Source organism: Triturus cristatus, chromosome 8, assembly GCF_964204655.1.
Source record: "Triturus cristatus chromosome 8, aTriCri1.1, whole genome shotgun sequence".
Lineage (NCBI taxonomy): Eukaryota > Metazoa > Chordata > Amphibia > Caudata > Salamandridae > Triturus > Triturus cristatus.
In genome coordinates, this window is record NC_140591.1 from 708281538 (window position 1) to 708353626 (window position 72089).

Here is a 72089-nt window from a genome sequence, read left to right on the forward strand (position 1 = left end):
AAACGTCGAATGAAATTAAGTCTTAGCAGCATAAGCATGCAAGAAATTTAATTGTGGCATTACAGAAGATAAGAAAGAGGATTTCATGATCTGTGTACAGGTTTTAATCCTCCTCTCTATCCATGAACAAATCTAAAGTCACTTAAACCAGTCTTAACCTAAAGTTGGGAAAACTAGTTTAATCAGCGAAAGCAGGAAGATGTTAGTGTAGTGGCAACTTCAGTAGAAGCTCTCTAAATCTCAGCAATGCATAGCATAAAGCCACACAGACAGAATAAAAGCAGAGAGCTCTGTACCCCTTAAAGTTAAAAAAAGTCTGCCCTAAAGACTAACAGTGTGAACACAAATTAAACTCACAGAACATTCGAGAATTCCACCTCATTGACTCAAGTAGTTTTCTACCTTCTCACAGTAGAAATTGGCAACTTTACTAGATTTTCCCATCCTACGTTTTGAACATCAGGATGACCTTGGATGTCTCCCTGCTCTTGATACGATATGAATAGGAAGGAGTATGCTCTTAGTTTGTTAGCGTCTCTAATTTTTGCCAAAATGTCTCATCCCGAACCTCACTTTCTTTAATATACATATAAGAACAGAAAACAGGTAGTAGTGGAAAGAAAATCACACCTCATACTAACAATACACTATTTAGTGGGTATATAAGTCGACATTGAGTACATGTAATCAGTTGATTAGGGAGATGGTGCTAAAGAGGTAGTTCCACACCTTACTACCAGGGGTGTGAGTACCCATTGGACCTAGGGCCCAATATGCCAACATATCAGACAGAATACCACAGCAATCCAATCAAAGTGTTCCAAATGTAAATAAGATCCAAACAGTAAGGATTCATCCTGAAGACAGAAGTTTTCTTTATTGTGTCCCAAAGGTCAAGTTTCTCCAGATTTCAGTATATGGAAGACATGGCTGTCTTCCGTATACTGAAAACTGGAGTAACTTGACCGATGGGACATAGCTGTCTTAAATATACTGAAAACTGGAGAAACACGACCTGTGGGACAAAATAAAGAAAACATCTGTCTTCGAGACTAATCCTTACTGTTTGTAACTTATTTTCATTTGGAACACTTTGAGTTGAGTGCTGTGGTATTCTGTTTTGTATCTTTAATATACAATATGCATTTCTCTAACTATGTGATCATGTGAGCTCACCTGCAAAGAAAGAACATTGCAGCACAAGCAAAACATTGACGTTGAAGATTAAGCATTACGGACCAAATGCTTAAGGCATTTGGTTTAGCTAACTCAGTAGGACAGTCAGTGTACACTTTAAATACTTGATTATAGGTGCACCTACAATTATAAAATAAATGCAAAACATTAAAATGTAATACATAAGAATGAAATTTCTGTAAATGCAGTATAACGCAAAATGGGCAAGAGTGCATGTGAAAGAGAACTACAATTTGTAACATTATAATGAAAATATTAGAGCATTCACCTAAATGTATGACTACTTTCTACAGATAATACACTCCAGCAGTATTTTTGCTGCTTCATTTCCACTAATAGGGTAAGGGGACACAATAAATATATTGTGCTAATGCCTGTGAGTATCATGAACCCGTAACATATAGAGGTGGAGCTTAGATTGTGCATTTCCAGTCCCCCTCTGATGGCAAATTTAGCCATCAGAATCAAGATCTTATCAGATGGACCAGTTTAAACCTTGTAGTTTTCACCATTTTTTGTCTTGACTCCTGCAGACATTTCATGTCATCATAGTATCCACATTGACTCTCTTCTAACTCTCTTCTAACTCTGCATTTGATACCTTCCTTTTCCCTCCCTGCCTTGTTTTTATGCACTTATATCCCTTAAAGGTCACCACTAGGAATATCACACAAAGGATGATTATCACAAGAAATTTAAAGATAGCGCCCAAAAACTCCACTTTTTAGGTTTCCAATCCATTTGCCCACTGAAGAAAATGTACTTCCAATTACTTCCCAGGCACCTATTGCTTCCAACTCCATCAAATATTTGTTTAGATCAGTGATGTTCTTAATGTATTTTCTCAATTCCTTACTTTTATCAGGGATGTAGGTGCAGCATTGCTGGACCTTTAACATCTGACAGAATCCACCCTCTTTTAAAAGAAGGATGTCTAAAGCAAATTTGTTCTGCAAAACAATAAAACAAGCAATAAAGCTTCTGAGGTACTAGTGGACAACTTTACAACTACAGTAGACAACGTTATAATATTTGTTTCATTCAGTATCACCCCTACAGATGGGATCATTGCACCAAACATGTCTCCTACAGTTTCAGCAGTATTAGCTCCTGGCTTGGGTCTGGAATTCTGTTTCCACACAGGATCATCAAAATGTTCCACATGATAAATCTTTGGAAAGACTACCCATATATAGCATGCACCATACCATTTTTGAGGCAATTTGAAATAGGCATACTCTCCACAAATAAAATAAACTCCAGGAATCACAGGATTGTTTCCATCTGAAATTGTTCCCAATTTCCTATAACTTCAAGTGTGTGGTCCTAATCACTCTTTCCCATGAATAGAATGTCATATTAATTTTTGTCACTCTGCACACACCATTTCCCTTTTTATTGCCAATCTAAAGCTAATGCAGGTTTTTTTCATGATGCACAATGATCAAACTCTTCTTTAGTCCATTTAGGTACCCTAGTTATATTTGTTGCTTTAACTTTTACCTCCCTCCTCCTATCTTCCACCAGGTTTATACATTTCGTCTCAGCATTTGCTAATATGTAAGTTACATTATATCTATGAGCATAGGCAGCATCTAGTGTCATGGTAGGTGTAAAATACCTTTTAGCTGTATCAGGGATTTTGGAATAGGAATATCTATTCTAATGTTTAAACAAAGGATCTTCTGAAAGGACCAAATCATTAAAGTGACACCATACTTTAAAAGTATGCAGTGATAGGTGATACCTTCTGTAACTGATACAGGTAACTGCATGCAGACAGAACAATCCCTCACATTCATAGTGTCAACATATTCATAAAGCAATTTAGCATAAGTGTAATCTCCTCTAGCTATATCTGTCCTGTTCTCCCTAGCAATGCGCTGCGGGCCTAGGAGATTCGGGATAGTGGGAGTTCGGGGATTAGGGAGAGCACGATGACCACCCACACTCAGTACTGTAGTCGGAAGCCCTGCCCCCGAGCGGGCTGCCTCCCTTTATTGGCTCCCCGCAGGCCACGCCTGGCCTGCGGATGTAGGGGTGTGTGTTCGATGTCGTTACAACAACTAGACCGCAGTCATTACATCCCTACCAAACTCCGGGGTCTTTTTTTCCCCCCCCCCCAACATTTCTCTGAACAGGATATGACAGTCATTTTCCACGTTTATGTTGTGATACTTGCGGTTTCCCCTGACGTCGGGTGTTCGGTCTCAGCCGGCAGGCAAAATCTCTCAGTCTTTGGCTGGGCTGGGGGTTTGGCCTCAACCCGTATCTCCCCGATCGGGGCCCCTCGTTCGGCGTCATGGTCCGAGGGCTACCCGGGGCTGCCGCGGGTGGAGGAACTGTCTCAGTCCCCCCTGGTACGGCTGGCGTACGGTCTACGGTGGCCTGCTCTTCCTCTTCCAGCACGGTGTTCTCTAGAGGCAATCCGTCTTCAGTGCCCCTTCCTCCGTCCGCCGGTGACATAGCTCTGAACCAGGAGGCGTTTCTTGTCACTGTCTCGCCTCCTTTCCTGGCGGTGACCATGGTCCCTTTTACGGCCTCGACAGTCCAGAGGCCGGGTTCAAAACGGGTTTGAAATTTGCCCCCGGGCCGCCTGTTTTTAATGATCACCTGTGTCCCCAGCAAAGGTATCTTGGATGCGGCCCTCCGGCGGTGGTTGGCTCGTCTATTGCTTTGTTTGCGTCTCTCCTGGGTCCCCTCCTGGTCGACGGGCGCCGGCGTCTACTCCCGGCTACTGGGGAGGAGGTCCCTCCTGGCCCCTTGGAACATGAGGCTCCACGGGCTCCTTTGGGTGGTGCAATGGGGCGTGCTCCTATATTCCCTTAGGAATTCATGAAGTCGTTGTTCTGGGTCAGCCTGTTCCACCAGGGCTATGCGAAATGTCTTGTTTAGGGTGCGCATAAAACGTTCTACTTCTCAGTTGGCTTGAGGCCATTGGGGTGTGATACGCCTGTGCCGGATCCCCCTTTTACTGAGGTAGGTGGCAAATTCCGCTCCCTGAAACGGTGGCCCGTTGTCACTGCGGAGTTCTTTGGGATAGCCGAACATGGAGAATATCTTTTCGAGGGCTGGCCCCACCTGTCCAAACGCCGTGGACCTCACCTTCTCTGCCACGGGGTACTTGGAATACGCATCTACCACCACCAGAGTGTGTCCCTCACCGGGGAAACTCCCAAAATCCACACTAACACTTTCCCAGGGTACTAGGCTGGCGTCCTCCGTGATGATTGGTTGGGGTCGGTCCGGCTCGCCTGTGAGCTGGCAGGCCAGGCAGCTCCGGACATGCTCTTCGACCATCTGGTCCAGCCCCGGGAACCACATCTTCTCTCGGATTCTGGCTTTCATTTTGGTGGTCCCTTGATGCCCCCCGTGGGCAAGTTGGATCGCCCGCTGCCTCAGGGTCAACGGTATGATTAGCCGGGGCCCACGTAGCAGTATGCCATCTTCTGTAGCGCTAAGTTCATGCCGGATGCGCCACATCTGGGTGAGTGATTCTCTGTCTTCTTGCGCCCATGCATTTGCTTGGTGTAGGTATCCCGTCCAGGACCCCTCCTGAACTGCTTTCAAAGTTTGCCGGTATACTGAATCCAGTTCAGCCCCTTCCTTGATGTCGTCCAGCGTCATGTTCTGGGGGCATGCTGTGAGGGCAACCCACTGGGCAAATTCATCGCATGCTTCATCTGTCCCCGTCTGGTCCGGGGCAGGTGGGTGACGGGATAGAAAGTCCGCCGGGTTTTTTGCCCCGGGGCGATACACTACTTCCATCTCGTACGGTTGCAGTTGGACCGCCCATCTCTCTATCCGCGGGGGCGGATGGGGTGAGGTACCTTTGAATAGTGGCACTAGTGGCTGGTGGTCGGTGACCATAACGAATGGGTGCCCTCGTAGGTATAGATGGAAGTGGTTGCAAGCCCATTTTATGGCAAGTGCCTCACGTTCGATTTGGGCGTACCTCGCTTCGGTTGGAGTGAGGGCTTCGCTGGCAAAACTCAGTGCCGTCCACTGGCCCGGCCCTTGTTCCTGGGTGAGTACCGCACCCAGCCCTATGGGGCTCGCATCAACCAGTACTTCTGTCCGCTTCTTGGGATCAAAGTAGGCCAGCGTGGCTTTTTCCAGGAGTGCCGTCTTGATCCCCTGGAAAGCTTCCTCTTCCTTCGGCCCCCAGCTCCACGGGGTGTCAGTTCTCGTCAAAGCGCGAAGCGGCTCGCTCCACGTTGCCAAGCCCGGGATGAACCGTCCGCAGTAAGTTGCCATGCCAAGGAAACTCCTGACTTCCGTGGGTGATGTTGGGGCTGGGGCGTCCTTGATGGCTTTAGACTTCCGAGGATCCACCTGAATCCCTTCCTGACTAAACACGTAGCCGAAGAATTCGATCTTGGGTTGAAAGAATTGGCACTTGTCTTTGTGTAGCGTCGCACCATGAGCACTCAGTCTCCCCAGGGTGTCTCGCAGGTGTTTGTGATGTTCGGCCGCCGTCGCCGAGTGGATGAGGATGTCATCGCTGACGTTGATGACTCCCGGCAGCCCCGACAGCAGCTCCCGGATGGTATTTTGAAATACCTCGGCCGCCGAGGATATCCCGAAGTTGAGTCTTTTGTACCGCCGGAGTCCTATGTGAGTGCTAAACGTAGTTATGAACCTGCTGTCTTCAGCCAGGGGCAGCTGGTGGTAGCCGGTGTTCAGGTCAATTTTTGAAAACCACCTTGATCCGTTCACATCAGCAATGATATCGTCCATTGTTGGGGTCAGGTGACGTTCCCTCTTGATGGCACGATTGGGCAGTCTCATGTCTATGCATAGCCTAATGGCTCCCGGCTGTCGCGGTTTCTCTACGATCACCATGGGTGACACCCACGGGGTGGGCCCCGAGACCTTTTCAATGACTCCTAGGTTTTCCAGGTTCTCCAGTTCTTTTTCCACCACCGGCCTCAAATGGAACGGGATTCGGCGATGCCTCAACGCCGTCGGCTTGATCGTTTTGTCGATGTGCAGTCGTATCGGGTCACATTTGATGCATCCCAGGCCCTTGAAGAGTTCAGGAAATTGAGCCAGTAGCTCATCCACCTGATGTGTTCGGACTCGGTGTGCGAAGGCTATTAGCTTTAGATCCTCCGCCGTGTGGCTACTCAGCAGCGTTTCTGCCTCTCTGTCAATGATGTGTACTGTTGCTGTTACCTCGACTTCATCCGCCTTGATGGGTACAATCATCTTCCCTTTTAGTGGGAGAGGGGTATGGGCCCCATACGCAAAAATCCTTGTTCTGGATGGTATTAGCTGTGGCCTAGGCCGTAGTTGATTGAACTGTTGCAGTCCCATCACATTCACTGTGGCCCCGGTGTCGATTATGGCTTTGACCTCATTCCCTCCCAACTGGACAGTGCACGTCGGTTGGGGCCTCCTTCTGCGCTTCAGCTCCTGTGCGAAGGATATGATGTGCACCTCTTCGTCCTCCGAGTCGGAGTAGTCGTCCACCGTAGGCAGATATCTTTCTTGGGCAACCCTGGCTCCTTCCAAAGGCATCGGGTAGTCTAGAGATAGTTGCCGCACCGCTTTCGGCAACGACTTGGGTTTTCACTGCCCTTTGGCGGGGTTTCGCCGTCGACAGACAGACGCGATGTGGTTCGGGACCCCGCAATTCGTGCATGTCTTTCCCTGTGCGCGGCATTCTTTGGCTGCATGTGGTTCGTATCCGCAGTATCCACATTTTGCTCGTGAGCCTTCCTTCCGGGTGCCCCTGTGATTTTTATTCCTAGCTGTCATCTTTACTGCATCCACCTTTTCCGTCTTGATGTTGTCGCACTTTCCCGCTTGCTTGTTCAGGGCTTGGTCCATAGCTGTTGCCCTTACCGCGGACAGGTCGTGCGACCGGGCTAGTATTAGTATGTCCTCAAGCGAGATGCCTGGTTTTCTTAGGATTAAACCCCTTAATGTCTTATCCCTGCAGCCTTGGATGATCTGTCTTCGTATGGCTCTGGGTTGGTCTTCATTGGTGCACGTGCTTGCGAGTTCCCTCACTCGCGCGTAGAATCGGTCCATAGATTCACCTTCCCGCTGCCGTGCCTGCCCCAGCTTAAACACTTCAAAATCCAGATTCAACTGTGGGTCAAAGTAGCCATTAATGGCCCGGACAGCCGCATCATAGTCGTTCACCGTGCCCGTGTTAGGTAAGTGCTTGAAGAGTTTGAAAATTTCCTCCCCTGCATAGTGGAGTAAAAGCGACCTTTTGATTGCTCTATCCGTCTCCCTGGATGCCATGAAGTAATTCTCTAGGCGCTCCAGCCATAGCTTCCATCTCGGGGATGCGGTGGAGGGATCCTCCACCTCGCTGAACGGTGGCAGGACTCCGGATGCGGCGTGCTGGTATAGGACATGGGCAGGAGTCGCCGGTTCGTCATCAGCCATGGCTCGGCCCTTCTGGCGTGGGTCGACTTGGCCAGATCAGGGAGTGATGGCGACGACTCGCTTTGGCCCGTGCTTGGTGGTGATTATTTTCCCTTCCTCCGGGCCTTTTGCTGCCCCTTTTCAGCTGTGGGGCTGTCCTCGACGTCGCGCGTGTCTCCCTCCTTTCCTTCGCGCCTTCCTCGCCACGTGCGTCTGGGCCTCCTGTTCGCGCCGCCCACGTGTGTACCGGTAGGCCGTTTGTTACTGCGCATGCGCGCAGGGCTCCTGGTTGTGTGGGCCGCGCTCCGCGCGGCGATTCCGCTCCTTCCCCTCCGTCGCGGCGTGCTCGTGCCTCGCCCGCCCTCCTGGATCCTTCACCGCTCACCGGCGTTGGGCCACCTCGTCTTGGGGCCCGCTCACCTCTCGATTGCGTTATGGGGTTGTGGGGGTCCCCGGTGTCAGCCCGACTTTCTCTTAGCTTGTCATCGTCGGGTGGATGCGCGTGGGACCGTATCCCACCCTCGTCGCCAGTGTCCTGTTCTCCCTAGCAATGCGCTGCGGGCCTAGGAGATTCGGGATAGTGGGAGTTCGGGGATTAGGGAGAGCACAATGACCACCCACACTCAGTACTGTAGTCGGAAGCCCTGCCCCCGAGCGGGCTGCCTCCCTTTATTGGCTCCCCGCAGGCCACGCCTGGCCTGCGGATGTAGGGGTGTGTGTTCGATGTCATTACAACAACTAGACCGCAGTCATTACAATATCTACATAGAGTTCTTTGTTATCAAGCGAGTACTGACTATTATCAGCAGAGTGTGAGGGTTTGGGGTTAACTTAGGGCTTATCTTCCACTGAACTAGATGTAAGTGGACATAATTCTACAAGCAAATCAATTAGTACTTCAACTTTAACCTATTAATGTGCCTCCTATTATGTAACTGCATCTACTGGGGTTAGGGTTAATTTCCATTACTTCTCTAAAATCAGACAGTGGGGTGAAATATAGCAACATCAGAGTCTTCTCTGTAAGTTTCCAACTGTGCAAATTGTAAAGCAACATTCACATGAATGTGCCGAAATGTATTTACAAAATCTTCATTAGATTTCCTTTTACGCCCTTCTCGTATTTTTTTTATATGACACCCTTGCGCTCCTTCAGCAGAATCGGGCCTAGGTACTCTTCATGCTTTGCCTACAAACCTACATAAATGTCTATAATTAATGTACAGTTTAAATTTACTGATAATCACATCCACAATTAAAGTTCTCAGTCTTTTACATTGTAAAGCAAATTTAAAATGCAGTTTGAACAAAATGTTCAGTTTAAGGAGGTTCAGCTGGATCTGCACTGTTATCCAAAAATTCCCAGACCTCTCTCTGTGTCATTGGCAGCAAAGTATGCCCATTCAGGAGATGAGAACTTCCGACCGGGCACTCTAGCTCGTTTTGATCTCCTGAGTAAAAGTTCTTCATCTTTTACGTCACTCAAATCAGAATCCTCATTATCCTCCAAAATAGCTTGGAACCCACATTCATCTGGCGGATTCAGTCTCCCTCTATCTTGACTTCTCAGCCAACGTTCACTAGCTGCCACTAGTGGTTCTACAGCACTAGGCACTTCATTTGGGTCTAGATCTGCCTCAGTCGCAACCACAGCACAATCCTCTCCTGTTTCAACTCCAACTGTTGACTCATCAAGACCCCCTAACACTGAACAAGTGCTGTTTCTGAATTTTGCCGGTCCCCTAGAGCTTGACTAACCTGCTCCCAAGGTTTCTCAAACACCACTGGTGCTTCTGGGAGAGGTGCGGTTACATCATCAAGGGGATATTAGAACTCTGCAAGTGTGGGCAGCATTCACCCAAGTTGAGAAGACCAACGCATTTCACAGCAGTTGTGGTGACTAGGATCACCTGGTAAGGGCCTAGCCAGCGGGGCTCCAGACAACTCCTTCTCACATGTTTTTTCACCAAGACCCTGTCACCACGACTGAGGTCATGGCACTGCTCCTGGTGAGGCAGGACTCTGGCTGCTTCAACCTGGTAAGACACAGAAGGCACAACATCAGCCAATCCTTTGCAGTAATCAAGAATCATGTCATTGGTAATGTTCACAAGAGCATTTGCATGTACAGCTGGTAGTCTCGTTGCTCTGCCCATGTTTATTTCATGGGGGCAATCCTGTCCTCCGATTAGGAAGACTGTGGAGACTCATCAACACAAGAGTCAAAGAATCAGGCCACTTCAATGATGTGGAAACACATGTTTTTGCTATTCTGGATATCAGTGTTTCATTAATTTGCTTCACTAGACCTGAAGCGTCAGGTCGATAGCTACAATCTAGTCTCTGTTCCACTCATAAAGCTGCACATAACATTCTCAGTATTTCAATATTGAAGTATGTCCCTTGGTCTGACTCTACGGAAGTCAGGAACCTAAAATGAGGTATGAAGTCTCTAAAATGCAGTTTAGCTACTGTAAAAATGTTATTCTCCTGGTTTGGTAAGTTTCAAACCATCTTGAAATTTTACACACAATAACCAGGACATGCCTCAGCCCATTGCATACAGACATCCCAATAAAATCTGACTGCATCCTGTTGAATGGATCGCCTCATCTCACCTTCTGGCTCAGTGTTACTGTGGTACTCTTCCCTACATTAATCTGCTGACGAACAACATATCAGTGGAACAATACCTCAGCCATCAATCTGAATCTGGTGTTAAACTAATTTTATCGAAAAAATCAAACCATGGCATCCCTCCCTAAATAAACAGGATCGTGATAACGCTCAGCCATTGGTGGCAAAAGAATGTTTGGCAACACAGGTCCTCCAATTCCTGATACCCAATTGTCATCATCCCTTGCAACACAGCCTGCTCTGACCCAACTTACTTGTTCTGCCTTCGACACCTCTTCCTGTATCATCAGTTGTTAACAAAAGGTTGTAGTTGGTCTCATCTGTTTCCTCATTTGTATACTCCCCATTACAGGTGCAAACATTATGGGCACAATACTTTGCGACTTAATCAGCATGCCTGTTGCCCACTGTTACAAAGTCATCTCCACTGCAGTGTGCAAAGCATTTCACAAGCGCAACTTGGGGCAGGCATTTGAAATGCTTCAAGAGGTTTCCTTACTTGCTCACCATTTCTTAATGGGGACCCTGAAAAGGTCATGGATGTCTTTTGGGACCATAACTGTCCGAAGTCATGCACAACACCAAAGCCATGATGGTTAGCAGTGAAAATTGCCACCTTCAGCTGGTATAAAAACAGCAGTCTCTGGTAAAAGCAATCAATGCAGCCATTTGTGTGAGGAATATTCCTTGAAGCCAGGAAGCTTCAACTACTCTTAAAACTGCACAAACTGTATAGGCAACCCTCACATTTCTAGACTCTTTTAACGAACTGGTTGAAAATGGACAGACTCTCCTTATACCATTGTGGGACTCAGCACCATGCCAAAACATGGTTGCTGAACCGAAATACAAAGAGGAACTGACTGTCCTCATAAAACAGTATAGAGAAAAAGGCCTGGCAAAGGTCAATGACAGTGCACCGCTCAGCCTCACATGGAAGCTGAAATAAAACCACTGCTGTATTTAGTACCACAGGGCAACAGGAAACTACCATTGTGTTTATCTTTTGGAGACCCTGACCTATGCAGCACTTATCACTAGGCTTCTGTGAGCCTGTGATGGTCTGATTACATGGACTCCTCATAATCTCCTTTAAAATGTCTCATTGGATCATTGACTCAATCACTGGAGTAAACCCTGCAATAGGCTCAGGAGTCAGATTATATTGTGGGGTTCTCAAGTACTTAGGATTGGCCATTAATTTATTTGTATACGGACAGGCTCAACTCCTTTGATGAGTCCAATGTCCTTTCCTGCAAAAATTCCATACTTCCAGCTTCACCCTCACTTTAAGATTTAGGGGTCCCCCTTGACTTCTCATCACAGGAAATAGTTCAATTGTTGAGCTCTGATTGGCCAATTTAAAAGCAACGTCCTAACAATGAGTCTGGAACTCCATGCCCTTGGCATGCAATAAATGGTACAATTCAACTTGCAAAACATATCGTGTGCCAACAGATTCACAGGACTCAAATCACATATCACAAATTGGTGATTCTCCTCAAATGACCCAATCTTCACCAGTACTTCCTCTTGTTATGGGTCTTGTCATGTTCTTCTTGGTGACTCCTACAATTTGGATTCTCTTTCCAGAGAGGGGTAGGTTTGGAATTTCCACTGCTCTAACAATAAAGCGGGTAGCACCAGTGTCGATCAAAAATGACACGGTGACCATTTACCTCACTATCTACAAATGGACCACTCTAGTCTACCTCCAAGACTGAGTCAAGCATGCAACTTTCCTACACCCTCAGGCACTGTGAGGGGGACTGATTGGAGCCATAGGTCTCAATGTATCAAACTTGGGATACTGGTGGAATGGGTTATTATTGTGGAAGGCATTCTGATTCATATTTGGAACTTGGTTAGAATTAAATCTTGGGCCATTGACATTTTGCTGTGGCGTCGGGAGTTGTGGAACTTGCTTAAATGGAGCTTGAGGCACATTAAAATTCTTTACTCTCAATCTCTGCACATTCTGTGACTGCATGGGGTTATTAGTCTGGGATTGTACAACTTTTAAACCTGATTAGCAGGATTAAGATGATATTCCTGCTTCCCGTGCCCCAACCTATTGCAATAGTGACAAGGGTTGCTTTTTTTCAAAGTGGCAACATCAATTCCAATACACGGATCAATCAGAAAACCACAACCTCTACCTTGTGGTTGGAATCCACCTCCACATTGCATCACAGTTGCTCCCTGCTGATACACTTCTTGCATAGGAGCAAGATTCAATTCAAAAGGCGGATTCTGACTGCTTTTCTGAGCAGCTTTAATTTGTGCAAACATCAATTTCTCTTTCAATATCTTTTACTTCATTTCTATTCCACCTTTACAATACTTTGCAGACCTTAGGATCTCATCAACCAACTCATTCTGCCAACAAATCAAACACTGCTGAATCATCAGGCTAATTTCAGGTCTCAATCCCGTCATACTAGGCATGAATTGATTCTTTGTATTCTTGGGTCCTCCGATCAATCTTGACCTAATCAATGTCTTTGGGTGATACCTTTGATTTTAGAAATGTCATAACCTGCTGGCACTTTTTGACCACCAAGGGTGACGGACCTTTAATCAATGGATTTCTCACTGGCTCCTTCTCTGGCCATTCTGTGGCTATTTTACATTTTGTCCAGAATCAACAAAGCCAGTGTACAATAATTTGAAACAAGGGGCACTCTAGTTAATGCGATACATTAAACAAACGAGCAAAGAGCCACAGATTCCCTGTGAACCGTTATGTTCAGGGAAAGCAAGTTTGGCCACCATGGAACAATACCCAGTGGGTATGAAAAAGCCCTCACTCGCCAACCTGGTTGGTGACATGCTTCATCATTGGGCTTCCACTGGGACGACCGAATGTCATCCCAGTGTGCTGCGACGCCAGGTTACTGCGGAGCGGGGTTTGTTGTGTGGGGAAAGTGAATTTAAAATATCCAATCAAGTCAAAAAGAAACTTTAATAATTTTGCTTAATTGGAAAGGAGTAAAAAGGAGTGAGGGTCAAAAAAATAAAAGACCTGGTTCACTCCGTGGCGGTCAACATGTTTCTGCCTCATGGAGTGTTAATCCGGCATTCGTCAGGACCAGAGGGGGATGTGCGCAGCCCCGGTGGTGTGAACTCGCTAAGGTCCACCCAACCGTTGGCTGTTTGTGTGAAAATACAAAAAAACACTGAATAGTGTGAACTCCGCCAGATAAATTAATTAATTATGGGGAGAGGAACGAGTTTACTCTGATGATACAAAGAGACAAACAAACAGGAAGACAAAACATAAAGAGAGGTATCAATGTTTGTCACAAACAGCGTGCTCTACAAATCAGGAATTAGGAACTGATGTGCTCGAAGGACAGGTGAGTGCCTCTAGAACTACCTCAGGTGCCAAAAATGTGAGAAGCTGTGCACCTAGGTATAGTCAAATATCGGTGTAAAGATAACAGACGTTATCCTCTCAAAGGTGACTAGTAGTCAAATCTCGGAACGCATGTGAAATGTAACAGTGACACTCAAATGCGGAGAAATCGGGCTAGGGACTAATAAACCTGCACGCGATGCTCAGTGTGCAGAAAAAGGAATGGATCTTACAGAGAGGCCAGTCCGTTAGAAGCCTCATGGATCCCGGGAGGGGGGTGGGAGCAAAATGGCACACCCTGCATCAGGAAGAAATAAAAAGAAAACGGAGTTCGTGTGAATATCACGAACGGAGGAGAAAGCGAAGGCTCGCTTACCTTGTTGGGCGAGGAGCGGATAATATTACTTACGCCCTTGCTGCTCTACACCCGCGATATGCCTAAACAGCCTCTTGCTGCCGGGTCCAGATAGTAGTGAACCTGGGCCGGAGGTATGCATATGAAGGCCACTCGGCGTGTCCCTGGTCAGGCTCTCTAACAGAGCTTCTACCTGATTGGGTAGACAGCTCTAACTCGAACGCTGATTGGCCTAGAGGGAGCCAATCGGTGCGAAGATAATAAAAGACGAGGTTGTTCGTTGCGCTAGGCAACGCTTAACAACGAAGGGGGGAAAAAAAAAAAAAAGGGAGGTTTTAACAAAAACTTTAATGGCACGAGACCATGGGAGCGTAGACAAACCAACACAGAGCACACGAGAGTGTGCATCAGGGCCTGGAGAAAAGCATGGTACTGCGAGAAGGGACTATGAGGCAGATACGCGCACTGGAGACCTGGCTTGTATGTAAATAGGGCACGAATAGACCAAAGTCATAATAGCTGGAAAAGAAACAAACCGGACAACCAGCCTGGGTGTCTGGAGTTCCTAATATGCAGAATAGTTATCGTTATAACAGGGAAGATGAGATGAACCCATCGACTAATTAGAGTCAAAGAGAGTGGTATCAGGGGATTTATTTGTAAATGATGATATTATTCATATAGGATGAGAGTGTTCAAAGGATATTAACCCAAGGGACATTGTCATTCAACCCATGGTGGTTAGTCCCCAGACGGTAGACCCACCTCTGTTCCCTTTCAAAAAGCACTTTAGGGATGTTTCTACCACTTGAGATCTCTTCTATCACTGTCCACCTTAAATCGTTGGTTGTGTGGTTGACAGAAAGAAAGTGTTCACTCATTTTGGTAGTTGTGCGTTTGCACCTAATGTTGCTCCGGTGTTCGCATATCCGGAGTCTGACCTTCCTCGTCGTCATCCCCACGTATCGTAGACCGCAGGGGCATGTAATGAGGTAAACCACATTCGTAGTGTTACAATTCGTGTGGCCTCTTTGGGTCCAGATCTTGTTGGGTTCAAGGTTGAGGGTTTTGGTATGCGAGGTCAGATGGCATACACTGCAGTCAGAACAGGGAAAATGCCCAGTGATCTTGGGGAGGCCCCAAGCTTCCGTTATAGATCTCTGTGGGGTCTCTCGTGGCATCAGTGGTCGTGTGTGTACCAGATTGTTGCGGAGGCTTTGTGCGCGTTTGAATGAAAAGAGGGGTTTTTTCCAGTTGCGATTAGCGCTGTTGATTATACCCCAATGTTTATTGATAGTCTTTTTAAGTTGGTTAGAAAGGGTACAGTAGGTGGTGACACAGGTAAGGGGGATAGACGCAGTATCCTTTGGGTAGTCCGTTAAGAGTACATCCCTTGGTTGATTCCTCGCACGTTTGTAACTTCTGGAAAGGAGGGGGGCAGGGTACCCTCTCAAACTCAGTTTTGTTGTTAAATCCTGAGATTGGCTCTTGAAATCGCTCAAGGTGGTGCAATTTCGTCGTAGGCGGAGGTATTGTCCGTAGGGTAAATTTTCCCTCAGGGGACGTGGGTGAAAACTGGTAAACTCGAGGAGATTGTTCCTCGAGGTTGGCTTGTAATAGGTCCTAGTTTGAAAGGACCCTCGTACCTTAGTTATCACCACATCAAGAAATATAACCTCAGAGTCGTCATATGTATGCGTGAAATTCAGGTGCGGGTTCAAAGTATTGATCCATGTGAGGAAAGACTGGAGGGTGTTGTTACTACCTTGCCAGATCAGGAGCACATCATCTATGTATCGCTTCCATAAGGCTATGGAAGAGCGGTGGGGGTTTGAAGTCGGGAGGATGAACTTCTATTCGAAAGCATAGACGTACAGTCCAGCTACACTGGGAGCAAAGGTACTCCCCATGGAAGTACCTGTGGTTTGGAGATACAATTGTCCCTGGAACTCAAAGAAGTTTCTCTTCAAGGCCAAGGTGGCACATTGTATCACGAACTCTTTAGTGGTTCTGTATTCCCAGGGAGTGGAGTCAAGGGATTCTTCCAGGACCCTGATGGTTTCGTCCTGGGGAATGCTCGTATACAAGCTTTCTATATCCAATGTTGCCAGTATAGTGTGTTCTGAGCACGTGGTGTTACTGAGTAGTTGCAGAAGGTCCTTTGTATCCTTAAGGTAGGTGGTAGATTTTTGGACCAAAGGTTTTAGGAAGTGGTCACAGAACCGAGATAGGGGTTCCAAAAGAGAGTCAATCCCCGAGACAATGGGGCGTCCAGGTGGGGGGACTCTCTCTTTATGGATCTTGGGAAGTGTGTAGAAATAGGGGATCTTCCCCGGGCCTTCAGTGAGGAAACGTGCTTCAGCTCTGGTGATGACACCCTGTGTTTGTGCCTCTTCGACCACACTTAGGATCTCGCCTTTGAGCTCCTCGGATGGATCATTGAGGAGTGGTGTGTAGTTGTGGCGGTCGTTCAATAAGCGGAGGCACTCCTGGTCGTAGTCGGTAGTGTTCAGTAGTACGTCAGCGCCCCCCTTATCTGCGGGTTTTATGGTCAAGGTGGTGTCCGCACGGAGAGAAGTGATGGCTATGTACTCATCTGCCCTCAGATTCTTAAAAGTAGTGGGGATGACTGTGTGCTCAATTTCGGCAAAAACTGCTCGTTCGAAGGTCGTGATTTCCACAGGAATGGTATGTGGAGGGGGATTAAAGGTCGATGGTGGTCGGAGGGGGGTATCCCCTACGTCCAAGTCAGCCCCCTCGTTGGCTCGACTTTCAAAGAAAGCTTTTAATTTTAACTTCCTAAAGAATGCTGCCAGTTCGCAATGAAGGCGGAATTTATCGGGGCGGGCTGATGGAACAAAGCCCAATCCCTTTTCCAAAACCGATCTCTCGTGGTCTGTTAGTGTCTTATTCGACAGATTGACGATCAGGCTGTTGAAGTGCTCGGTCCCGAGGCCAACAGTTCCTGAGCTTGTTTGCTCCGAGTGTGGTTGCCCACTGGGTCGTCTTGTGCCCAGTGTACTCTTTGGTTGTTCCCTCTCCGCCGGCCTTTTCCCCTTTGGCCCCTCTCTAAAAAATGGGGCTGTGGAAACGGGTTAGGAGGGTACATTGGTGAGGCATAACCAGGGTTCCATCCCATCTGTGGGCCGAATGGGTAATGGAATTGTATGGGATGTGAGCCCATAGCACCTTGTTGTGGGGGAAAGGTTGCCCAAGGCGCTTGATTAGGGAAGGGACGTGACCTTCCTCTTTGTCTGCCCCTTCTGGATTGTCTGGAGCTGCCACTGCTTGAACCGCTGCTGTTAGAGGAGTCATCATCTGTCCCGTAGGAGTTAGTTTCAGTTCTACGTACGGACACAAAGGCCGGGTCAGCATAAGGGTATACTTTATTAAATTCAAATTTCTTATTGTCTTTCTGAAATTGATTTACCTTACTCTGTGTGAGATTCTCTTTATACTCATTGATGTCTTTGTTCAGTTCATCAAGTCGTTTTTTAAACCCAGTGAGTGTGGTTTTGAATTGTGTTTCAGTTTGGGTAATCTCAATCATAATCGCCTCAGACAGTCGGACGGCTGTTTTAATGATTAAGACTAACCAGTCTCGAGTGCAGTGCCATGCTATCATAGCCCAGTCTTTTCTGAAAGTGGCGTCCTCTAGAAAGATACGTGGAGCGTTGGTTACTAGTAAGCCCCTTGGGGCTGTATTGGTCCGTAGGTACTCCGTAAGGATAGTGCCATGCAGAATTGTGCGGATTCGATTTTTCTTCAACTCGGAGAGTTGTTCCCATTCGCTAGCATATGTCACTGTTTGTGATATGGATGGGTCCGCAAAAAGTGAGGGGCGTGCTAGGATAGCATCCACCTCAGAGTCTGAGAAAGTAAGACCAAGAGAGGCCATACCGTCTGAGTACAGGAGGGATGATGCACTCCCGGGAGGGTAAGGAAAAAACCCCCCGCCTCAGATAAGGGGGGAAGAAAGAAACAGCACGGTCTCTCACAGCTGTGCGCTGCTGAACTCTCAAAAATCAACAGGAGAGGAAGGGTTCAACACGGCTAGTCCCCTCAGTAGAATATCCAGAATCAACAAAGCCAAAGGATACTGCGTCTATCCCCCTTACCTGTGTCACCACCTACTGTACCCTTTCTAACCAACTTAAAAAGACTATCAATAAACATTGGGGTATAATCAACAGCGCTAATCGCAACTGGGAAAAACCCCTCTTTTCATTCAAACGCGCACAAAGCCTCTGCAACAATCTGGTACACACACGACCACTGATGCCACGAGAGACCCCACAGAGATCTATAACGGAAGCTTGGGGCCTCCCCAAGATCACTGGGCATTTTCCCTGTTCTGACTGCAGTGTATGCCATCTGACCTCGCATACCAAAACCCTCAACCTTGAACCCAACAAGATCTGGACCCAAAGAGGCCACACGAATTGTAACACTACGAATGTGGTTTACCTCATTACATGCCCCTGCGGTCTACGATACGTGGGGATGACGACGAGGAAGGTCAGACTCCGGATATGCGAACACCGGAGCAACATTAGGTGCAAACGCACAACTACCAAAATGAGTGAACACTTTCTTTCTGTCAACCACACAACCAACGATTTAAGGTGGACAGTGATAGAAGAGATCTCAAGTGGTAGAAACATCCCTAAAGTGCTTTTTGAAAGGGAACAGAGGTGGGTCTACCGTCTGGGGACTAACCACCATGGGTTGAATGACAATGTCCCTTGGGTTAATATCCTTTGAACACTCTCATCCTATATGAATAACATCATCATTTACAAATAAATCCCCTGATACCACTCTCTTTGACTCTAATTAGTCGATGGGTTCATCTCATCTTCCCTGTTATAACGATAACTATTCTGCATATTAGGAACTCCAGACACCCAGGCTGGTTGTCCGGTTTGTTTCTTTTCCAGCTATTATGACTTTGGTCTATTCGTGCCCTATTTACATACAAGCCAGGTCTCCAGTGCGCGTATCTGCCTCATAGTCCCTTCTCGCAGTACCATGCTTTTCTCCAGGCCCTGATGCACACTCTCGTGTGCTCTGTGTTGGTTTGTCTACGCTCCCATGGTCTCGTGCCATTAAAGTTTTTGTTAAAACCTCCCTTTTTTTTTTTTTCCCCCCTTCGTTGTTAAGCGTTGCCTAGCGCAACGAACAACCTCGTCTTTTATTATCTTCGCACCGATTGGCTCCCTCTAGGCCAATCAGCGTTCGAGTTAGAGCTGTCTACCCAATCAGGTAGAAGCTCTGTTAGAGAGCCTGACCAGGGACACGCCGAGTGGCCTTCATATGCATACCTCCGGCCCAGGTTCACTACTATCTGGACCCGGCAGCAAGAGGCTGTTTAGGCATATCGCGGGTGTAGAGCAGCAAGGGCGTAAGTAATATTATCCGCTCCTCGCCCAACAAGGTAAGCGAGCCTTCGCTTTCTCCTCCGTTCGTGATATTCACACGAACTCCGTTTTCTTTTTATTTCTTCCTGATGCAGGGTGTGCCATTTTGCTCCCACCCCCCTCCCGGGATCCATGAGGCTTCTAACGGACTGGCCTCTCTGTAAGATCCATTCCTTTTTCTGCACACTGAGCATCGCGTGCAGGTTTATTAGTCCCTAGCCCGATTTCTCCGCATTTGAGTGTCACTGTTACATTTCACATGCGTTCCGAGATTTGACTACTAGTCACCTTTGAGAGGATAACGTCTGTTATCTTTACACCGATATTTGACTATACCTAGGTGCACAGCTTCTCACATTTTTGGCACCTGAGGTAGTTCTAGAGGCACTCACCTGTCCTTCGAGCACATCAGTTCCTAATTCCTGATTTGTAGAGCACGCTGTTTGTGACAAACATTGATACCTCTCTTTATGTTTTGTCTTCCTGTTTGTTTGTCTCTTTGTATCATCAGAGTAAACTCGTTCCTCTCCCCATAATTAATTAATTTATCTGGCGGAGTTCACACTATTCAGTGTTTTTTTGTATTTTCACACAAACAGCCAACGGTTGGGTGGACCTTAGCGAGTTCACACCACCGGGGCTGCGCACATCCCCCTCTGGTCCTGACGAATGCCGGATTAACACTCCATGAGGCAGAAACATGTTGACCGCCACGGAGTGAACCAGGTCTTTTATTTTTTTGACCCTCACTCCTTTTTACTCCTTTCCAATTAAGCAAAATTATTAAAGTTTCTTTTTGACTTGATTGGATATTTTAAATTCACTTTCCCCACACAACAAACCCCGCTCCGCAGTAACCTGGCGTCGCAGCACACTGGGATGACATTCGGTCGTCCCAGTGGAAGCCCAATGATGAAGCATGTCACCAACCAGGTTGGCGAGTGAGGGCTTTTTCATACCCACTGGGTATTGTTCCATAGTGGCCAAACTTGCTTTCCCTGAACATAACGGTTCACAGGGAATCTGTGGCTCTTTGCTCGTTTGTTTAATGTATCGCATTAACTAGAGTGCCCCTTGTTTCAAATTATTGTACACTGGCTTTGTTGATTCTGGATATTCTACTGAGGGGACTAGCCGTGTTGAACCCTTCCTCTCCTGTTGATTTTTTAGAGTTCAGCAGCGCACAGCTGTGAGAGACCGTGCTGTTTCTTTCTTCCCCCCTTATCTGAGGCGGGGGGTTTTTTCCTTACCCTCCCGGGAGTGCATCATCCCTCCTGTACTCAGACGGTATGGCCTCTCTTGGTCTTACTTTCTCAGACTCTGAGGTGGATGCTATCCTAGCACGCCCCTCACTTTTTGCGGACCCATCCATATCACAAACAGTGACATATGCTAGCGAATGGGAACAACTCTCCGAGTTGAAGAAAAATCGAATCCGCACAATTCTGCATGGCACTATCCTTACGGAGTACCTACGGACCAATACAGCCCCAAGGGGCTTACTAGTAACCAACGCTCCACGTATCTTTCTACAGGACGCCACTTTCAGAAAGGACTGGGCTATGATAGCATGGCACTGCACTCGAGACTGGTTAGTCTTAATCATTAAAACAGCCGTCCGACTGTCTGAGGCGATTATGATTGAGATTACCCAAACTGAAACACAATTCAAAACCACACTCACTGGGTTTAAAAAACGACTTGATGAACTGAACAAAGACATCAATGAGTATAAAGAGAATCTCACACAGAGTAAGGTAAATCAATTTCAGAAAGACCTTAAGAAATTTGAATTTAATAAAGTATACCCTTATGCTGACCCGGCCTTTGTGTCCGTACGTAGAACTGAAACTAACTCCTACGGGACAGATGATGACTCCTCTAACAGCAGCGGTTCAAGCAGTGGCAGCTCCAGACAATCCAGAAGGGGCAGACAAAGAGGAAGGTCACGTCCCTTCCCTAATCAAGCGCCTTGGGCAACCTTTCCCCCACAACAAGGTGCTATGGGCTCACATCCCATACAATTCCATTACCCCTTCGGCCCACAGATGGGATGGAACCCTGGTTATGCCTCACCAATGTACCCTCCTAACCCGTTTCCACAGCCCCATTTTTTAGAGAGGGGCCAAAGGGGAAAAGGCCGGCGGAGAGGGAACAACCAAAGAGTACACTGGGCACAAGACGACCCAGTGGGCAACCACACTCGGAGCAAACAAGCTCAGGAACTGTTGGCCTCGGGACCGAGCACTTCAACAGCCTGATCGTCAATCTGTCGAATAAGACACTAACAGACCACGAGAGATCGGTTTTGGAAAAGGGATTGGGCTTTGTTCCATCAGCCCGCCCCGATAAATTCCGCCTTCATTGCGAACTGGCAGCATTCTTTAGGAAGTTAAAATTAAAAGCTTTCTTTGAAAGTCGAGCCAACGAGGGGGCTGACTTGGACGTACGGGATACCCCCCTCCGACCACCATCGACCTTTAATCCCCCTCCACATACCATTCCTGTGGAAATCACGACCTTCGAACGAGCAGTTTTTGCCGAAATTGAGCACACAGTCATCCCCACTACTTTTAAGAATCTGAGGGCAGATGAGTACAGAGCCATCACTTCTCTCCGTGCGGACACCACCTTGACCATAAAACCCGCAGATAAGGGGGGCGCTGTCGTACTACTGAACACTACCGACTACGACCAGGAGTGCCTCCGCTTATTGAACGACCGCCACAACTACACACCACTCCTCAATGATCCATCCGAGGAGCTCAAAGGCGAGATCCTAAGTGTGGTCGAAGAGGCACAAACACAGGGTGTCATCACCAGAGCTGAAGCACGTTTCCTCACTGAAGGCCCGGGGAAGATCCCCTATTTCTACACACTTCCCAAGATCCATAAAGAGAGAGTCCCCCCACCTGGACGCCCCATTGTCTCGGGGATTGACTCTCTTTTGGAACCCCTATCTCGGTTCTGTGACCACTTCCTAAAACCTTTGGTCCAAAAATCTACCACCTACCTTAAGGATACAAAGGACCTTCTGCAACTACTCAGTAACACCACGTGCTCAGAACACACTATACTGGCAACATTGGATATAGAAAGCTTGTATACGAGCATTCCCCAGGACGAAACCATCAGGGTCCTGGAAGAATCCCTTGACTCCACTCCCTGGGAATACAGAACCACTAAAGAGTTCGTGATACAATGTGCCACCTTGGCCTTGAAGAGAAACTTCTTTGAGTTCCAGGGACAATTGTATCTCCAAACCACAGGTACTTCCATGGGGAGTACCTTTGCTCCCAGTGTAGCTGGACTGTACGTCTATGCTTTCGAACAGAAGTTCATCCTCCCGACTTCAAACCCCCACCGCTCTTCCATAGCCTTATGGAAGCGATACATAGATGATGTGCTCCTGATCTGGCAAGGTAGTAACAACACCCTCCAGTCTTTCCTCACATGGATCAATACTTTGAACCCGCACCTGAATTTCACGCATACATATGACGACTCTGAGGTTATATTTCTTGATGTGGTGATAACTAAGGTACGAGGGTCCTTTCAAACTAGGACCTATTACAAGCCAACCTCGAGGAACAATCTCCTCGAGTTTACCAGTTTTCACCCACGTCCCCTGAGGGAAAATTTACCCTACGGACAATACCTCCGCCTACGACGAAATTGCACCACCTTGAGCGATTTCAAGAGCCAATCTCAGGATTTAACAACAAAACTGAGTTTGAGAGGGTACCCTGCCCCCCTCCTTTCCAGAAGTTACAAACGTGCGAGGAATCAACCAAGGGATGTACTCTTAACGGACTACCCAAAGGATACTGCGTCTATCCCCCTTACCTGTGTCACCACCTACTGTACCCTTTCTAACCAACTTAAAAAGACTATCAATAAACATTGGGGTATAATCAACAGCGCTAATCGCAACTGGGAAAAACCCCTCTTTTCATTCAAACGCGCACAAAGCCTCCGCAACAATCTGGTACACACACGACCACTGATGCCACGAGAGACCCCACAGAGATCTATAACGGAAGCTTGGGGCCTCCCCAAGATCACTGGGCATTTTCCCTGTTCTGACTGCAGTGTATGCCATCTGACCTCGCATACCAAAACCCTTAACCTTGAACCCAACAAGATCTGGACCCAAAGAGGCCACACGAATTGTAACACTACGAATGTGGTTTACCTCATTACATGCCCCTGCGGTCTACGATACGTGGGGATGACGACGAGGAAGGTCAGACTCCGGATATGCGAACACCGGAGCAACATTAGGTGCAAACGCACAACTACCAAAATGAGTGAACACTTTCTTTCTGTCAACCACACAACCAACGATTTAAGGTGGACAGTGATAGAAGAGATCTCAAGTGGTAGAAACATCCCTAAAGTGCTTTTTGAAAGGGAACAGAGGTGGGTCTACCGTCTGGGGACTAACCACCATGGGTTGAATGACAATGTCCCTTGGGTTAATATCCTTTGAACACTCTCATCCTATATGAATAATATCATCATTTACAAATAAATCCCCTGATACCACTCTCTTTGACTCTAATTAGTCGATGGGTTCATCTCATCTTCCCTGTTATAAAGATAACTATTCTGCATATTAGGAACTCCAGACACCCAGGCTGGTTGTCCGGTTTGTTTCTTTTCCAGCTATTATGACTTTGGTCTATTCGTGCCCTATTTACATACAAGCCAGGTCTCCAGTGCGCGTATCTGCCTCATAGTCCCTTCTCGCAGTACCATGCTTTTCTCCAGGCCCTGATGCACACTCTCGTGTGCTCTGTGTTGGTTTGTCTACGCTCCCATGGTCTCGTGCCATTAAAGTTTTTGTTAAAACCTCCCTTTTTTTTTTCCCCCCTTCGTTGTTAAGCGTTGCCTAGCGCAACGAACAACCTCGTCTTTTATTATCTTCGCACCGATTGGCTCCCTCTAGGCCAATCAGCGTTCGAGTTAGAGCTGTCTACCCAATCAGGTAGAAGCTCTGTTAGAGAGCCTGACCAGGGACACGCCGAGTGGCCTTCATATGCATACCTCCGGCCCAGGTTCACTACTATCTGGACCCGGCAGCAAGAGGCTGTTTAGGCATATCGCGGGTGTAGAGCAGCAAGGGCGTAAGTAATATTATCCGCTCCTCGCCCAACAAGGTAAGCGAGCCTTCGCTTTCTCCTCCGTTCGTGATATTCACACGAACTCCGTTTTCTTTTTATTTCTTCCTGATGCAGGGTGTGCCATTTTGCTCCCACCCCCCTCCCGGGATCCATGAGGCTTCTAACGGACTGGCCTCTCTGAAAGATCCATTCCTTTTTCTGCACACTGAGCATCGCGTGCAGGTTTATTAGTCCCTAGCCCGATTTCTCCGCATTTGAGTGTCACTGTTACATTTCACATGCGTTCCGAGATTTGACTACTAGTCACCTTTGAGAGGATAACGTCTGTTATCTTTACACCGATATTTGACTATACCTAGGTGCACAGCTTCTCACATTTTTGGCACCTGAGGTAGTTCTAGAGGCACTCACCTGTCCTTCGAGCACATCAGTTCCTAATTCCTGATTTGTAGAGCACGCTGTTTGTGACAAACATTGATACCTCTCTTTATGTTTTGTCTTCCTGTTTGTTTGTCTCTTTGTATCATCAGAGTAAACTCGTTCCTCTCCCCATAATTAATTAATTTATCTGGCGGAGTTCACACTATTCAGTGTTTTATTGTATTTTCACACAAACAGCCAACGGTTGGGTGGACCTTAGCGAGTTCACACCACCGGGGCTGCGCACATCCCCCTCTGGTCCTGACGAATGCCGGATTAACACTCCATGAGGCAGAAACATGTTGACCGCCACGGAGTGAACCAGGTCTTTTATTTTTTTGACCCTCACTCCTTTTTACTCCTTTCCAATTAAGCAAAATTATTAAAGTTTCTTTTTGACTTGATTGGATATTTTAAATTCACTTTCCCCACACAACAAACCCCGCTCCGCAGTAACCTGGCGTCGCAGCACACTGGGATGACATTCGGTCGTCCCAGTGGAAGCCCAATGATGAAGCATGTCACCAACCAGGTTGGCGAGTGAGGGCTTTTTCATACCCACTGGGTATTGTTCCATAGTGGCCAAACTTGCTTTCCCTGAACATAACGGTTCACAGGGAATCTGTGGCTCTTTGCTCGTTTGTTTAATGTATCGCATTAACTAGAGTGCCCCTTGTTTCAAATTATTGTACACTGGCTTTGTTGATTCTGGATATTCTACTGAGGGGACTAGCCGTGTTGAACCCTTCCTCTCCTGTTGATTTTTGAGAGTTCAGCAGCGCACAGCTGTGAGAGACCGTGCTGTTTCTTTCTTCCCCCCTTATCTGAGGCGGGGGGTTTTTTCCTTACCCTCCTGGGAGTGCATCATCCCTCCTGTACTCAGACGGTATGGCCTCTCTTGGTCTTACTTTCTCAGACTCTGAGGTGGATGCTATCCTAGCACGCCCCTCACTTTTTGCGGACCCATCCATATCACAAACAGTGACATATGCTAGCGAATGGGAACAACTCTCCGAGTTGAAGAAAAATCGAATCCGCACAATTCTGCATGGCACTATCCTTACGGAGTACCTACGGACCAATACAGCCCCAAGGGGCTTACTAGTAACCAACGCTCCACGTATCTTTCTAGAGGACGCCACTTTCAGAAAAGACTGGGCTATGATAGCATGGCACTGCACTCGAGACTGGTTAGTCTTAATCATTAAAACAGCCGTCCGACTGTCTGAGGCGATTATGATTGAGATTCCCCAAACTGAAACACAATTCAAAACCACACTCACTGGGTTTAAAAAACGACTTGATGAACTGAACAAAGACATCAATGAGTATAAAGAGAATCTCACACAGAGTAAGGTAAATCAATTTCAGAAAGACCTTAAGAAATTTGAATTTAATAAAGTATACCCTTATGCTGACCCGGCCTTTGTGTCCGTACGTAGAACTGAAACTAACTCCTACGGGACAGATGATGACTCCTCTAACAGCAGCGGTTCAAGCAGTGGCAGCTCCAGACAATCCAGAAGGGGCAGACAAAGAGGAAGGTCACGTCCCTTCCCTAATCAAGCGCCTTGGGCAACCTTTCCCCGACAACAAGGTGCTATGGGCTCACATCCCATACAATTCCATTACCCATTCGGCCCACAGATGGGATGGAACCCTGGTTATGCCTCACCAATGTACCCTCCTAACCCGTTTCCACAGCCCCATTTTTTAGAGAGGGGCCAAAGGGGAAAAGGCCGGCGGAGAGGGAACAACCAAAGAGTACACTGGGCACAAGACGACCCAGTGGGCAACCACACTCGGAGCAAACAAGCTCAGGAACTGTTGGCCTCGGGACCGAGCACTTCAACAGCCTGATCGTCAATCTGTCGAATAAGACACTAACAGACCACGAGAGATCGGTTTTGGAAAAGGGATTGGGCTTTGTTCCATCAGCACGCCCCGATAAATTCCGCCTTCATTGCGAACTGGCAGCATTCTTTAGGAAGTTAAAATTAAAAGCTTTCTTTGAAAGTCGAGCCAACGAGGGGGCTGACTTGGACGTAGGGGATACCCCCCTCCGACCACCATCGACCTTTAATCCCCCTCCACATACCATTCCTGTGGAAATCACGACCTTCGAACGAGCAGTTTTTGCCGAAATTGAGCACACAGTCATCCCCATTACTTTTAAGAATCTGAGGGCAGATGAGTACAGAGCCATCACTTCTCTCCGTGCGGACACCACCTTGACCATAAAACCCGCAGATAAGGGGGGCGCTGTCGTACTACTGAACACTACCGACTACGACCAGGAGTGCCTCCGCTTATTGAACGACCGCCACAACTACACACCACTCCTCAATGATCCATCCGAGGAGCTCAAAGGCGAGATCCTAAGTGTGGTCGAAGAGGCACAAACACAGGGTGTCATCACCAGAGCTGAAGCACGTTTCCTCACTGAAGGCCCGGGGAAGATCCCCTATTTCTACACACTTCCCAAGATCCATAAAGAGAGAGTCCCCCCACCTGGACGCCCCATTGTCTCGGGGATTGACTCTCTTTTGGAACCCCTATCTCGGTTCTGTGACCACTTCCTAAAACCTTTGGTCCAAAAATCTACCACCTACCTTAAGGATACAAAGGACCTTCTGCAACTACTCAGTAACACCACGTGCTCAGAACACACTATACTGGCAACATTGGATATAGAAAGCTTGTATACGAGCATTCCCCAGGACGAAACCATCAGGGTCCTGGAAGAATCCCTTGACTCCACTCCCTGGGAATACAGAACCACTAAAGAGTTCGTGATACAATGTGCCACCTTGGCCTTGAAGAGAAACTTCTTTGAGTTCCAGGGACAATTGTATCTCCAAACCACAGGTACTTCCATGGGGAGTACCTTTGCTCCCAGTGTAGCTGGACTGTACGTCTATGCTTTCGAACAGAAGTTCATCCTCCCGACTTCAAACCCCCACCGCTCTTCCATAGCCTTATGGAAGCGATACATAGATGATGTGCTCCTGATCTGGCAAGGTAGTAACAACACCCTCCAGTCTTTCCTCACATGGATCAATACTTTGAACCCGCACCTGAATTTCACGCATACATATGACGACTCTGAGGTTATATTTCTTGATGTGGTGATAACTAAGGTACGAGGGTCCTTTCAAACTAGGACCTATTACAAGCCAACCTCGAGGAACAATCTCCTCGAGTTTACCAGTTTTCACCCACGTCCCCTGAGGGAAAATTTACCCTACGGACAATACCTCCGCCTACGACGAAATTGCACCACCTTGAGCGATTTCAAGAGCCAATCTCAGGATTTAACAACAAAACTGAGTTTGAGAGGGTACCCTGCCCCCCTCCTTTCCAGAAGTTACAAACGTGCGAGGAATCAACCAAGGGATGTACTCTTAACGGACTACCCAAAGGATACTGCGTCTATCCCCCTTACCTGTGTCACCACCTACTGTACCCTTTCTAACCAACTTAAAAAGACTATCAATAAACATTGGGGTATAATCAACAGCGCTAATCGCAACTGGGAAAAACCCCTCTTTTCATTCAAACGCGCACAAAGCCTCCGCAACAATCTGGTACACACACGACCACTGATGCCACGAGAGACCCCACAGAGATCTATAACGGAAGCTTGGGGCCTCCCCAAGATCACTGGGCATTTTCCCTGTTCTGACTGCAGTGTATGCCATCTGACCTCGCATACCAAAACCCTCAACCTTGAACCCAACAAGATCTGGACCCAAAGAGGCCACACGAATTGTAACACTACGAATGTGGTTTACCTCATTACATGCCCCTGCGGTCTACGATACGTGGGGATGACGACGAGGAAGGTCAGACTCCGGATATGCGAACACCGGAGCAACATTAGGTGCAAACGCACAACTACCAAAATGAGTGAACACTTTCTTTCTGTCAACCACACAACCAACGATTTAAGGTGGACAGTGATAGAAGAGATCTCAAGTGGTAGAAACATCCCTAAAGTGCTTTTTGAAAGGGAACAGAGGTGGGTCTACCGTCTGGGGACTAACCACCATGGGTTGAATGACAATGTCCCTTGGGTTAATATCCTTTGAACACTCTCATCCTATATGAATAATATCATCATTTACAAATAAATCCCCTGATACCACTCTCTTTGACTCTAATTAGTCGATGGGTTCATCTCATCTTCCCTGTTATAACGATAACTATTCTGCATATTAGGAACTCCAGACACCCAGGCTGGTTGTCCGGTTTGTTTCTTTTCCAGCTATTATGACTTTGGTCTATTCGTGCCCTATTTACATACAAGCCAGGTCTCCAGTGCGCGTATCTGCCTCATAGTCCCTTCTCGCAGTACCATGCTTTTCTCCAGGCCCTGATGCACACTCTCGTGTGCTCTGTGTTGGTTTGTCTACGCTCCCATGGTCTCGTGCCATTAAAGTTTTTGTTAAAACCTCCCTTTTTTTTTTTCCCCCCTTCGTTGTTAAGCGTTGCCTAGCGCAACGAACAACCTCGTCTTTTATTATCTTCGCACCGATTGGCTCCCTCTAGGCCAATCAGCGTTCGAGTTAGAGCTGTCTACCCAATCAGGTAGAAGCTCTGTTAGAGAGCCTGACCAGGGACACGCCGAGTGGCCTTCATATGCATACCTCCGGCCCAGGTTCACTACTATCTGGACCCGGCAGCAAGAGGCTGTTTAGGCATATCGCGGGTGTAGAGCAGCAAGGGCGTAAGTAATATTATCCGCTCCTCGCCCAACAAGGTAAGCGAGCCTTCGCTTTCTCCTCCGTTCGTGATATTCACACGAACTCCGTTTTCTTTTTATTTCTTCCTGATGCAGGGTGTGCCATTTTGCTCCCACCCCCCTCCCGGGATCCATGAGGCTTCTAACGGACTGGCCTCTCTGTAAGATCCATTCCTTTTTCTGCACACTGAGCATCGCGTGCAGGTTTATTAGTCCCTAGCCCGATTTCTCCGCATTTGAGTGTCACTGTTACATTTCACATGCGTTCCGAGATTTGACTACTAGTCACCTTTGAGAGGATAACGTCTGTTATCTTTACACCGATATTTGACTATACCTAGGTGCACAGCTTCTCACATTTTTGGCACCTGAGGTAGTTCTAGAGGCACTCACCTGTCCTTCGAGCACATCAGTTCCTAATTCCTGATTTGTAGAGCACGCTGTTTGTGACAAACATTGATACCTCTCTTTATGTTTTGTTTTCCTGTTTGTTTGTCTCTTTGTATCATCAGAGTAAACTCGTTCCTCTCCCCATAATTAATTAATTTATCTGGCGGAGTTCACACTATTCAGTGTTTTTTTGTATTTTCACACAAACAGCCAACGGTTGGGTGGACCTTAGCGAGTTCACACCACCGGGGCTGCGCACATCCCCCTCTGGTCCTGACGAATGCCGGATTAACACTCCATGAGGCAGAAACATGTTGACCGCCACGGAGTGAACCAGGTCTTTTATTTTTTTGACCCTCACTCCTTTTTACTCCTTTCCAATTAAGCAAAATTATTAAAGTTTCTTTTTGACTTGATTGGATATTTTAAATTCACTTTCCCCACACAACAAACCCCGCTCCGCAGTAACCTGGCGTCGCAGCACACTGGGATGACATTCGGTCGTCCCAGTGGAAGCCCAATGATGAAGCATGTCACCAACCAGGTTGGCGAGTGAGGGCTTTTTCATACCCACTGGGTATTGTTCCATAGTGGCCAAACTTGCTTTCCCTGAACATAACGGTTCACAGGGAATCTGTGGCTCTTTGCTCGTTTGTTTAATGTATCGCATTAACTAGAGTGCCCCTTGTTTCAAATTATTGTACACTGGCTTTGTTGATTCTGGATATTCTACTGAGGGGACTAGCCGTGTTGAACCCTTCCTCTCCTGTTGATTTTTGAGTATTTTACATTTTGCCCACAATACACTCAGGACCACAATATGGAACAAAGCTTTCAGATCAACCCAAAAGACCTTTGAGATTCCCACAAACTGCTCAACCTGCTTTGACCACTCCCCTGTTTTTTCTTTCAATTTTGGAGATTGATTTGTGAATGACGCAAGATCCCTTCTACTCCAAGGCACATGAACGTAACCTCCGCTGGGCACTTCCCTCAAGGGGAAATTTGAAACACCCGCTCCCTCTTCTACAGAAGGTGGTAGTTCTCCAGTAGGTCTTCTTTTCACCCATTTACCTTCCCAGTTATCTAGCTCACTCCATTTCTGAATGTTCTGAAACATGTCTCTAATCTGTATTTTCATTCCTGATGTTCTAATGCCGGTTCTGTTCCCCTAATTAAAACAGATGTGGTAGCTCTTCTGCAAGGCTTTTCCCATTCAAATCTACCTCATATTTCTGAGCTAACACAGATAATCTGTCATAAACTTATCTTGAACGTCTGGTAACATCCTTACACATAAACACAAGTTCATTTCCTTGGTAGGAATCTAACCGAGCCAATTCAATATTTCCACTAATCATTTCATCCAATCCTAACGTTAATTTAGCCACATCCACCAAATCTACTCTCATTGTTGGCTAAGTTGTTTTCTTGACTCAATTTTGAGCACTTTCACTCGAAGGGGCACTGCGAATCTTCATCTATTCAACTAATTCCTGAGTACTAAAACCATGTTGCACTATAGGGGCATTAGATACTGTCCCTTCTTTTGAGTGCTACAGTTAGAATTTAGGAGTGGCTCCCAAACAGGTGTACCAAGCTTCGGCGGCCTCTAAAATGACCCTAAGGGGCCAAATCTCTTATTCACAGTTCAATCTGCACTAGCAGCACAAGGAGAACTCGCATTTGTTGGAATCCGAGGAACATATCCTCCTATATTCGGAATCACAGGAATATTACCTGGGGCACAAAGTCCAATAGGGACAGTCAAATTATGTGTTGTATTTCCTGTTGAACCAGGTTTATATAGAGGAGCCACAGGACCAATTGTGACTGGGATAGTGAGAGCATCTGGAGCACCAAGGGCTGTGGTGTTAACATGGGCACAAATCCCCAAACTCTTTCCCATCGGGTTGTTGTTCATGCTCACTGGGGTAATCAAATTAGAATTTTTGTTTACTGATGCGGCAGCCACTCCAAAGTTCCCACAAACACCAGTGACACTTCCTCCTTCCACTCGGGTCTCATTATACAGAGGTGGGTGGTCTGACAACAATGCATTCAAGAGACTGTCACTAGAATCGCTATCACTGACCTCACTCACCTCAAATTGTTCCTTAGGCTTTCCCTCTTTTACTTTCCTCTCCTTTTCTTTCCCTTTCACAAATTATTTGCTTGTTAAGGCAGGGGATTATGTGACTACCTCAAACATGTCAGTTCTCAATTTCTTCTGTTAAGCATCCCACCTATCATTTGCATAAGTACACACTGAGCTCCTCCCTGATGCTTTTCTTATTCATTGGCATGAGCCGCACATTCCGAAGCATTAAGTGCTACAAACTGTGCAGGTCTAGGAGGCGGTTTCATATAATTTAATATCTCCCTCATATTTACAATGATTCTCAAATTAAATGTACCATACCCTGGAAACACCAGTGCACCTTCTTTCTCTGCGATATTGTGCCATGGGTTAAGCCAAATACATGTATAAAGCCCTACATTCATCATAATATACCAGCCCGGGGTATCTTTGGGTGATGTCTCTTCTCCCTCACTAATAGGTATTGTCACATCTCCTCTGAACAAATCTCGTACGAGTTTAAAACATTTTATTTTTCAGCAAACTTAATCACAGATAGAATCTTCTTTTGGACCAGGAAATACCTGTTTATCCAGAATTCCTATCTGTTGTTCCTAACCAATAACAGCATGGCACCACACTAATTGACCAATGTCAGCACAGTACACTGTGTCATCAATCTCACTCCTCTCAGCAGGTTGCCCTTCTTTACAATTTCACAAACTCTCTCTTCTCAACTCTAAGCACACAAAACAAAACACGAAATCAATTTTAACAAATAACTTTGTCTTCTCCACTAAAGAACCAAGAGCATTCAACCACAGAAGAATCAGTCCAAAACAGCACCTTCAATCCTATTCTAATTCATACTCGAATGTAACCTCGACGTTAGGGGTATCACCCAGATTGGTACAACTTCTCCCTGTGCGCTGAGATTCACTATACCAACCATACCTCACATGCACACAAAGATAAATGTCACTGTCTGAATCGTGCGTCGACAACATCTCAGAATAAGCACTACAAAACATAGCAGAAAATTACAATATAGTGTATACTACACTTTTTTAATGCCATTCGGGGATATTAGGCCACGTCGGACCCAATACCTACTTCAACTTCTCTGCACTAAGCAACACACTCACACGACATCCAATAGATCTTCACAAAACACAATGCGTTCTCTGCAAAAACACAGCAAGCTGAGCACAAAACAACTGCAACATGCAACACTATTGATACTCACGCTCCTGAACCGCTGGAACTCGGCCAATCCTCCAAACCGAAACATGAGCTCGAGGAACTGGAGCTGGGGCTGGGTCTGAACGGATCTAGAATGGGATATTCTAACTCTTCCTACTTCAGTAACTAACCATCCTCGTTCTGCTACCATCTGCTAAAGCACTAGGCTGATCTTACCATTTATCCTGCGATTAATCTTTTTTAGTTGCCTGAGAGGTAAATGCAGTGCTTAATTTGCAACAAAATAAGAGTCAGAGCTCTAGTCAGGGGGCCACCTCTTCTTCCACCACCTATTAGCTCTGCCTGTGGTGCTAATAACAGTGCCAACACAACTAATAACCATCACACTGCTACCAAAATGACAATTCAGACTATTCAAGGCCTTAATGCTATAAGAATGGCTTCTGCAGCAGGTATTAGGTTTTTTTTTCTAAAATAAATGCGTATTAATTTAATAAACAACTGTTGTTCAGCACATCTCTAAGTTACATAAACAGCGCCCCCATGTGGCAGCAATCATAAGTGCCAGTGTTGGTGATTATGTTCCTGTGCCGAGCACCAGAAACCATCAGCTCAAATTAAGCCCTGGGTAAAGGGGAGTTAATATCAATCAAACAATTCAACTTACAGTGTAGCTCATTTGGCCACCCGTTAAGGACCAGGCATCAGCAAGTAAGGTTAAGTAGGGTTTATTACAGATAAAGGGCCAAACTGATATATATAAGTCTCAAAAACATATTGAAAAGATACAAGATCATCACAGGTATTCAAAAGCGTCAAAGGAAGTTAGGTCTTAGTAGCATAAAGCATACAAGAAATTCAGTTGCAGCAATACAGAAGATAAGAAATAGGATTTGATGATCCTGTCTATGCATGAATAAATCTAAAGTTACCTAAACCAGCCTTAAACCAAAGTCGGGAAAACTGGGGAAAGCTAGTTAAATCAGCGATAGCAGTGAGGTGTCAGCAGAGTGGAGACTTCAGAAGAAATTCTACAAACCCAAGCAATGCATAGCATTAAGCCCCACAAATAGAATAAAAACAGAGAGATCTGTACCCCTCAAGGTCCAAGAAAATCTGCCCTAAAGACTAACAGTGTGAACACCTTTTAAACCACAGAACATTTGAGAATTCCACTTCATCGACTTTAGTAGTTTTCCAGCTTCTCACAGTAGAAATTTGCAACTTCACTCTATTTTCCCATTCTACGGTTTGAACATCAGGACTACCTTGGATGTCTTCCTGCTCTGAAACAACATTAATAGGAAGGAGTCTCCTCTTAGGTCATTAGCACCTCTCATTCTTTCCAAACGTTCGCTCCCTGATCTCACTATCTCTAATACACAATATGCCTTTCCTTGAATATGAGACGATGTGAACCTACCAGCAAAGAAAGATTGCTGTGTAAGCAAAGCTTTCATGTTGAAAGTTTAACATTAGGGACCAAATGCTAAAGGCCTTTGGTTAAGCTTACTTAGTGAGACAGTCAATGTACACTTTAAATGCATGATTATATCACACCACCTACAATTATAGAATAAATGCAAAACATTAATACGTGAATACACGAGTACATAATAATGAAGTTCCAGTGAAAGCAGTATCATGCGAAATTCACAAGTGTAAATATGAATGAAAACTACAATTTGCAACATTATAATAAATATATAGTTGCCTACATCTATATGAATGACGACTTTCTACAGAGAATACACTCCAGTAGTATGCTAGGTGCTTCACTTTACATTATTATGGTTAAGGCACACACTAAATTGTTGTACTAATGTATGTAAGCATTGCTCTTCCATAACATAAAGGGGTGGAGCTTAAATTGTATGTTTCCACTTATGTGTGCAGAATTGTCCGCACCCAAAGACTCCGCATTGAAGGCAGAGAACTCCTCACACATAAGTATAGGCAGTGCAGAGCCGTAAATCTCTGAGCGCATTTCGAAGCGCTGAAAGTGCTAACACAAAAAAAAAATGCATGTAAAACAGAATTGATTCCACCATCCTTTCCTCAATGCTTGGAACGCCACTCATTTAATATCCCAGAGCATGTGCAGACTTTTTAGGTGGCTTCCATCAGCCATCTTTAAAGTCTACTAGTTTCAGCAGGCATAGTCTTTCTAAATGGAGATTGCTTTCAATGTTTTATTTGACAGGTGAAACTGGAAGAGACCTTGTTCAGAAAATGGAAAACAACTTGTGTAAATTAGATGAGGCAGCTGTCTCCTATCTCCCCCTCTCTCTCTCTCTCTGCGAGCGAAAGATAGCGCCATTTTAATAAAATCTGTAGACTATTCTGTGAATATTGCTGAGCTTCATAGATGTTTCGATACACTTCTCTTCCGTTTAAGGTCAAAAGCCATGGAATTGCTTGGGGAAATTTTTAGTTCACAGATTCTTCAGAAATGGATGTCTTAATGGTGATGGCTCACTGACAGCTGACAGCTGCTGTCACTTCACAATACATTAGGCGTTCATTGGTGGCTATTGTCAGTTTAATATGAGCTAATTGGTGCATTATTATATTGCAAAGTGTTATAGACTCACTGAGTTGTCAGTTATGTGATAAATGTCATATATTTGTACAACATTATGGGCTTCTTGGGATTCCAACTGGCTTGCAGGTGTTACAACTCTATCTTGCTTGGTTGTGCCCCAACAACAAACACCAGAAATAAATCTGTTCCAGGAAAGAACCTAATATTATCTAATATTTGGGAGTTTACTTCAGCGAAGGGTGGCAGGGAACGGGATTTGGTCACACTACTTCAAAAACGCAGTCCCTGTTAGCATCTCATTCCTGTGCACAGAGCTTTCATTCATCTTTAACTTCTATACCTGCCGGTACCCCTTGCCCTGCTCCTGCTAGCCCTTGTCCCAGGGGCCATGAAGAAGGAACACAAAGTCGGTTTAATTTCTATTATTTCCATGAATTCCGGGGCAGATTTATATCGGACTTGCGCCACTTTTACGCCGCCGTTGCGTCACTTTTGTGACGCAGCGGCGGCATAAACCCTGCGCCATGTTGCGCCCCATTTACATCGTGACGCATCTATGGAGATGCGTCACGGTGTAAAGCCCTGCGCCACATGAAACCTGCGTCAGGTTTCATGTGGGCGTTTCAACTCAGGGGGGGCGTTCCGTTGCAGGAACGCCCCTGAAAAGTGACTCAGTGAAATCTATAAGATTTCACTGAGTCACTTTCCCAACGCTGATGCGTCAAAACCCTGCGCCTGCTTGAAGCAGGCGTAAGGCTTGACGCACCATGTTAGGGATAGGAAAGGTTGGAACAGTGCTGGAGTTGCGTCGCGCTTACGATGCAACTTCAGCACTGCGCCAACCTTACGCCGGCAGATGCGTCACGTATCTGCTTGTCCTTGCGCTACGATGCGCCGCATTGTAAATGCGGCGCATTTGAGGTGGCGCAAGGGCAAACTTGCGTGACGCATCTTCCCTGGCGCCTCCATGCTGATTTGCAGGGATGCGCCAGGGAATATAAATCTGCCCCTAAGTGTCAGTCAGCCAGTCAGCATCAAATAATAGGCTGTTGAGGGGCTAAAGTATGACATTGGGTCAACCCTTTGATGTAATCAGAGGTCAGAGGGTGTGCTATACTCCTTTATATTTTGGTGAATTGATGTCCATGGTGTGACAGACAGTGCTGCTTCATAGGTGTTGTCAGGAAGAAAAAGTCCTCTGCATGGTGTACAGGCATGTTGCTTTGCCATGAGTGTCAGACTGTGTGTGAATCTGGAGTCCTGAACTTTATTTTTGGCCCTGCTGTGAAGCTATCCTGGAGTGTGTTAAGAGGCCTAGGAATGTCTCTGACAATGGTATGGACAGAAGACAACTGCACCTATCCTGCGTGTGCCCATAAAGTGTGGTGGCGGCATACCATGATTGGAGATAATAGGGTCAATCAATCAATCATTTGTAAAGCGTGCTACTCACCCGTGAGGGTCTCAAGGCGCTGAGGTGGGGGGGAGCAGCTACTGATCGAACAGCCAGGTCTTGAGGAGTCTCCTGAAGGTCAGCAGGTCCTGGGTCTTTTGTAGGTGGGTGGGGAGGGTGTTCTATGTCTTGGCGGCGAGGTGGGAGAATGATCTTCTGCCGGCGGTCGTTCTGCGGATGCGTGGGATGGTGGCGAAGGCGACATTGGAGGAGCGGAGCTGGCGGTTCGGGGTGTAGAAGGCGAGTAGGTTGTTGAGGTATGCTGGTCCTGTGTTGTGGAGTGCCTTGTGAGCGTGGGTGAGGAGCTTGAAGGTGATCCTCTTGTTGACGGGGAGCCAGTGCAGGTCTCTCAGGAGGGCAGTCATGTGGCGGGGGATGTCGAGGATGAGGCTTGCGGAGGCGTTCTGTATGCGTTGGAGTCTCTTCTGGAGATTGGCTGTGGTTCCCACGTAGAAGCCCTTGCCATAATCCAGCTTGCTGTTGATGAGCACCTGGGTGCCCGTTCTTCTGGTTCCGGTGGGGATCCATCTGTAGATCTTGCGAAGCATGCGGAGGGTGTTGAAGCAGGCGGAAGAGACAGCGTTGACTTGTTGGGTCATTGACAGGGAAGAGTCCAGGGTAAACCCCAGGTTGCGTGCATGGTCGGTGGGTGTCGGCGCAGTTCCCAGCGAGGCCGGCCACCAGGAGTCGTCCCAGGCGGGGGGGGAGACGAGGATGAGGACCTCCGTCTTGTCCAAGTTCAGTTTCAGGGGGCTGCTCTTCATCCACTTGGCGACGGCCTTCATCCCTTCGTGGAAGTTGGTTTTGGCGGTGGCGGGGTCTTTGGTGAGGGAGAGGATCAGCTGGGTGTCATTGGCGTATGAAACTATGTTGAGCTCGTGCCATCGGACGATGTTGGCGAGCGGTGTCATGAAGACGTTGGAGAGGGTCGGGCTGAGGGATGATCCTTGGGGTACGCCGCAGGTGATCTTGGTGGCTTCGGATCGGAATGGAGGGAGGCGGACTCTCTGGGTTCTGTTGGTGAGAAAGGAGGTGATCCAGTCCAGGGCTTTGTCATGGATCCCTGCGTTGTAGAGGCGTGAGTGAAGGGTGTGATGGCATACGGTGTCGAAGGCGGCTGAGAGGTCCAGGAGGATGAGGGCCGTGGTTTTGCCATTGACCAGCAGGGCCCTGATGTCATCGGTGGCGGCGATGAGGGCAGTTTTGGTGCTGTGGTTGCTGCTTAATCCGGATTGGGACGAGTCCAAGGTGTTGTTCTCACTTGGGTCAGTTATTAGTTGATGATCTTCTTGATGACTTTCGCGGGGAACGGGAGCAGGGAGATGGGTCGGAAGTTCTTGCGGTCCTTTGGGTCAGCATTGGGTTTCTTGAGCAGGGCGTTGATCTCTGCGTGTTTCCAGCTTTCTGGGAAGGTGGCGGTCTCGAATGAGCTGTTGAAGATCTTACGGAGTTGGGGTGCAATGATGCAGCTCACTTTGTTGAAGTTGTGATGGGGACAGGGGTCTGATGGTGAGCTGGAGTGGATGGTGTTCATGGTCTTGATGGTGTCTTCGTCGTTGACGTGGTTCCAGGAGGTCAGGCGGCCAGTGTTACTGGGGATGGTGGATATGGGGTGTCGGTGGCTGTTGGATAGGTCTAGGAGTTGAAGCTGTCGTAGATGTCTGCGATCTTGCGGTGGAAGAAGTTTGCTAGAGAGTCGCAGAGGGTTTGTGATGGCGGGATGTCATTGGAACTGGAGCTGGGGTTTGCGAATTCCTTCACGATGTTGAAGAGCTCTTTGCTGTTGTGTGCGTTGTTGTTGATGTGTTCCTTGAAGGAGGTCCTTTTGGCCATTCGGATGAGTTGGTGGTGTTTGTGGCTGGCGTTCTTGCGCGCTACATGGTTGTCCAGTGTTTGTTCGTGGTGCCATTTCTTCTCTAGTCTTCTGCAGGTCTGCTTGGATGTCTGGAGGTCGGCGGTGAACCAGATGGCTCTTCTGTCAGTGCGTCTGTTTGAGGGTTTCTTGATCGGGGCGATTAGGGTGACTATACTTTTTGTCTGAGTCAGTAACAGAGTGGCCTACAGGCCCTCTCATGTAAAGGTCCACTGTTTGTTGAGACCCAGAACATTGAGTTGACTGGCTGTATGCATATGGAGTGTGTGTAGTGTGCCTGGGCACATGTGCAGGAGCAAGACTGTGTGTTTGCATGAGTCTGAGAACTGAAGTCAAGAAGATCCACTATGGATGCCACTGGTTTAGCATGAAGGGTGTGGACAGCTTCCAAAAGAAGTGAAGGCTCATTGTCTGCCTTCCTGCAGATGGAGGGTGGAGATCAAGCAACTGAAGCGAGGAGGAAGGACACAGCGTTACCATTAGATATTTCGTAAGGCTCAGTGTTGTCATCATTTAGTTGTTTGATTTAGAGATAGAACTGATGGTCCAATTCGTCAATCCTAAACTAGACTGTGCCCCTCTTTTTAATACTGAAAAAGGTTATTTTATCTAATCTTAAACCTGAACTCAAAAACTCTACTTCTGAAGTGCTCTTGATTGATTTGGAGAATTTGAAATCAATGTGAAAGTGTTTAAGCACTGAAAAAAGCAATAGTGTTGTTCGTCTATGAAATATATTGATGAAGTAACAGAGTTGTGCCTCCAATTTACGTTTTGCTGAAATTAATGGAACATCTTCGAGCAGGATTACATGATCCATGGCAAAATAGTGACAGCAAATTAATTTGTAGTTCTGGCCTAGAAAATGCCTTAGATTTCCTGCCTACCTATTGTTTTCTAAAAAATTAACACAATATAGTATTAGATTTGGGGTTAGCTTTTTATTGTTGCTTCTTAAAATTGGCAATCAAATATTGGTTCAGCCCACAGCAAGACATACATAGAATGGTTGAATAAATCAGCCCCCTGCAGCCATGTGCTTCATTGGCACTGCCAGGCTAAGGCTGGCCAGAGGACAACTGTTTGGTAACAGGAGCACAAGTCATGTTGAGTGGTCATATTACGCCTCTTTACATGTACATCTGCATCACGTGCACAGAGCACAGAGCCTTACGGCTAGAGCGGTAGACCTCGAAAGTGGGGAACCGAGTTCGAGTCTCGGCATCGACGCTCAACATCCAGTGATTCTGGGCAAATGACTTAATCTCCCCGTGCCTAACAAAAAAAAATGAATGTGTCCTTCTGTAACGAAACTGGTGCTCATGTAAAGTGCTCTGATACCCGATGTCTTGGGTCTAGTTCGCGCTATATAAAACTCTAATAAATTAAAAAAAGGAAGTCTCTCTTTGAGACACCCCCTTAGCACTCATGCATGCAGCATACCAATTAGCTTTGCCAATCCATATCCTTCTGATGGAACCATGGCTTTTAGCTTTACACGACCTTGAAGCAGCCGTCAACAACAGTCTGAGGTCAGCAATAGTCTGCTTAGTAGAAACAATGGGGCAGATTTACAAGCCCCATGCGCCACATTTACGCCGCCGTTGCGTCACTTCGATACAACGTAGCGCATCTAGGGAGATGCGTCACGTTGTAAAGCCCTGCGCCACTTGAAACCTGCGTTAGGTTTGATGTGGGTGTTCCGGCGCCGGGTGGTACAAGATTTCACTGAGTAACTTTTACGTCCATGCTACATCAAAACCCTGTGCCTGCTTGAAGCAGGCGTAAGGAGTGATGCAGCATGTTAGGCATAGGGTGGCCCGGAGCATTGCTGGAACTGCATCGCGCTTGCGACACGACTCCAGTAATGCGCCGCCCTTACGCCACAGGATGCAACACGCATCGCTATCCTTGTGCCATTGTGCCCCGCATTGTAAATGCGACACATTTGTGGTGGCGCAGGGAGGGAATTGTATGTCGCATCTTTTCTGGCGCATCCCTGCTGATTTGCAGAGATGCGCCAGAACTCGTAAATCTGCCCCAATGTTTATGCTGTGTCGTGATAACAGTGCTAAAATATGGTTCAGTCACAGGAAATTACACTGATAGTTTCATGGCTGATAAAAGGGTGCACAAAGGGTGTATGATTGCCGTATTTTGTTCGGCATTTTTATAAATGAAGTATCGCCCTTTCTTCAGTCTTCCATAGGTGGTCCCTGACGTCCCCTCTTTGGGTAAAACCCAAATATGGTGCCTATTGCACAACGTTAATTCCACGCCCTGGGAACGCTTTACAAAAACTCGTATTTTCATTTGGACAGTTTTGTATTATGAAACTCTTGAATTCAACTGTCAATAAATGTCAAATGAGGATGATTGACACTCACTATATCCAAGCTAAAAGTTAATCTGTACGGTAGACAGACTGTCCAAAAATATCACTATCTCGGTCTAAGATTTAATTCTCTTTGGATCTCAAAGACTGAGAAAAGGCAACAGATCCTGCTTGATGCCACTCATGTCTCGAGTATCTTGAAATGTAATATGGGAGTTCCTTTTACTGTATCTTTATCCATTTCCACTGATTTACATATGGCAGGTCTCTGCCTATAGTGACACAGTGAACAAAATATGGATTGGTAAATGGTCCGAGTGATTGCCAATGGCTGTAGTTAATTCAAGCGTTCCTTCCATCACTTTATTGTTTTAGCACTTATTCCATTCTGCAGGCACATGGAGAAACCTGCCCCTCTACTAACGCCATGGAATAATATTCTAAGATGAAGAACATGGTTACCTAAATCTTCCCCCTCCCTGTACTCACTAAGGAGCTGTGAAATGCTTATTTTTTGTGTTAATCTCTGGTTGGCTATACTATACCAGGAGGGCTTGAAATAGGTGATTAGCTGCAGCAATGTTTTAAAATTAATATATGATAGTGCCGATTGCAGTATGGCAGCTGACATGTAAATCTCCTTCTCCGTGGCCACTACTGGGCAAAGCAACTTGACTGCAAACCCTAAACATGGAAGTAATGGTAGAATTGGAGGTGAAGGTGCCTTGCCCACCTCATTAAAGGCTATCAGGGAATGAGAGTGGCCCAGGAAAAACTGATTGATATGCTTGGTGGCTGGGGGGAGGACCCAGAGAGAGGGGACAAGATGGCTGGGCCCTGAGTTCATCCCTGAGTTCAGCAAGGAGAAGATGCTGCCACTTCTGACACCAGGGAGCCGCCACTGCAACCCATCAGCATTGATTAATCAGGAGCAGTGAGTTTGAAGGAGAATAGTGGTGAAGTCGACAAGGTAAATCTTCATTACCACACAAAGAGACAGGTGACATGCCATCATCCTAATGGTGAGAACTATGCTGGCGTAAGGGGAGCGACAGCAAAGGTCCTATTGGACCTTTGGCAGCAAGTGGTATACAACCTTTACAACGCAACTTTTACAACGAACTACACTTACAACGCATTTTTTACAACGCAACATCCACTACAACGCATTCCATTACAACGCAGGACACTACAACGCATTTTTAAAAACTACCTTTACAACGCATTCCATTACAACGCATACTACCTTTACAACGCATACCATTACAACGCATAATATTACATTAAAACCCCTACACTATCCAACACTTGCCCTACTGTTGCACCACCTGGAGTTAGAATAGTAATTTTTACCCCTATACTATCCAACACTTACCCTACTGTTGCACCCCCTGGAGTTAGAATAGTAATTTTTACCCCTATACTATCGAACACTTGCCCTACTGTTGCACCCCCTGGAGTTAGAATAGTAATTTTTACCCCTATACTATCCAACACTTGCCCTACTGTTGCACCCCCTGGAGTTAGAATAGTAATGTTTACCCCTATACTATCCAACACTTACCCTACTGTTGCACCCCCTGGAGTTAGAATAGTAATTTTTACCCCTATACTATCCAACACTTGCCCTACTGTTGCACCCCCTGGAGTTAGAATAGTAATTTTTACCCCTATACTATCCAACACTTGCCCTACTGTTGCACCCCCTGGAGTTAGAATAGTAATTTTTACCCCTATACTATCCAACACTTGCCCTACTGTTGCACCCCCTGGAGTTAGAATAGTAATTTTTACCCCTATACTATCCAACACTTACCCTACTGTTGCACCCCCTGGAGTTAGAATAGTAATTTTTACCCCTATACTATCCAACACTTGCCCTACTGTTGCACCCCCTGGAGTTAGAATAGTAATTTTTACCCCTATACTATCCAACACTTGCCCTACTGTTGCACCCCCTGGAGTTAGAATAGTAATTTTTACCCCTATACTATCCAACACTTACCCTACTGTTGCACCCCCTGGAGTTAGAATAGTAATTTTTACCCCTATACTATCCAACACTTCTCCTACTGTTGCACCCCCTGGAGTTAGAATAGTAATTTTTACCCCTATACTATCCAACACTTGCCCTACTGTTGCACCCCCTGGAGTTAGAATAGTAATTTTTACCCCTATACTATCCAACACTTGCCCTACTGTTGCACCCCCTGGAGTTAGAATAGTAATTTTTACACCTATACTATCCAACACTTGCCCTACTGTTGCACCCCCTGGAGTTAGAATAGTAATTTTTACCCCTATACTATCCAACACTTACCCTACTGTTGCACCCCCTGGAGTTAGAATAGTAATTTTTACCCCTATACTATCCAACACTTACCCTACTGTTGCACCCCCTGGAGTTAGAATAGTAATTTTTACCCCTATACTATCCAACACTTACCCTACTGTTGCACCCCCTGGAGTAAGAATAGTAATTTTTACCCCTATACTATCCAATACTTACCTTAAATCCAATGTAATATTATGCGTTGTAATGGTATGCGTTGTAAAGGTAGTATGCGTTGTAATGGAATGCGTTGTAAAGGTAGTTTTTAAAAATGCGTTGTAGTGTCCTGCGTTGTAATGGAATGCGTTGTAGTGGATTTTGCGTTGTAAAAAATGCGTTGTAAGTGCATGCGTTGTAAAAGTGTGCGTTGTAACGACATACATCCGCAGCAAGTAGCTTGGCGTCCTGCCTGATGATTGGCCCTGCAAGAAGAAAAACTGGTTATGTCACGCCATCCAAAATCCCAACAGCATTACAGCACATACCTTGAAAGGCGAGCACTCGGATTGGCTACCAGCACCATCAGAAAATTGTTGCGGGCAGCAATTACAGGACTCAGGGACTTCGTACCCTGTCCTAAAGTTTGATAGAAACAAAGATATAAGGGTTAGAAAAGGGATACCCTCCCCCCTAAGCCCCATGGGGAACCCAAAGGGATCCTCCCGGTACAAAAATCAAAAAGAAACAATCTTTGGCCAAAAATAGCACTCCAGGTCTACATTGGTAAATTAAGGGAAGGGGGCATGGGTCTCCCTTCCCTGAGTCATTATAGGCCCCGGGGAGCCCACCCACGAGGCTGCATTTCATAAAGGGAGGGCAGTATGCTACCCTCCTCCCGTGTGATATAGACTGTAAGGAGAAGTGGGTCCAAGCCCCCCTCCCCAAGAGATTATAGGCCCTGGGAGCCCAATCCTTGGGGTTGTAATGTTCAGAGAAATCATGTGTACAAAAGGGCGGCCCCCCTACCTGTGCCTTCAAAGAGCCTTTTGAGTTTAAAGAGATAAGGGAGGGGGGGAGGGCAGGGTAGCTCCAATCAATGCCTGGTATCTGCGCGACCCCACTATTCGCGCTGACCTGATTAAATCCTTGCTGCGGTATTTCGAGGAGAATGTGGGGTCTGTCCCTTCGGCTATCTCCCTTTGGGAGGCCTTCAAGACAGTTATTAGGGGGGAGGCCCTCTCCTTCATATCCCATGCCCGGAGGCGCGAGCAGGAGGAGGTGACCCGAGTGGAGGCCGAAATTACTGAACTGGAGGGTGATTTGGGGAGTGGGGTGACGTATGCTGCACTGCATGTTTTGCACCTTAAGCAAGCGGCCTATAGGGCCCTCGTCACGGAGGCAGCCAGGGGCCTCAGCAGAGAGCAACAGGGGCGACTGTATGATGTGGGTGATAAGGCTGGTAAATTGATTGCGTGGTTGGACAAAAAGGAGAGAGCGAGTCGTGTGGTTCCGCTGATTGAGAGGATGGATGGTGTACGTGTCACCGAGCCAGAAGACATTGTCTCTTGCTTCGCGGATTATTTCCGCGAGGTGTATTCCCCGATCTCTCCCTGCTCGGAGGCGGATTCTCATGCCCTGCTTCGAGATATCGCGCTGCCCTCCCTTTCGGTGGAGGACAGGGAGTCTTTGGATGCTGCTCCTACCTCGGACGAAATTGCCCTCGCTATACGCTCGGTTGCATCTGGCAAGGCCATGGGCCCGAACGGCATCCCTATCGAGTTGTATAAGCTGCGACCGGACGTATTGGCACCCCACATCCGCGCGATGTTCCTTGCGGCCCACTCGCGGGGCTCCCTCCCGCCGGACCAACGTCTGGCTACAATCGTGGTGATCCACAAGGAGGGGAAACCCCGAGGCCGGGTTACCTCCTATCGGCCTATCTCGCTCTTGAATGCGGAGCCCAAAATCCTTGCCAAGGTGCTTGCCAACCGGCTGTTCGGCGTGGTGGGCGATTTGGTCCACCAAGACCAGTCTGGCTTTATCCCCCATCGCAACACGGCCCTCAATCTGCGGCGCTTGCACGGGGTGCTCGCGCGTGTTCCGTTTGTGCAGGAGCCGGCCATCTTGGCGTCCTTAGACGCCACCATGGCGTTTGACACGCTCGAATGGCCATACATTTGGGCGATGCTGGCGAAGTTCGGATTTGGACCGGGATTCATCAGCTGGGTCAAATTGTTGTACTCGGGCCCGTTAGCGCAGGTGGTAGTGAATGGGCGAGTCTCGGCCCCATTCGCGCTGGGACGGGGCACGCGACAGGGTTGCCCCTTGTCGCCGCTCCTGTTTGCATTGGCCTTGGAACCCCTGGCGGAGTGGCTACGGTGGCACCCTTCCATCCGTGGTCTCCGTTGGACCCCTGAGTATGAGGACCGCGTGTCCCTCTACGCTGACGATATCCTGTTGTACCTAGCCTCCCCGCGCAAATCACTGATTGTCCTGGTTGATGTCCTGCGCTCCTTTGGCCGTAACTCAGGCCTAGTCATCAACTGGGCTAAATCGTGTGTCTATGTGCTTTCCGGGGAGGCTCCCGTCCTCCCGCGGGGATGTCCGATCCAGATTGCCTCGCAGGGGTTTCGGTACCTGGGTGTCTATATCACGCTGGACCCGGCGGCCCGCTACGAGCGAAACTTGCTTCCCCCCCTCTAGCGCTTGAAGGGGGACGTCGTGCGCTGGCGGCACCTGCCGCTTTCGCCGCTCGGCCGGGCGGCATTGTTTAAGATGATGTCGTTGCCGCGCTTCCTGTACGCTCTCCAGAACACTATGGACCTAGTCCCGGCGCGCTACTTCCGTGAGGTGGAGAGTCTACAGCGCCGCCTGTTCTGGGACGGGAGGCCGCGTATAGCCCTGGCGAAGTTGACGCTCCCGTGGTATGACGGGGGGATTGCCCTCCCGGACATTAAGCGGTATTACTGGGCCTCCCAGCTAGCTGCAATTAATCACGGCCTCTATGGGCCCGCCTTGAACCCGGCATTTGAAATGGACAAGATGCTCCTGCCCGGTGGCGACTACAATCGAGCGCTCTACTCTGGCGCGCCGGATCCCCGCTTGACGGGGCCCACGCGTGTCATGGTGCGGGTGTGGCACGCGGCCAATGCAGCTATGGGGTGGAAGGACCGTTTGACCCGGGCGTCGCCGTTGTATGCGCCTCAGCGGTTGGGCTCCCTGTGGACCTCGAAGGGCTTCGAGAAGTGGGACACGATTGGCATCAGTAAAGTTGGGGACCTCTGGACGAGAGGGGGATTTAAAACATTCGAGATGCTGCAGACGGAGTTTCAGCTGCAGGGCAGTGAATACTTTCGGTACTTGCAGGTCCGTCATGCGCTGGGCTCCGTCTTCCCAGACGCCGCCTCCATCCCGGAGTCTTCCCCCCTGGAGGATAGAGTGCTGGATGGCCACGTTCCGGATAGCACGATCTCCCTCATTTACAAAAAATTGATTAATGACTGCTCGGGCCTGCTGACCGGCCTCCGTGAGGCGTGGGTTGCCGACGGGCTGGAGTTGGACGACGAAGACTGGATTTCCGCGGTGGCCTCTCCGAAGGAGGTGGCCATACCGGCTCGCCTTCGCTTCGTCCAGCTTAAGATACTCCACCGGGTTTACATGACGGGGCCAAGGCTTCTGCGTATGGGTTATGCTGGAGATGGGTTGTGTAAGCGTGGGTGTGGTGCTTTGGCGACTTTTTTGCATATTTTGTGGGAATGCCCGAAGGTGGAGCGATTCTGGCGTGGTGTGCATGAGGTCCTGCGTCTGGTTACGCATGTCGCACTGTTGCCTGAAGCGAGGAGATGCTTGCTGAATGTGTGGGAACCAACTGATTACTCGGTTCCGCAGACGCGATGGGTGACTCTGGTATATATGATAGCTAAGCGTGACATCGCTCAACTGTGGGGATCCCAGCGGCCCCCGGCGGTGTCGGCCTGGAAAGAAAATATGGATTGGTGCATGTTCCGAGAAAAGGTGGTGTATGTGGCGAGGGGCAAGCCTGGGGCGTGGGTGAAAATATGGGGCCCCTGGAACGCCTACCGCGGGGGTATCTGCGAGCCACCACTGCTGCCTGCTGCCTCACCGGCTCCGTCCCCCTAGTTGACCCCCTCCCCCAGCCCCGGGCACAGAGCTCCCCCAGTCCTGGACCTGTTTCCCTTCCCCCTCTTCAGATTCCTGTGGATGGTCGGGGTCCCTCATTCGAGGAGCACGTGTGATTACCTTCGATTGCGGGTTGCCTTGCGGGTGTGTTTTTTCTATGTTGTTGCGTGTGTATAAAATGAAACCGTATTGTGGGCTTAGAGTCATGTGGCCCACGTCGTTGATGTCTCTTGATTTGCTTCTCTGTAACGCCAAGTGCCCTGTTGTAAGTTTGTCATCTGCTCCTGTCACTCTAGCGGCCGGCCGGAAGGTTGTAGGCCCATACATGTATATACTTGAGATTGCAATAAACGGTTTCAAAAAAAAAAAAAAAGAGATAAGGGAGGGGCACAGGGTCCCCTTCCCCAAGCCATTATAGGGCCTGGGGAGCCCAGCCACGAGGCCAAAACTTACAAATGAGAAAGAAGCGCCACTTAGCCCCCTCCCTGAGCCATTACTGGCCGCTAGGATCTCATTTTCCAGGGTCAGCTCACTTGCTGTGTCCCAGAGATCCCACCCCTGGGACAAAGGAGTTTCTCTGGCCACACTGGCACTGGCAGACTTGTCTTGGCTCCCACCTGGCGGGAGCATTTTTTAAACTCCTGCCAAACTGGAGCAAATACAAAGTCTGCTCCCAGCAGACAGGAGTGTTAAAATGCTGCTTCCAGCTAGGAGCAGACTTTTTATCTGTTTCCCTGCCATTCACTGATGCGGGCAGGGAAACGGATCAATAGATAGCCCCTACCTGAAGGGAGCAGCATAAATAACTACTCCCTGTGGGTGGGAGCAGTGCTGACTCCCATATTATGTGCGGAGCTGGATGAGGCTGCAGGGACCCTCAGGCTCCACCTGCAGCACACAACGTTGCGTATGGTGGGTGCCCTGGATGGGCCTTGAGTATGCACAAGTGTCAAATCACCTACAAGCTCTGCCTGTTTGGCCCCACCCCTTCCATGTTAATAGTTTGCTAGAGTTCTGGCTCCGAGTGGATTGGCCACAAGGCTGACCGCAAGCCAGGCCCTGTTACTAAACCCCTGCTGGTGTTGGCTGCCTGTGGGGTGTTTGCCACAGGTCCTGGCTGCAGTCCAGGCCCTGCAGACATCCCCCACCATGCACGGCCTTTGAGGGGTTGGCTTTGTATATGGTAATTGGATATTATTTATGTTAAAAGACATCACGGAAATTCACTGGCAAAACCAAAGGTTAAAGTACATTATAATTAGGTGTGATAAAAAGATCTATTTTTGTTTAAAACAAAAAAAAACTTTGGGGAAGGTGTTGGTGGTCCTGATTATGTATAGGTTGGTCTTTAGCTCCTTTATTCCGAGCAATCAGTTCACCATTGGATTCAATATTAGCAAACTGTTGAGTGGTTTGAGACTGTAAAGGAATTGACAGATATACTCCTCTGGTACTTATTGTACCTCTGTGAAGTGCGTTAGCCAAAGATTTAATTTTATCTGATAAAAGTTTAATTTAGGTCATCATTTCTTCCCGAAAAGAAGTTAAGATAGTCTCCGCATAACCAATGGTAGGTTGAGAACTTATTTTAAGGACACCTTTGATATCATCCATGGTTGTATAATTATTAACCACTTGCTGTATTGGGCCAGGGGGTGCAGAGATTCCATTTCGGTCCACATAATGGAAATCTGAAGACACACAGTCTTGAGGTGGGCCAATTCTTTTTCTTTCACCTCACTTGCTTTTTGATGGTGGCGATCTTTTGGTGAGGTGGGACTAAGTAATTCCGAGATTGTGGCACTGATATTACTATGCATTACACATATGCTTTGTTTTGTTCTTGTTCTGCTTCAGGACTTTCTAGTTAGAGGGGATACATGGTATACCATCTTTCTGCTAAATAACAGTTAAGGCCGAATTGGATTCCACATCAGGGGCCTTCAGTTGGGCCTCGATTAGTGGTGGAGGATGGTTGGTGATCAACTTTTTTACAGCCTCTATGCAGTCTTCAGCCAAAATAAGTACATTGAAAATTGCCCCCACAGCAGAGGTAAGGTAATTAGTTATTGAGGGGTAGAGAAAAAGCCCTTGTTGCCCCCTTTAAGCCCCTAGAGACTTTTCTTCCCCATCACACTGTAAAAATCCCCTCAAGGATATAATGAGGGAAGGAAAGCAAAAGAAAACCAGTCACGCTCTGTGGTTGTCCCTGGTATAATTGGAACACAAAAAGAAATGACTGGCCTTGCGGTATTTGATGATCCTCTCTCAGGACTTAAATAGATGAAACCACTATGAAACATACAGAGGCAAGAGATGGGGCCCAGTCCAGCCTTGTTCAGCTGTAGAGAGAGCAGATGGGCCCACTTTAGAGCATGTTGGGTGCTGCCAGGCCACTCCTCACTCAAGGGGAGGCTGAGGGACATAGTCCCATCCCAGCCATGGCCTCTAGAAAGTCAATGCAGCAAGTGTGTGGACAGGGAAGCTGCTTCGATTGAAAAGCCTGCACTGCAGGACTGGACATGGACTTAAGAGTGCATCAGGTGCTGCCAGGCCCCTCCTCAACCAAGGGGAGCCAGTTGGGGGCGTAGTCCCCCACCCAAACCAGTGCCTCTCGAAAGTCAATGCACACGTGTGGGCAGGGAACCCACTCTGATGAAGGTATGACTATAACTTTATTATTTCTAATGTTTGGGTAGTTTAAGTTTGGTTTGTAGAGAAAGAATAAATAAAGTTTTCCTAGCTATAGTTAAGGTTTAATCTTTGTTTTTTTTAATTGAATATCAATGTTTTTTAAAAATAAAAATGTGCTTTATATCCTGGAGTCCAGTGTCATCGAGTGTAGTGTCATTAAGTGGAGTGTTGCCCAGTACAGTAGAGTAGAGTATCGTGCAGTGAGGTGTCATACAGTGTAGTGTCATAGAGTGGAGTAGCGTAGTGTAGAGTTGAGCAAACTGTCATAAATTTGATTGCCTTGCCATACAGTAGAGTTGAGTGGTAGTAGAGTGTTGGAAAGTCTCGTAGAGTGTTGTACAGTGGAGTGTAGAGGCATAGCGTGCAGTAGAGTGTTGTACAGTGGGGTGGAGTGTAGGGCTATAGAGTGGAATAGAGTGTTGCAGCGAGTGCATAAAGTGTAGTAAAGTCTTGGAGAGAGAAGTACATAGACTAAAGTAGACAATCATAGAGTGGAGCAGTGTAGAGTTAGTGTGATACAGTGGAGTAGAGTGGGATAAAGAATCGTACAGAGGAGTAGAGTTGACTGGCATAGCATAGAGTGGAATAAATTGTCATAGAGTGGAGTGGCTTGTTATACAGAGTAGTGGACTGGGGTGTCAGAAGCTATCATAGATTAGAGTATTGTAGAGCGGACTGCGTGGAGTAGAGTTGAGTGTGGTACAGTGCTGCAGGGTGAAGTGGAATAGAGTAGCATAGGATAGTGTAGCATGGAGTGGTGTTGACTCCAGTAGTGGAGTACAGTAGAGTAGACTGGAGCAGTGTGCCAAAGAGTAGAGTGCAGTAAAGCGGGGTGGAGCGGCACAGAGGGAGTTGTGTTGAGTGTTGTAGAGTGGAGCAGAGTGGCAGACACTGGAAAGACTGGAGTACACTGTTGTACAGTGGAGTGCTATAGATTGTAGTGTGGTAGGGTCGAGAGGTTTAGAGTTTGATGAGTGGATTAGAGTGTAATAAAGTGGAGTAGAGTTGAATGGCATGGAGTGGAGTAGCATGTCATAGAATAGAGTGGAGTGGCGTAGAGGGAAGTGGCATGTCCTGCAATGGAGTGGAGTAGTATCACTGGAGTGGGGTAGAGTGGAGTGGGGTAGAGTTGAGTAACATGTTGTAAAGTAGAATGGAGTGCCCTCGAGTGGAATAGTGTAGGCTGGAGATGCTTAGAGTGGACTGGCATAGAGTTGAGTGCCATACAGTGGAATAGCGTAGAGTGGAGTGACAGAGAGTGGAGTGGCGTACAAGAGAACAGCATAGAGTGGAGAGGCATGGAGTGGAGTGTTATAAAGGTGAGTCAAGTGTCATCAACTAGAGTAGAGAGGCGTAGAGTACGGTGGCATTGAGTGGAATGGTGTACAGTGGTGCTGCATAAAATGGAGTGGCGTACAGTGAAGTGTAAAATATAGTGTATTGCAATGTTAGCATATTTATTTTTGTTTCATTTATTTTAAGTACCATGGTACTCTTGTGGCAGTACTGCAGTACTCAATATATTAAAAAATATATACATACAGACTTATAAATATTTTGCCTACCTATTACCACATACAAAACTGGTACTAGATAAGGGGAAAACTGAATACTGGATTTGAATACTACCTGTATCTGAAGGTGCAACACAGAACACAGTCAAACTGTACCTAAAAACAACACAGCTGCCTTTAACTTTTGTAAAGACAGTCATTATCCAATCACATAATGACTTGACATCACTATATACTGTGGTACATGTGTGAAATATAGCAAATGTTTGCGAAAATACCTAAACAACAAATATAACTAATTATAACTGAAGCAACACATCACCCGGGGCCCACCCTTTAAATATAACAATTTTTAGTGAGGTAAGGGGTGTGCAGCCCCCCTCGCCCGGCTGCTTTTGGCAATGGGGACCCAATCCCCAGAGGCTCAGCCATAAACAAATGGGGAGAGGTCCTGCTTAGCCCCTCCTCTCCAAGTCGATTTTGGGCCTGAGGAACCTGCCACCACTGCTGTTTTCACATATTAATGGGGTGGATGGCCATTTATAGTCACTGCAGGTCAACTGTCCTAAAACTGCAGGGCACTCAATACCAGTGCTGCTCTATTCAGACGACGCAGTACTCCTAGCCAGAACACCAGTGGGCCTGCAGTGATTGATGAACGCATTTCCCGAATACATGGCTTCAAAAGAAATGGTAATTAATTAAACTAAAACATTCACCATGGTCTGTGGTGAAAAGCACAAACCATGCAGACTTTTTTTATTGATAATACCCCAATAGTCTCAGTCAATTCCTTTTGTTATCTGGGTATTTTATTTGTAGGCAATAGCTCATGGACTCAGCATGGACTGAACACCAGAGTCAACATGAGTAAGGTTTCCCAAGGGGTTTTAAAGTTTGCTTCTAAACTGGGAAGCAGACCCATAGGAGATATGATAGCTATATATAAAGCCAAGGGCGTGACTACTGCCATCGACGGGGCTGGCCTTGGGGCCATGGCAATGCTTATACCCTACAAACTGAGGAGAACAAATTCTTAAAATGGCTATTATTTTTGCCACTTTGTGCATCCAATTCCATAGTCCATAATGAGGTTGCCTTGCAGTTTTTAGAAGACCACCTTTTGGTGAGACCCTTGTTATCATGGGTATCACTTTGGGCCAAGGAAGAGACCAGCTTTACTAGAAATATTATTCTTGACTGCTTAGCCCTGGACAAGGCCTTAAACATACCATGGTTGTCCTACATTAACTCTTGCCTTCGTATCTTGTTTAATCTGCCAATTTGGTCTGACCCCACTCGAGTCACATCACTATCTAAGAACAGGACTAAAAATATATTTTTCCAAACCAGGATGGACAAATGTGCATTAGAAGATGAGAAAAAATCATCAGTAATATTTTATAGGTCCTTGGATAAAGAAAAGGGGTAGAACAATTACCTGGTATATGTACCAAATATGCAGCATCGATTTGTGCTGACAAGGCTGGGATGTAGTATTGTGGATCATCTTGTTGCCTTTTCCCATATGAGGTCCTGTCCTTCTGATATATTTTTTTGTCCCTGTGATGGACAGTGCAAACAAAGCCCCAGGCACGTTTTATTGTTCTGAAAACTATATCAGAATTTTAGGACTATCTACTGGAAACCTATGCTGGTTGCCCAGAATGTTAGATCTCACAAAGGTGCAATTAAATACCTGGTGACACTAGGCGACCCTTTCTTGTGTTACAGTATTGCACTTGTTATATTGAATGCAATTAAAATAAGAAAAGCATATTGTAATAGCTAAGGCACTGATATTTATGTAGTTTCTTTTATTCTTTTAATCAGGCTTATACAACTTTTTTTAGATTTATCTAATTGACTGTTGCCTAAACACAATTGATTAATTGCATATATGAATTGCAGGTGATTGATTATATACTCTATTGTGTTTTATGTACTAAATAATTTGGAATTCAGGATGATGTGACTGGGGTTTTTATAGCTTGTATTTATATGTTTGTATGTGTTTTACCTATGTACTTTTATGGTTGTTATTTCTTTCAACCGTCAGGGAGCTTCGCGTGGTCTCCCTCCCTGGGCCTGTTTCACTTTGACAGCTCCTGCCCGCTGGAACCAGAGTGTTTGCTTTTGGTCAGTGGGAGCTGTCAAAGCTCCCACCAAGCAAAAGCAAACAGCTATGTACCTGGGGTGGGCACCCCGGGACATACTACAGCCAACCCTGAGGGAGGCATCCTCCAGGGCCATGTATGGCACCAGGAGGGGGGGCCATGCAGCCCCCATTCCTCTGTTTGTACAGGCTGCCTTGGGGAGGTTGTAGTCCACTGGGCTGAAATGACCTGATAGGCTGCATGGCCCCCCATCCTTCCTAAAATTGAAAACCACAGGAAGATGTTGGTACCCGAGGTGTGGGTTTCAGCACGGTTAACCCCGGGGAGGTGGTTTTCCCTGAGGCTCAGGGGGTCAGCCCAGCCCTCATGTTAAATTTATGGCATTTATAAGCCTTTGGAGAGGGGCCCCGTGCGCCCTGCTCCATTTCTTTTCATAAACGCATCATGCCCCCAGACCTGGCCCACCTGGGGACTACAATTAAAAGAAGTGCTGGAGCCCATGTTTTTTTAAAATTCACTGCGATATTCGTGAATATTTCACGGAAATCAATGAGAATTTTTAACAAATGGTTTTATGCCATGGTACGGCTCCAGGGGGACACCACGACCAAGGCTTAGGATCAGGACATTCCTAACCTGCCCCATTTTCTTTTGTTTCCTTTCTTATGGGACTTGGCTGAAGCTGAGTCCCAAAATTGCTGCCAACATTACCTGGTTGAAGTGTTGGCAGCCAATCAGAGCTCTGCATTTCCCTGCATGAGCTCCAATCACAGATATAAAAATTTGGATTTTATTACATTTCTCAGCAATTACTGATTAACGCCAAATAACTGAAAGTGTGATCTACACAACCAGATCTAGCTTTCTGCAAAATTTGGTGTATTCAGCAATTTGGGCTGTAGTCGTGTTCAAAGCCCCTAAAGGAATTAACATGGGAAACAAACTTTTTGGACCATCCCCTTGTACTCGGCCATTGCTTGATAGATCACCCCAAAACTTTCCATGCACAACAAGACTTACTATGACACTTTTTTTTTTGTAAATTTCGCGAAGATTCGTCAAACGGCATCAAAAATATAGGCAAGTCAAAAAACACTTTTCCAATAGAAACTTTGTGCTATCTATAACTACCTACTGGTGACCCTCAGTAGGTTATATTTATATATATATTCACTAAAAAAATTAAGGTTACAGGGATGCTATAGTTAGGTTCAGATTTTACACTTAGAAAACCATATAAATTCAGCAGTTAGAACTATAACTCGAGCCACGGCCATGCACAGTTTTCTCATCAATAATTTCACTTCCAATGTTGCAATGATATTATCAATAACATCATAGAAGTTGTCATGACTGATGTAATATGTGGGGTAATTAACAGTGAATGGTGAGGGTGGGAGATATAGTTACCTTGGGCATGAGTTATAGTTACTTGCAATAACTATAACTACAACTGCTGAATATATATATTTTTGTGTGTGTGGAAAAGCTAAACCTAACTATAACACGCCTGTAACCTTTGGTTTTTTCCAGTAAATTTCTATTGCTACTGACCATGTCATGAGTTACGTAAAATGTGATGTCATAAGCAGTGCATTGTGGGGGTTTAAGTTATAGTTTGCTCAGGTAATTATAACTGCTGAATTTCTATGGTTTTGTATGAGTGAAATCTGAGCCTAACTATAATGTCCCTCTAACCTTTGTTTTTTTGGGTGAATTTCTAAGGTTTTTTTTAAATTCTATTTCCTAACTATAACATTTCTGTAACCTTTGGATTTTTCAGTGGATTTCTATGGTATTTTTTAAATTGTATTTCCCAACTATAATATCCCTGTAACCTTTAGTTTTTTTCAGTATATTTCTAAGGGTTTTTTACATTTTATTTCTAAACAGTAACCTTAAACTTTGAGATAGGGTGTGGCTGTATGGGTCAGTGAGTGAGTGAGTGGCTGTATGGGTCTGTGAGTGGGTGTGCAAGTGCCTGTGTAGTTTTTAGAAGACTACCTTTTGGTGAGACCCTTGTTATCATGGGTATCACTTTGGGCCAATGAAGAGACCAGCTTTACTAGAAATATTATTCTTGACTGCTTAGCCCTGGACAAGGCCTTAAACATACCATGGTTGTCCTACATTAACTCTTGCCTTCGTATCTTGTTTAATCTGCCAAATTGGTCTGACCCCACTCGAGTCACATCACTATCTAAGAACAGGACTAAAAATATATTTTTCCAAACCAGGATGGACAAATGTGCGTTAGAAGATGAGAAAAAATCATCAGTAATATTTTATAGGTCCTTGGATAAAGAAGAGGGGGAGAACAATTACCTGGTATATGTACCAAATATGCAGCATCGATTTGTGCTGACAAGGCTGGGATGTAGTATTGTGGATCATCTTGTTGTCTTTCCCCATATGAGGTCCTGTCCTTCTGATATATACTTTTGTCCCTGTGATGGACAGAGCAAACAAAGCCCCAGGCACGTTTTATTGTTCTGCAAACTATATCAGAATTTTAGGACTATCTACTTGAAACCTATGCTGGTTGCCCAGAATATTAGATCTCACAAAGGTGCAATTAACCTCTTCAGTGCCCATGACGAGATGGTCTCGTCATGGGCCGCGGTTGCGCTGTGCCCATGACGAGACTATCTCGTCATGAACCCCGCCCGCTAATGCAACGGCCGGCACAGGGCGGGGAAAGGGCGTGGTACTGAAGGGGTTAAATACCTGGTGACACTAGGCGACCCTTTCTTGTGTTACAGTATTGCACTTTTTATATTGAATGCAATTAAAATAAGAAAAGCATATTGTAATAGCTAAGGAACTGATATTTATGTAGTTTCTTTTATTATTTTAATCAGGCATATACAACTTTTTTTAGATTTATCTAATTGACTGTTGCCTAAACACAATTGATTAATTGCATATATGAATTGCAGGTGATTGATTATATACTCTATTGTGTTTTATGTACTAAATAATTTGGAATTCAGGATGATGTGACTGGGGTTTTTATAGCTTGTATTTATATGTTTGTATGTGTTTTACCTATGTACTTTTATGGTTGTTATTTCTTTCAACCGTCAGGGGGCTTCGCGTGGTCTCCCTCCCTGGGCCTGTTTCACTTTGACAGCTCCTGCCCCCTGGAACCAGAGTGTTTGCTTTTGGTCAGTGGGAGCTGTCAAAGCTCCCACCAAGCAAAAGCAAACAGCTATGTACCTGGGGTGGGCACCCCGGGACATACTACAGCCAGCCCTGAGGGAGGCATCCTCCAGGGCCATGTATGGCACCAGGAGGGGGGGCCATGCAGCCCCCATTCCTCTGTTTGTACAGGCTGCCTTGGGGAGGTTGTAGTCCACTGGGCTGAAATGACCTGATAGGCTGCATGGCCCCCCATCCTTCCTAAAATTGAAAACCACAGGGAGATGTTGGTACCCGAGGTGTGGGGTTCAGCACGGTTAACCCCGGGGAGGTGGTTTTCCCTGAGGCTCAGGGGGTCAGCCCAGCCCTCATGTTAAATTTATGGCATTTATAAGCCTTTGGAGAGGGGACCCGAGCGCCCTGCTCCATTTCTTTTCATAAACGCATCATGCCCCCAGACCTGGCCCACCTGGGGACTACAATTAAAAGAAGTGCTGGAGCCCATGTTTTTTTAAAAATTCACTGCGATATTCGTGAATATTTCACGGAAATCAACGAGAATTTTTAACAAATGGTTTTATGCCATGGTACGGCTCCAGGGGGACACCACGACCAAGCCATAGGATCAGGACATTCCTAACCTGCCCCATTTTCTTTTGCTTCCTTTTTTATGGGACTTGGCTGAAGCTGAGTCCCAAAATTGCTGCCAACATTACCTGGTTGAAGTGTTGGCAGCCAATCAGAGCTCTGCATTTCCCTGCATGAGCTCCAATCACAGATATAGAAATTTGGATTTTATTACATTTCTCAGCAATTACTGATTAACGCCAAATAACTGAAAGTGTGATCTACACAACCAGATCTAGCTTTCTGCAAAATTTGATGTATTCAGCAGTTTGGGCTGTAGTCGTGTTCAAAGCCCCTAAAGGAATTAACATGGGAAACAAACTTTTTGGACCATCCCCTTGTACTCGGCCATTGCTTGATAGATCACCCCAAAACTTTCCATGCACAACAAGACTTACTATGACACTTTTTTTTTTGTAAATTTCGAGAAGATTCGTCAAACGGCGTCAAAAATATAGGCAAGTCAAAAAACACTTTTCCAATAGAAACTTTGTGCTATCTATAACTACCTACTGGTGACCCTCAGTAGGTTATATTTATATATATATTCACTAAAAAAATTAAGGTTACAGGGATGCTATAGTTAGGTTCAGATTTTACACTTAGAAAACCATATAAATTCAACAGTTAGAACTATAACTCGAGCCACGGCCATGCACAGTTTTCTCATCAATAATTTCACTTCCAATGTTGCAATGATATTATCAATAACATCATAGAAGTTGTCATGACTGATGTAATATGTGGGGTAATTAACAGTGAATGGTGAGGGCGGGAGATATAGTTACCTTGGGGCATGAGTTATAGTTACTTGCAATAACTATAACTACAACTGCTGAATATATATATTTGTGTGTGTGTGGAAAACCTAAACCTAACTATGACACGCCTGTAACCTTTGGTTTTTCCAGTAAATTTCTATTGCTACTGACCATGTCATGAGTGACGTAAAATGTGATGTCATAAGCAGTGCATTGTGGGGGTTTAAGTTATAGTTTGCTCAGGTAATTATAACTGCTGAATTTCTATGGTTTTGTATGAGTGAAATCTGAGCCTGACTATAACGTCCCTCTAACCTTTGTTTTTTTGGGTGAATTTCTAAGGTTTTTTTAAATTCTATTTCCTAACTATAACATTTCTGTAACCTTTGGATTTTTCAGTGGATTTCTATGGTATTTTTTAAATTGTATTTCCCAACTATAATATCCCTGTAACCTTTAGTTTTTTTCAGTATATTTCTAAGGGTTTTTTACATTTTATTTCTAAACAGTAACCTATAAACTTTGAGATAGGGAGTGTCTGTATGGGTCTGTGAGTGAGTGAGTGGCTGTATGGGTCTGTGAGTGGGTGTGCAAGTGCCTGTGTAGGTCTACGACTGGGTGTGTGAGTGGCCGTATGGGTCTGTGGCCTTCAAAGACTTCTCATCAATCCCACTGTGTGGGACTTACTGGAGGTAACAGGAATGGTTATTGTCCCCCAATTACCCCAAGCATTCAAGGTGACTTCTTCCCCAACCAGTATTGAGACAGGAGGAGCCTTTACAGAGTGGTGGAGAAAGGGGGCAGGGCCTCCGATGAGCTCTCAGCAATCCCCCTGTGTGGGACTTACAGTAGGCTACAGGAAGGGTTCTTGGCCTCCAAGGAACCTCAACATCATTGGGACCTCATCCCCCATCCAGTAGTGTGCCAGGAGGTATGTTTGCAGAGTGCTGGAGAAAGGGGGAGGGCCCTCCAAGGACTTCTCAGCAATTCTGCTGTGTGGGAATAACTGGTGGTAATAAGAGGGGCCACCTCCTACATTTTTTTTATTAGCTGGCCCCAGGGTGATGCTGGTTCCCGGGACATGCGGTGTTCGTGTGGCCCTCCTGCTCTTATTTGCTGTAAAGCCCCAGGGAGGTTGTGGTCTCTGTTTCTCTAAAGAGCCCATGGAGGGAGGTCAGCGCGGGCCCTCTCCACTCTTAAAATGCCCACGCTTCAACTACGTCACCAAAGGAGAACGAGCCTTCTCTATCCTCCTACCCACTCTCTGGAACAGGCTTCCGAGCCAACTCTGCGCGGAAAGCCGCCTCCTTCCTTTCAGAAAACAACTAAAAACCATTCTATTCACAGAAGCTTGGACATAACTGTCCTCTAATTGCCTGGGCCTGTCGCAGTTCTTCTTGCAGCACTTAGAGACCTTCCGGTATTAAGCGCTCAACAAATCCAAATTAACATAACATAACTTTCTTAACAAATGCACTGTGTATACGGTGGTGCCCAGGGTTCAAAGGAGCCCATAGACTGGCTCTCCGTGGCCCCCCTCCAAATATGCAAATTAAGCCCCACTGAGGTGGTGATTCCTGGGGCTCAAAGGGCCTTAGGATGGAGGCCTGCACACCCCTTCCTTTTTTTAACAAATGCTCCTGGGACCTGGCCCACCACGGGGGCCCGTTTCAAAACAGGTGCAGGAGTCTGCACTTTTTTTCCCCACCGGATCCACAGATCTTCCATGATTTTTGGCAAACAAATTTAAAAAAATGCTTTTTGGTCCTATCAGGGTCCCATGGGGACCCGAGGAACAGATCCAGGGGGTCTAGGTATTCATACCCTGCCTCCTCTTTTTGTACGTTTTTTCTGGGACTTAGTCATAAGATGGCTGCCAACACTTCCTGGTTGAAATGGTGGACGCCAATGAGATCTCAGCACAGGGTTGGAAGGGTTCAAGGAGCCTTTGCGTCCCTAAATATACAATTGTGCTTTTTCTTTAATATCACCAAACTACTGAACAGACTTACACAATTGTTTTAAAAAAGGTTGCTTTCTGGACCACCAGCTACCTTTCTGCCACATTTCGTGTAAATCAGTTCAGCAGTTTAGGCTGTAGCTGTGTCTAGAATCCTTATGGGGAATTGACTTGGGGCTCCCCTTTTTTCTCTGCCCCCACTTGGCAGATCACCCCGAAACTTTCAAGACAGCAGCTGATGTGAGTGCTAAACTAGTTTTTGAAATTTCACAAATATTTGTCAAATGACACCAAAGGTATTGGCAAAACGAATAAACAAAACACTCTCCATCTATGGAAACTAGGTTCTAACTATAACACCTACTGGCAGTGTGTGTATATATATATATATATATATATATATATATATATATATATATATAGATATATATATATATATTCACTGAAAAAGCAAAGGTTTCAGGGGTGTTATAGTTATCTGGACATTTCCCTCGTACAAAACCCTAGAAATTCCCCTGTTATAGTTAGTTCAGCTAACTATAACTCGCGCCCCCGCAATGCACTGCTGATGACGTCACATATTACATCCCTCATGACATGGTCAGTGACATCACTGATGACATCACTGATGACATCTCAAATGACATCACTGATGACGTCATCCAGTGACTGTGTGTTTCTGTAAAGTTTATATATGTTTTATATATTTATAGTGAAAGGCCTGTGGAAGAATGAGTGGCTGTACAAGTGTGTGAATGGATGATTTTCTAGGTGCGTAACTGACTCTATAAGCGAGTCATTAAATGTATCTTACTGCAGACTAGTGACTAAACTGTGTGAATGTCTGTATGTGTCTGTCTGTTGGTGTATAAGTGGCTGCTTGGTTTTGTGAATAGCTATATGAGTGTCTTTATGGGTTATTGATTGGTTGTCTGACTATCTGTATGGGTGCCTGAGTGTTTGTGTGGGTAGGGTGTGTGTGACTCTGTGCATAGATGTGTGACTGGGTGATTCTATGGGTGCATGGTTTTATGAGTGCATCTTTGATGAACTGTATGGTTGAGTGAGTGTATGTATGGGTGTGTTAGGGATTGAATGTATATCTCAGTGGTACATTTGTGACTAACTACATATGTGAAAGACAGTATATATGCATGTAAGAGTATATAAGTGGGTATATGTGAGAGTGTGTGATTTTGAGAGTGGCTGTATGGATGAGTGTGTGCTTGTGTCAACGATTGTATAAGAGCGTAAGAATGTGGTACTATTTTTATGAGTAAGTGAACTTGAGTGTGTATAACTGCATAGGTGAGTAAATGGGAGTGTGATTAATTATTTGCATGACTGACTAGGTGTGAGAGTACCTCTATGGATGATTGGTGGTGTGTGAGTGTCTATGTAGGTGTAAATTGGACTGTGATTAATTATTTGCATGACTGACTAGGTGTGAGAGTACCTCTATGGATGATTGGTGGTGTGTGAGTATCTATGTAGGTGTATAAATGCATATGATTGTCTTGTACGGAGTGACTGTAAGTATGAGTGACTGTACAGTTGAGTGAGTGGAGGTGTATGTAGACCTAAGAGTTAATGAGTGGGTATGTAGTTATTGGTATGGGAGTATCTATGGTTTTGAGAATGGACGTCTGAAATTTTGAGTCGGTGTATCAAAGGTTATATTAGGGTGTGAGAAGATGCGGTAATTTATCACATGGATGATGTCATCAGTGATGTCATTTGAGATGTCATCAGTGATGTCATCAGTGATGTCACTGACCATGTCATGAGTGATGTAATATGTGACGTCATCAGCAGTGCATTGCGGGGGCGCGAGTTATAGTTAGCTGAACTAACTATAACAGGGGAATTTCTAGGGTTTTGTACGAGAGAAATGTCCAGATAACTATAACACCCCTGAAACCTATGCTTTTTCAGTGAATTTCTAAGGTTTTTTAAATGCCAATTCCTAACTATAACGCCCCTGAAACCTTTGGTTTTTTCAGTGAATTTCGAAGGTTTTTTAAATGCCAATTCCTAACTATAACGTGCATGAAACCTATGGTTTTTTCATTGAATTTCAAAGGTTTTTTAAATGCTAATTCCTATCTATAACTTATCTTATCATGTTTAATGATTTTGATTGGATTTGTATATTTTTCAAATTCAGTGTGTCAATTTCATTAATTACATTTTTTTTTTAAATACTTTTTTATCACCATTTTTAAAATTATTTTTTCAATTAATTCTTTTAAAAATTAAAAAATATTATTTGAACTTAATGGGTTTTTCAAACATATTTTTTTATATTTTTCAAAATATTTTTTTAACTATATGTGCAAAACTTTATTTTACATATTTTTTTCAATGTTTTTGGATCCGCGCACCCTATGCGCACCGTTCTCGATTCCTACACGATAGCTTCCGCGCATGGTATGCGTTGGGTACGTGTTTAGTGCGCGATCGCAATGTGACCGGTACCCGACTCCCAGCCTATACGCGACACGTTCGATGTACGTAACGCGACATTTACACGCTTCCGCGATGCGTCATCTGCATCTATGATGCGGTAGGTGCGGGGATCCCGCGAAATATTTAACATTTAAAAAAACATATATATATGTATTTCATGTGAATATTAATTGAAGACAAACTCTAAACTAGTCTTAAAACTAATATATTTTTACATCTAATCCTATAATTTTTTTAAATTCTATTTCACAGATGCGCGCTGGGTACGTGCTGCGTAAGCGCAGGGTGCGCAGATCCCATGTGACCTGCAAAAAAAGAGATTTGATTGGTTCATTACACTTCCTCTTCTAACTATTGAAAGACCCCACCCATTTCAATCATTCTTCTTTGACCTTCTTTAGAGCACCAACTCTCTGGAAAGTAGAAGATTTTTTAGACTAAGTTTACACTTAGCTCTAACTTTTTTCAACCAAAAATGTCTTCAGGGCAGCAGGCCTCACCTGCATCTCCTCATACTTCTGAGGATGAATTTTTGGAGGAGGCACCACCCAAAGAACGTTTTTCTTCAGAGGTGTGGAAATGTTTTACTTTTCCTGAGGGGCAGAATAAGACCAATGCCACCTTGATCACGTGCAAGATTTGCAAAAGAGTGCTGTCACAAGGGGATCCTAACAAGAAATACTTGTGCGGCACGGCAAGTATGATGAAGCACCTGAGGAGCCTTCATCCAAACAATCTTGCACGACAAGAGTGCAAACGGATGAGAAACACTCCTGCTCCTGCGCCTTCAACCTCATCGCAGCCGAGCACATCAAGAGTGCATCCATCAGCCCAAACCTTGGACATCCGTCCTCAATTTCAATTTTTAAGTCGATCAGTCGATCGATCTGATCTGCCGCCGGCAAGAAAGTCACATTTGCTAGTTTTTTTTATTTATTTTTTATTGTTCCCTGAAGTTTATTGTTTGGTTTCTCCTGTTTTGTTTTTTGTTTTTTTTTTGCAGAAAAACCAAAAAAAATTAAAAATTGTTCAGAAAACCCAAAAAAAATTATAAAAGAAGAAAGAAGAAAAAAAAAGTTCTTGTAAGAACTAACTTTCCTGGTTTAAAAAAAGAGCTACATTTATTTGTTAGTGTTAGTTTAGATGAATGTATGAGTAGTATGTAATTGACTGAATGAATGCATTAGTAGCGTATGGTGAATGTATATGTGCAGAAATATGAGGAAGTGCTGCAGCATCACACAGTAACCTCTTTAACTGCAGTGTGCTGTAGTACTTCCGAAGCACAGGGATGCAACATATGTACATAAATATGTTGCAAATCTATGCTTCTGTCTGCATGGCTGCTTAAATTGCAGCCATGTGGTGACACAGGCACCCTTGCACCATAGTGCAAGGATATCTGTGTCATGTGCTGTTTGTTTTTCTACAGGAAGACACACCTTCCTGCACAAAAACAATGAGAAAAGGCATTTTTCTCCTTCAATGTATGCTGAACATTTCAGCATGCATTGAAGATATAAAATGTGGAGACATTAAAACAATTCTCCTTGTTGTGCTTTCCTACACCAATTTTAGAATGGTGCACCATTCACACACATATCGAGATGTATGATTGCTGATAAATCTAGACATGTGTCTTGTTCTATGAGTATTAAGTGCAATCATGCACAACAACACTTATAGAACACCCTTTCAACACAAAGTGGTCTGCATGATGAGGTTCTATTTACATGGAGTATAAAAAGTGCACAGAGTGCCTTTTCCTCTCTTTGTAAATATAAAAGAGTGTCTTACACAATAACTATGTTACAAAAAGTGAAATATTTCCATTTTTAAAATTCCTTGCGAATGATAAAAGGTAAGCACAGAGTTTTGTCTGCAAAGATTTTCAAAGAAGAAAGATTGAAATAATTGCGGTCCTTCAATAGCTAAAATAGGAAATATTATGAACCCCTCAAATCTCTGTTTTTGCAGATCACATGATATCTAATTATGGTCAGATTTCAAAACTACAAAGGTATAAACAGAGTGTTTTTAGAAACATGTTTCAACTTTGTAGCTTCTTGCAGACCTCCTCATTCTGCATATTGAGACTTAGTTAAACTTACCTTCACAGCAATAGGAATAAAACATGGTACACATTTTTTTCACATTTTCATTCCAATCTAAATTCATAAAAATTGCTTATTTTAAAATTTGGATCTGTGAAAGAAAAGGAAAAAAAATTATAACATGTAATAATACATTTTTTACAACACAGCATAATTTCCACCCCTTTTTTGCTGTTCTCAGAATATATTAAATTTCACTAAAAATAGTGATTTCAATCGTACTCATCACTTAACAGCGGGCAAAAAAAAAAACAATCTCAAAGATTGTTAAAAAAAAGAACAACATGCAATTCTCAAAAAAAAACAAGATACAAATCACAGATATATAAAATGCATACAGCTAACAAAATTTTATAAGTTTAACTTACAAAAACTGTAAATGTTGTCGCTTTAAAATATTCACCGAATTTAAGGATGAATTTTTGGAGGATGCACCACGCCCACAACGTTTTCCTTCAGTGGTGTGGAAATTGTTTTACTTTTCTCGAGGGGCAAACAAAGAACAATGCCACCTTCGTCACGCGCAAGATTTGCAAAAGAGTTCTGTTACGAGGGGATCCTAACAAAAAATACTCGTGCGGCACAGCAAGTATGATGAAACACCTAAGGACCCTTCATCCAAACAATCTTGCACGAGAAGAGTGCAAACAGATGAGAAACACGCCTGTTCTGTATCTGTAAAAAAGAATCACTAATAAATGTATATTAATAACTTTCAAATTTATACTATTCCATTACTGTACAAACACATATTATATAAAAACTGACTAAGAAACCATAGCCCTGAACCACAAGTGTGACGATGGTTAAAACACTACATGCATAGTGCATACTACTTTGAAGCAGTTCATGCCCTAAAGCCTACCTCACTAAAAGACTACATGCTAACTGACTAAATGATTACAGTACTATAAGGAGACACACTGGGTGAGTGACAGGGTGTGTGCTAGAAGTGTATGAATACTAACTAGGGAATTGAAGGTGTGAAAGACAACTGTGTAGGTGATTAGAGGACTGCATCCATACTGCATAGGCATTTAAAGCAGTCCATGTGCTAAGGCCTGGCTCACTGCATGACTACTTGGGTACTGACTGAATGATTAGAGTACAGCAAGGAGAGTACCTAGGTGAATTTATAAGTGGTAGGCTTTTCGCACAGGGAATGGTTTAGTACTTGGTACTGAATGGGTCACTAGAGGAGTGCAAAGGGAGTGACAGGATGTTTGCTGGACTGTATGGATACTGACTAGGGAATTGAAAGTGTGAAAGACAAGTGTCTAGGTGGTTAGAAGACTGCATACATAGTGGATAGGGGTTTGAAGCAGTCCACGTGCTAAGGCCTGGCTCAGTGCATGAATACTTAGGCACTGACTGAATGATTAGAGTACTCCAAAGATAGTATTTTGTTGAATTCATAAGTGTTTGCGTTTGGGCACAGTGAATGGATTAGTACATGATGCTGAATGGGTCACTAGAGGACTGCAAAGGGAGTTACAGGGTGTTTCCTGGAAGTGTATGGATACTGACTAGCGAATTGAAAATGTGAAAGACAAGTGTATAATATGTTAGAAGACTGCATGCATACTGCATAGACATTTGAAACAATCTATGTGGTAATGTATGGTTCACAACATGAGTACTTGGAAACTGACTAAATCATCAGACTACTGCTAGGTTAGTGCCTGGGTAAAACTTTTACATTTCCGTTCTGGCACAGTGAAGAGAATAGTACATGGTACTGCACTTTAGTGTCAAACCCTGACTCATTTTATCAATGCATAAGCAAAGAATAGCTTCTAAAGCTACTAAAACTTGACAAAATGACCGATTTTAAAACAGTTATCTGTCATCAAATACACTATGTTTCCAAATGCTTCTCTCACAATCCTTACCCAAATGTACACAGACTCACAGTGTGATTTTAGACAAGCAACACTATCCCTAGCAGTTTACCAAAACTCATTCTCTAGTCTAGAAGAGGTAATGGTACTGCACACAATCTACATATTTAAGTACAGCACATTAGTGTCAATGCATGACTCATTTAATCAACGCATAAGCAAAGACTGGCTTCTAATGCTACTGAAACTTGACAACATGACAGGTTTTAAAAGAGTTATCTGCTAAAAAGTACACGATGTTACCAAATACTTCTCTCACAGTGGTTCCCAAATGCACACAGACTCACAGTGTGATTCTAGACAACAACCATTATACCTAGGACTTTACCAAAAATCATTCACTACTGTGGAACTGATAAGGGAACTGCACACAATCTACATATTTCAGGACTGCACTTTTCTGTCAAAGCCTGACTCATTTAATAAAAGCATAATCAATAACTGACTTCTAATTCTACTAAAACTTGACAACATGACAGGTTTTAAAAAAGTTATCTGTCAGAAAATACACGATGTTACCAAATGCTTCTCTCACAGTGGCTCCCAAATACACACTAACTCACAGTGTGATTCTAGACAAGCACCTCTATCCCTAGGAGATTACCAAAACTCATCCACTACAGTGCAAGTGGTAAGGGAACTGCACACAATCTACATATTTCAGGACTGCACTTTTGTGTCAAAGCCTGACTCATTAAATCAAAGCATAAGCAAAGACTGCCTTCTAATGCTACTAAAACTTGACAACAAAACAGGTTTTAAAACAGTTATCTGTCAGCAAATACACAATATTACCACATACTTCTCTCAACACATGCCCTAAAGCCTACCTCACTAAAATACTACATGCTAACTGACTAAATGATTACAGTACTATAAGAAGACACACTGGGCGAGTGACAAGGTGTTTGCTAGAAGTGTATGAATACTACCTTGGGAATTGAAGGTGTGAAAGACAACTGTGTAGGTGATTTGAGGACTGCATCCATACTGCATAGGCATTTAAAGCAGTCCATGTGCTAAGGCCTGGCTCACTGCATGACTACTTGGGTACCGACTGAATGATTAGAGTACAGCAAGGAGAGTGCCTAGGTGAATTTATAAGTGGTAGGCTTTTCGCACAGGGAATGGATTAGTACTTGGTACTGAATGGGTCACTAGAGGAGTGCAAAGGGAGTGACAGGATGTTTGCTGCACTGTATGGATACTGACTAGGGAATTGAAAGTGTGAAAGACAAGTGTCTAGGTGGTTAGAAGACTGCATACATAGTGGATAGGGGTTTGAAGCAGTCCATGTGCTAAGGCCTGGCTCAGTGCATGAATACTTAGGCACTGACTGAATGATTAGAGTACTCCAAAGATAGTATCTTGTTGAATTTATAAGTGTTTGGGTTTTGGCACAGTGAATGGATTAGTACATGATGCTGAATGGCTCACTAGAGTACTGCAAAGGGAGTTACAGGGTGTTTCCTGGAAGTGTATGGATACTGCCTAGCGAATTGAAAATGTGAAAGACAAGTGTATAGTATGTTAGAAGACTGCATGCATGCTGCATAGACATTTGAAACAATCTATGTGATAATGTATGGTTCACAAAATGAGTACTTGGAAACTGACTAAATCATCAGACTACTGCTAGGTTAGTGCCTGGGTAAAACTTTTACATTTTCAGTTCTGGCACAGTGAAGAGAATAGTACATGGTACTGCACTTTAGTGTCAAACCCTGACTCATTTTATCAATGCATAAGCAAAGAATAGCTTCTAAAGCTACTAAAACTTGACAACATGACCGATTTTAAAACAGTTATCTGTCATCAAATACACTATGTTACCAAATGCTTCTCTCACAATCCTTACCCAAATGTACACAGACACACAGTGTGATTTTAGACAAGCAACACTATCCCTAGCAGTTTACCAAAACTCATTCACTAGTCTAGAAGAGGTAATGGTACTGCACACAATGTACATATTTAAGTACAGCACATTAGTGTCAAAGCATGACTCATTTAATCAAAGCATAAGCAAAGACTGGCTTCTAATGCTACTAAAACTTGACAACATGACAGGTTTTAAAAGAGTTATCTGCTAAAAAAATACGCAATGTTACCAAATGCTTCTCTCACAGTGGTTCCCAAATGCACACAGACTCATAGTGTGATTCTAGACAACAACCACTATACCTAGGACTTTACCAAAAATCATTCACTACTGTGGAACTGATAAGGGAACTGCACACAATCTACATATTTCAGGACTGCACTTTTCTGTCAAAGCTTGACTCGTTTAATAAAAGCATAATCAAAAACTGGCTTCTAATTCTACTAAAACTTGACAACAGGACAGGTTTTAAAAAAGTTATCTGTCAGAAAATACACGATGTTACCAAATGCTTCTCTCAAAGTGGTTCCCAAATACACACTAACTCACAGTGTGATTCTAGACAAGCACCACTATCCCTAGGAGTTTACCAAAACTCATTCACTACTGTGCAAGTGCTAAGGGGACTGCAGACAATCTACATATTTCAGGACTGCACTTTTGTGTCAAAGCCTGACTCATGTAATCAAAGCATAAGCAAAAACTGCCTTCTAATGCTACTAAAACTTGACAACAAGACAGGTTGTAAAACAGTTATCTGTCAGCAAATACACGATATTACCACATACTTCTCTCACAGTGGTTCCCAAATGTACACAGACTCACAGTGTGATTCTAGACAAGCAACACTATCCCTAGCAGTTTACCAAAACTCATTCACTAGTCTAGAAGAGGTAATGGTACTGCACACAATCTACATATTTAAGTACAGTACATTAGTGTCAATGCATGACTCATTTAATCAACGCATAAGCAAAGACTGGCTTCTAATGCTACTGAAACTTGATGACATGACAGGTTTTAAAAGAGTTATCTGCTAAAAAATACACAATGTTACCAAATGCTTCTCTCACAATCCTTACCCAAATGAACACAGACTCACAGTGTGATTTTAGACAAGCAACACTATCCCTAGCAGTTTACCAAAACTCATTCACTAGTCTAGAAGAGGTAATGGTACTGCACACAATCTACATATTTAAGTACAGCACATTAGTGTCAATGCATAACTCATTTAATCAACGCATAAGCAAAGACTGGCTTCTAATGCTACTGAAACTTGACAACATGACAGGTTTTAAAATAGTTATCTGCTAAAAAAATACACAATGTTACCAAATGCTTCTCTCACAGCGGTTCCCAAATGCACACAGACTCACAGTGTGATTCTAGACAACAACCACTATACCTAGGACTTTACCAAAAATCATTCACTACTGTGGAACTGATAAGGGAACTGCACACAATCTACATATTTCAGGACTGCACTTTTCTGTCAAAGCCTGACTCATTTAATAAAAGCATAATCAATAACTGACTTCTAATTCTACTAAAACTTGACAACATGACAGGTTTTAAAAAAGTTATCTGTCAGAAAATACACGATGTTACCAAATGCTTCTCTCACAGTGGCTCCCAAATACACACTAACTCACAGTGTGATTTTAGACAAGCACCACTATCCCTAGGAGATTACCAAAACTCATCCACTACAGTGCAAGTGGTAAGGGAACTGCACACAATCTACATATTTCAGGACTGCACTTTTGTGTCAAAGCCTGACTCATTAAATAAAAGCATAAGCAAAAACTGCCTTCTAATGCTACTAAAACTTGACAACAAGACAGGTTTTAAAACAGTTATCTGTCAGCAAATACACGATATTACCACATACTTCTCTCAACACATGCCCTAAAGCCTACCTCACTAAAAGACTACATGCTAACTGACTAAATGATTACAGTACTATAAGAAGACACACTGGGTGAGTGACAAGGTGTTTGCTAGAAGTGTATGAATACTAACTAGGGAATTGAAGGTGTGAAAGACAACTGTGTAGGTGATTTGAGGACTGCATCCATACTGCATAGGCATTTAAAGCAGTCCATGTGCTAAGGCCTGGCTCACTGCATGACTACTTGGGTACCGACTGAATGATTAGAGTACAGCAAGGAGAGTGCCTAGGTGAATTTATAAGTGGTAGGCTTTTCGCACATGGAATGGATTAGTACTTGGTACTGAATGGGTCACTAGAGGAGTGCAAAGGGAGTGACAGGATGTTTGCTGCACTGTATGGATACTGACTAGGGAATTGAAAGTGTAAAAGACAAGTGTCTAGGTGGTTAGAAGACTGCATACATAGTGGATAGGGGTTTGAAGCAGTCCATGTGCTAAGGCCTGGCTCAGTGCATGAATACTTAGGCACTGACTGAATGATTAGAGTACTCCAAAGATAGTATCTTGTTGAATTTATAAGTGTTTGGGTTTTGGCACAGTGAATGGATTAGTACATGATGCTGAATGGCTCACTAGAGTACTGCAAAGGGAGTTACAGGGTGTTTCCTGGAAGTGTATGGATACTGCCTAGCGAATTGAAAATGTGAAAGACAAGTGTATAGTATGTTAGAAGACTGCATGCATGCTGCATAGACATTTGAAACAATCTATGTGATAATGTATGGTTCACAAAATGAGTACTTGGAAACTGACTAAATCATCAGACTACTGCTAGGTTAGTGCCTGGGTAAAACTTTTACATTTTCAGTTCTGGCACAGTGAAGAGAATAGTACATGGTACTGCACTTTAGTGTCAAACCCTGACTCATTTTATCAATGCATAAGCAAAGAATAGCTTCTAAAGCTACTAAAACTTGACAACATGACCGATTTTAAAACAGTTATCTGTCATCAAATACACTATGTTACCAAATGCTTCTCTCACAATCCTTACCCAAATGTACACAGACACACAGTGTGA